The sequence below is a fragment of the Camelus ferus genome, chromosome 15, assembly GCF_009834535.1.
Source record: "Camelus ferus isolate YT-003-E chromosome 15, BCGSAC_Cfer_1.0, whole genome shotgun sequence".
Taxonomy (NCBI): Eukaryota; Metazoa; Chordata; class Mammalia; order Artiodactyla; family Camelidae; genus Camelus; species Camelus ferus.
The window spans coordinates 11,020,016-11,092,104 of record NC_045710.1 but is presented as its reverse complement, the minus strand read 5'-3'; the positions used below and the strand labels follow the sequence as shown (position 1 = coordinate 11,092,104).

The 72,089-nt window shown below is 39.2% G+C and overlaps 1 long non-coding RNA gene across 1 annotated transcript; it reads left to right on the top strand.

Moving 5' to 3' along the window:
• Nucleotides 1-37,007: 37,007 nt before the first annotated feature.
• Nucleotides 37,008-49,280, top strand: LOC116668842. Its single transcript, XR_004326036.1, has 3 exons — nt 37,008-37,084; nt 39,528-39,610; nt 49,267-49,280. It is a non-coding gene; the product is annotated as an uncharacterized LOC116668842 (long non-coding RNA).
• Nucleotides 49,281-72,089: the final 22,809 nt, after the last annotated feature.

The following is a 72,089-nucleotide window of genomic DNA, read 5'->3' as shown; positions in this document are numbered from 1 at the left end:
TACCGAGCATGGTGTAACCCTCCCGAGAAAATGTCTAGGTCTCGTTGCACAATCAAATGAGCCACGTTAGAATTTTGAGACGTATGATAATGTGTAGAATGATCCAGAAAAGCAAGAAGACTCTCTTATCTGCTCTTAGGTGGGCTTCTAGACAGCAGATCTTAAACACACACACGACAGAGGGATTTTGCTCCCCCTGTCGCACCACAGAGAAATAAGGCAGAGAGGGCAGAGCTGAAACAGCAGCCATGTGACTCCAGAATAATGTTGTGGGAACATGACAGAGCCCAGGGAAGGGAGTCCTCTGGGCAGGAGTGCGATCCTTCTGCATATGTTGTATTGGCTGCTGTGAGTCTTGTTTTCCATTCCTAACCAAGGAAGCCGTCGGCTCAGGCCTTTGAAAGAATCAACCCTGACTGCATGACTGACCAACTCATTAAAATTGAAAAATGCAATAAAATAAATAAAAGACATTCATAACAAGCCCCCCATCTAGAATTTAGCTTCTTCAGAGAAACAAAAAAACTTAATAAAACTGAATAAAAATGCCTAGCACTGTTTTTCCAATTTCCTGCCACATTCTTGTTAATCTATTTTAAGGAGATTTTCGTTATCTCTGAGCAAAGCAGGAATAGTTGTTCCCTCTTTAGGAAGCAGCTCAAATGTGTTCCGCCCCAGTGAAGTACTTTATGCTTTTCTAACAGAGCAGACAGGGAATTGTGACAGCGAGGTAGCCCAGTCGAGAGGCATCTTTTGCTAGTCAGTCTTTGTGCAGTGCCTGAATGAAGAATAGCTTCAAGCATAGTCTAACGACAGATCTAGAAAGGCAAGGTTTCCTTGTTGTCTGTTCCAGAACTGCCTTTTCAGGTAGCCGTTACACATTATGATTCCCTCTGGATCAATAGAAAGATGAGATACAGATAAGTCACGCACATAGAATGATGACTCTGAGTAATCTCTGGCCTGGCACTAAAGAACATCTTAAACAAAACTTATAAAAGCTAGGTAGGTGCAAGCTTTATCCAACTGCATCCTGTCACAATCCTCTCCCAATTTCAGCCACTTTCTACCATCTTGTCAACTGAAGACACTATCGGTAGAGAAATTGGCCTGTCCCCGTGACCTTATTCTCTTGGACTATTTCTTGTGAGTGCTGCTTTCCAGTCGGTTGGAGACCTACCTGTATCTGTGACATCCAGCACACTGTCTTGGCGTTTAGAGCTCACCCCACGTGCAGTGTCAATAAATCAAACTTCATAAAGAAGGTGCCAATTGTGTTAGTTCTTGAAAAGCATTGAAAAATTGGGCATGAAGAAATGGTGCAGTTCAAGGAGAAAAAAAACTATCATTATTATGCATTTGATGTAATTAATCCACCACCTCCTCAACGCTCATTTAGTGGCTGGAAACTTCAGATAAGCATTGTGATGTTTACAAGGAGACCATGACAAGGAAAGATAGGTGTTACTCTATTTTACACAACAAATTCACATTGCATAGCACAGGGAACTATGATAAGTAACTTGTAGTAATTTATGGTGAAAAAGAATATGAAAATGAATGTTATGTTCACGTATGACTGAAGCATTATGCTGTACACCAGAAATTGACACAACATTGTAAACTGACTATACGTCAATACAAATATATACATACACACACACATACACATACACAAAAAAAAAGATAGGTGTTAATTTGACTATTGTTAATTTGAGTTGGGCTTTTCCTGGGATTTATTAGATTTAACTCTTTGTGAAAAAAAAAATAAAATAGAAAAAGTAAAACAAAAAATTGTAGTGTTGGGTTTTATTGTATATATCTGCCATTGGTGATCAAGGCACTCTTCTCCCAATCAAGGGGAGGAGAAATTTTTGAGATTCACAGAGATCTCATCCTTGATATCTCAGTAAGAAGCAGGAATATGCTCTCTGCCTTTAGCTCTAGAATCATTTTGGTGAAAATCAAAATGAGGGCTTATCCATTGGAGAGCAGATCTTTCTGTCAAGAATCCCAAGCCCTCCCCATCACCCCCCAAAACAACTAAACAGTCTGTGTGCTTAAGTGAGAACTGTACATCTTCAAAGCCTGAAGATGAATTAGGAAAGAGATGAGTGTGAGGTGGTGGAAACCAGGACGGCTCTAAAGACACACACTTTGAAAATAGTTTTCAAAATTGTCGTTGTCTGTGTTTGTTTTATTTTGTTCGGCACACCTCAGCCTGAGGAGCTTTTTCCCTGGAACCATGAAACAGGTTTGCTTGTTTCCTTATATTGTGTCTGTGTGTGCATGTTCATTTGCCCTTGCATGTATGTGGTTCCTATGGGAAAGGAAGTCATTTTTCAAAATATCCAATATGCAGAACAATTGTTAGTAGAAAATGGAGAATCTGCTGCAAAACTCTGGACATCTAATCTCCTTTTCTCTGTACAATGACTTTGAGAGTTTGGTTTCCATGAACGTCTCAAACTTATACTTTGTGTAGGGATTTTGCTCATGAGCTTCAGTAAGGCTTTCTTTTACTCAAGGCTCCTTTGCTCAACTTCTAGTTTAATTTCCACTTTAGAATCCACTGCTCCCATTTTGGACATCTACTAATGCTCCTGCACCAACCAGTTCACTGATTGCCCAGATAAGGTCTCCCTATTTCCTCCACCCCACCCCTGTCCCCAGATCCACTGAGTGACAAGTCACATTGCATCGCTGAATATGGAAGCGGATGCAAATAAGAGACAGTCTGTGTTCTTTGACCTTCAATGCTAGGTTTCTGTCAAGGATAATTCAGAAAGAGTTCCATCCATAATGAAGCCTTGTAGAATTTCATTTGCCTTTAAAATAAATCTATTAATACTAAGCTCGTGGCCAAGAATTAAGCTTCATTTAAACTAACCTACCTCAGACCATGATAAAGACCTTGTCTCGTAGCTAACAATTCGATCTTCACCTTGTACGTTGGAGGGGAAGCATCCTACCCTTGGCTGAGCCACTTGTTTTAGCGAACAGCTCCTTCTGTGAAAGCCATGGGGGCACATCCAGGGTGAGGATGGCAGCGTGATTACAGGGGAACTTTCGCTTGTTTTTAGTTTCTGCAGTTTAGCAGGCCTGGAAAAACCAACCCAGATTACAGGGAATTTTGTCCAGGTGGCACCAGGATGGATCAGGTGTCTACACTGTGAGGTTTAAAGGACAGAGTGCTAAGTGAAACAAGCCAGGCACAGAAAGACGAATACTGCATGATCTTACTATAGGTGGAATCTAAAAAGTTGAATATGCAGAAGCAGATGGTTGAAGAGTGGTTACTAGGGGTGGGGGAGTGGGGGGCAGGGGGCAGTGAGACATGTTGGTCAAAGGGGACAAAGCTGCAGTTATGTAGGGTGAGTAAGTCTGCAGATCTGATGAACAGCATGACAACTACGGTTAACAATACTATGTTGACTCCTGGAAATATGCCAAGAGCAGGTTTCAGGGGGGTTCTCATCACATGCAACCAATGACAACTCAGTGGGAATACGATATGTCACCTACTTATTACTATAGTAACCTTCTCACTGTGTATATGTGTTTCAAATTATGTTGTACACAACGATACACAATTATTATTAAAATTAAATACAATGTTTTAAGAATGTGGGCCCAGAGGAATGTAAACAGTTTCCTACAGGCAAGTCTTCCTTTCTTTCTTCTTTCCCTCACTCCCTCCCTCCCTCCCTTCTTCTCTTCCTTCCTTGTGTGTTTTTTTTTTTTTTCTTTCTCTCTTTTTTTCATCCTGTCCTTCTTTCAACATGGCTACAGTATAATAAAGTGTCAGAGAGAAAATTTCAGGAGAAGGAAAATAGATCTTCTAAAGACCTAGGAGTGTCTAAAGAGAAGAAAAGAGATTTGGCAAAGAAAGCAGACTATAGGCTTCTATTTCACAAACATGGAAACAGTTCTGTAAATTATCTGTATATATAGGCAGAGAAACTGAAAAGACTGAATAAAGCTGATGGCTACTGTCGGTCGACGAGACCCTGAGGTGAGGCGTGGAGAAGCCAGGCTGTTCCCTGGGCTGAGGTGATAGCAGGGAGGAAATGTGTGTGAAATCAGCTTTTGTGAGATGAGTTAAGCTAGTGCTGTGAAGAAGGAAAGTAGACTTTGCCAACCTCTGTGAACCAGTCATTGGGTTAAAGTCCAACTTTGTCTTTCAACTAAAATTTTTGATTTAGTTCTCCTTGTATTTCTAGCATTCCTGGGAATTCTAGCAAAGAGGGCATTTGGGGATGCTATCCTGGCCCCAGGAAATTAAAATATAATCTTGGTAGACTTATTGGAAATTGCACCAAGATGCATTTTATAATTTGCTGGTACATGGCCACTTTTTGGCACTCAGATCTCACTGTAGGAGCCAGGCAAATTCACTTAGTGGCGGTAACATTCTCTCAAGGGTGACATCCTGAATTGCACTCAGGCCATAGAAATAAAAATATTTGATTCAGATACAGTGCAGTTCACTCTTGAATTTAAAATTTTAATTTGAATGTTCCTCTTGCAATGAATAAGTGTCCCCAGTCTCGTACATGAAAGCATATGGTGTCGTCTCTCACACAAGCTTCCAGTCTCTCACAGGCTGTGAGAATTAATAACAATAAAAATAACAACTTGTTTGTGTTTGAATGGTTTACACAATTCTTTCATGTGTATCATCCTGTTAGACTTTCATAACAACCTTCTGTGGTAGGCAGTGCAGGGAATATAATTATGCTTTTTTTTTTTATAGGTGTGGAAACTCGAGATCCAGGTTGGTTAATCAGCCAGCCCAGTATCACAACATTGGTCAGTGACAGATCCAGATGACAGGTCCATATTGTGGCTGTCAATTCTGGTGCTCCAATCATTCCACAGTGGTGCCGTGACAGGGCTCTGTTGTTCAGTCCCCCCTAGAGAGTACATTTGAAATTCTTAAAAGCCCAAAGACCATATGTGCTTATCTCTAGAAGTAATACTAAAACAAGAGACTGGAGAAAATGCATCCTACTCCACCGCTAGGCTTTAGGAACAGTAATGGATGCAGTGGAAGCAGCTCTAAAAACAAAAGGAAAGCCAGCCAAGGACCTCACCTGAGCTGGGGAGAAAGGGCAATGTTTGGGTCTGCCAGAGCTGAGAAAAATCACTGAATCATCTGCATGCATTGAACTTAAAGATAGAAGAATGAGTTTCAGTGTTTTAGATTCTCTGGAAGATTGGTGAGTAAATGGTCTCGTTAAAGAACCATCTAGATTGACCCTGCTCTCAGCCTCAGGCCATCTCCTCTCAGTCATGTTGCCAGTGTCCACTATCTTGTGCAGATCTGAGGTCGCTTCAGCACTAGAAGTGGCTGCTGCCATTCACAGAAGCACCAGCTTCTTTTCAAATGTCAACATGATATTTCTACTTGGTGCCATGACTTCGTCTGTTGTCATGACTTCTTGTCTTGGCAGTCAGAGGTACTAGGGGGTGTGGAGGTCAGTATCCTTGTGCAAGAACACTGAAAGAACGGTACTGAAGTCTCTTACTACTTTCAGCTACCACCCAATAGGACAGCCCATGGTCATAAGAGTGCTAAACTACCCAAATCATAATAAATAGCTATTTTTTCAGCAAATATTTACTGAGTACTTACTATGTTCCAAGCACTGTTCAGAGGACATCACACGTATCTGTTAACTTGATCTTCACCACAGCAGTATGAGACAGGTTCAGGTCAGGCCATCCCCATTTCACGGATGGAGAGACTGAAGCACAGAGAAGTTAACTTGCCCAAGGTTATAAACTAATGTTAGGGAATATGGATTCCAAAACCAGGTAATCTGATTCCTAATCGACTCTAAGATGCTAGAAAACAACAGGACATATAAAACCATTCTCAGGTGTTACGTTAGTAACAAGAGTGTCCAACCTTCTGGGACAGGACAATTTCCCCAACTAGGTGGTCCGATTTCCCAAATGAAAATATAAGATTCCCTGTTAAATTTTAATTTCAGGTAAACAATAAATAAATTTTTAAGGATAAGTTTGTCCTATGCATACCTGGGACATACTTAACCTCAAAAATTTTTCCTGTCGATCTGAAATTCAAATTTAACTGAGTACTCTGTATTTTATCTGGCAGCCCTACCCCCAACCTATCACTGCCACCTGCTTCATGAGTCAAGCTGTCTTTATTTAGATGCTCTTACAGTCGGGCATTTCTGACTATTCTTGCTGCACTTGGATCACTTCTGTAGGATCTTTATCAATCAAGATGAGTAAGGCCAATTAGATTTAACCCTCTGGAGTTTCTTTGCAGGCTTTCACCATGAAAGCTTGGGATCTCTTAACATCTCCCCTAAGTCAGCTCCCTGACTGAGAGAGGTATGCCCTACCTTCGCCCTCAGGCAAGGAAGCATCTCGAAGGGAGTGGCTTGGATAAAATTCTCTCAGATCCTCTTCCCATATACTGTTTTCCCTAGAATGGGATTGTCACAAACCAGAATATCAATGTATTGAGAATCTCTTCCTATTGAGCAGCTAACATTGTTTAGAACCCTTCTCTTTAGAACTTACTGTGAACTTGGCATCTGTCCAAGCATCTGAGAATTCTTGGTCTCGGCCTCTCTGGGAACAGCCAGCAAGAAATGACCTCTTCAATGCCAGCTTCCTGCCACGTGTGAAATTTTCCAAGACACCTCATATTTTTACCCTCCAAGAAATTGGGGGTGGGGTGCACTCTGCCCTCTGAAGAGTGAGTTACCTGTGGTCCTTGCCACCAAGGAGCCCGACATGCCGAGTGTGAACAAAGATTTATGCCACAGCCAGCATTTGAATAAGAAGTCGGTTGAGCAAAACTGGTTTTTTGCCCTGTATCTGTAGCCCAAAGTCACCCAAGTTTCCTACACCAGGCATATAGTGAGCACCCAGGACCTCTTAGGAAGAAGAAGAGAATTAAGAGAAAGAGGCTATGAAATTGCAGAAGTGAAATATGAGTTTTCTATCACATCTAAGACCTTTCCAAGCTGGCTAATTAAATTATACCTTCCAACAGAGAATGTAAACACAATTTCAGGTTCTAATCTCTCGGTAATCAAGCATTCCATTATTAATGTCCTCTTCCTTTTTCTGAGCGTAATTGCGCTTTGCGCTACATGTGGCATTGATTAGCAGTAGGAAGTGTGTGTTCTGTTTTGTTGGCTTGTGAGAAAAGTGGCTATAAAAAGGCATTGAATTGGGAAGTAAGCTCTATCCAGCTGTGCTATGTTGCGTAGGGGGTCTGTATCTGACGAAGAAAACCCAACCAGCTTGTTTAGTTTGAAATCACAGCATAAAGTTCCATAGTGCCTGTGAAACCACCATTCTTGACCCCAAATCAATTGGGAACTTTTAGCAACAATGATCTGTGCGGAGCTTTACATACTTTTTTTTTTCAGGTATCATTTTAGTTAATCTGGACCGTATATCTGTGAGTTAAACATTTTTATCCTGATTTGCCAGATGAAAAGTCTGACGCTTAGCAAGGTTAAGTAACTTTGGTCAGAACATACAGATAGCGTGTTGGGGATAATGTTTAAACACAAATGTTGCAATTTCAAACCCTTTGTTCTTTGTGTTATAGGACACTTGTCTCCCAGCAACAGTGAGTCAGTTCAGTGCAGTTCACCAAACATTCATTGAATATTACATTCCATAAACCAATCTATGCACCATGAAAGCATAAAAAAATAGTGGTAGAAGCACACAAAAATGCACCTGTTTGATATGTTGCATTACAGATAAAAGATACTGAAGAAACAAGGAGGAAGGAGGTACTTAGGAAGGAAAAATCTTTAAAGAGGAGATATTTCAGTTGGTCTTGGAAAGGTAAGACATTTTGACAATCAGAGAAGAGGGAAGGGAATGGAGAAGACATTCAGTGGAGGGATACGGTAAGAAAGGTCTTGTGGTGTGGAAAATGTGAGTTAACACAATTTGTAAGATTGTAAATTACTGACAGAATGATTGAAATGCAAATTGGACCGATGGGAAAGAATTTAACTTCCTTGTGTAAACAATACAAAACTTGGAATTCGTCTCCAGAAATACCAATAACACAAAGAGTTTTCAAATTGACTTTTTTTTCCATATATAAGAAAAGAACATTAAACACAACTGTCAGCCACCATGGCTTGTAACTAGGGGTGTGGCAGTGTGCTTAGACCCAGCCCCTGGAACAGGAATGTGCATTTTACACATCGAGTCTCAGCAGCAAATGCTCACTCACTTGGCCACTAGTACCTGGGGCTGTCGCTTCCTGTGCTGGGTAGCATTTCCTTTCCAAGATAACTTCCATGGTTCCCTCCCACTCCAAGGTTTTGTTCTGTGTTCCCATAACCTAGGTCAGTTTTAGGAGGGCAAAGTAAATTAACTCACTTGGTTTCTGACTGCAGAAGAACTACTTACAGCCCACTGAGTTGCACTGGAGGAAGAAAGGCAAGAGGCAGGTCTGCGTGTCTTTGAGGAAACCATCTCTTCTGTGATGTCCCACTAATGGCAGCTCCACTTGTATAAACACTTCCTGAATGATACCCTTTCCTGGGCCACCTGTGCTTCTCTGTCTTTCAGTGACTCACCTGGTAGGTTGAAAAGCACTTGGCATTTTCATGACTCATGGTAGACGGTCAAGCTAATGGAGAGAAGTATCTTTTTCCAGCTTTCCCTGCTAAACCTCTATTCTTATTTGCATTCCTTCCCCAGGTACGATGAGACCTGCAGCTTTGGTCTGAATATCCTTACTCCAAAGATCAGGTGTCACAAGGAAACTAGGAAGGCGGCTGAGAGCTAGGAACTTACAGCATGCATGCTTGTAACCTTTCCCTCTGGGCAAGATGTACAATTTGCTCATGGCCCAGTTATCCATTAAATGTTTCTTTCTTTTCCCTATTCATCCAGCACTCTCCCAAGTGTTGTGGCTTATAAACATTGAGAGATAGCACACAACAGTGGTCTAATACATGTAATCTGGATCCAGACTGTGTTTAACTGAGAAATGGTAATTCTCTGTGAGATTTTGGGAAGAATACTCAAACTTGCTGCCCCTCAGTTTCCTCATCTGTGAAATGAAGTGGGTCGTATAAGCACCTTTCTCATAGAGTTCTCACGACTATAAGTTAGGATATGCATAAATGACTCAGAACAGTATTTGGCACAGAATAAAAGCTTCATGCATTTTAGGCACTGTTCATCATTATTAGGTTATAATTAATCATTATTAGTTTATAACATCAATAACTGGAATAAAAGACAGAAATGGCCAATGTTCATGTAGACTCAGTAAGTGAAGTGATGTGAGAATTCTAACAGTTGGATGAAGTCAGAGAAGAATTTACAAAGAAAGGAGTATTTGGATAAATGTTGAATAGATCTGTGCTCTTACCCCTTTAATTTGAAGGTTCTGAGGATTCCTCTGTCGTCATGCTATCTCACAGCATCTATCCCATGGGTAGTCAAAGTCTTCTTGAATTATAGCTTATTTAATATTTGCTCCATTGCTTTGGTCTTCTTTTTCAGGGACTCCTACTATTTGCATGCTAGATTGTCTTTGCTTAATTTCAGTAACTGTCCCTTTTCTCACATCTTTTTTTTTTTTTTTTTCAAAATTTCCATGGTTTCAAAATTTGGTGTTTTACTTGTGTTAAGTTGCTGGTTTCTCCCCTTTGGACTCCCCACTTCGTTCACTATTCAGAGGCGTCTGTCTTCTTTTACTCCATGTTCCTGCAACAGCTGTTTCTCTGACCAATTATTTTTCTGGAGCTAAGTCTAAATGAACAATTGATTCTTTATTTTAACTGTCAATGGCTAAATTTCACACTCTCCGCCATGTCACCCTTTTTGAAACATTTTACCCTCCGGATCTGAATACTACTTATTTCTATTCCTAGATTCCTGACCATTTCTTCTCAGTCTCCTAACTAAGCACTGTTTCTTCCATCTAGCACTCAATTTGGGGAGTTCTATTCTTGGTTCACAGTTCTGATTACTCTTCCAGGCCTTATGTGAGTTCATATATCCCCATGTATTTATCAATTCTGTACAGACTACAAACTACATTTCCTGCAAGAGCACTCCTCCAGCCTCTGGTTACTGACCCCTCCCCTTGTAGCCTCCTCATCACTCATTTTCTTGTGCAGACTTGGTCGGGCTTTCTTAATGGTCTCCCCACTTTTTATTCAATAATTGAATATGTTACATGGCAAAAAAAAAAAAAAAAATCACCTTCCTCTCCAGCTTCTCCTGCCTCTTACCACTTTCAGCCTTGTGTTTTACACTGTGAAGTGCTGGGCCATTTCTCATTTCCTGTACACAAAATCCTTTTTCACACTTTGCATATTTCTCAAGCTGTTCCTTCTGCTGGTGTGCTCCAGTCTCTCCTCTCTTTCGAACATACTTTAAAATTCAGCACAGACATTATCTCTTCCAGGAAACATCCTCTGGACACCCAGCCCAGGTAAGCGATCGTCCTCAGTGCTGCCATCACAGCCTGGGGCTGCCTCTGTGTCTGCAGTGAGGATTCCCTCTGGTTGTTGCTTAGTAGTTTCCCCTGGATTGTGAAGGTTTGCAAGAGCTGGGTTGTAAATCTAAAGCCTGTTATAGTGTCTAATCCACAGCATTCTCAGTAATGTTTGTGAAGCAATGTACTCTTGAGTAACGTGAGAAATATATGTCTCTATGAATGTATAGGAAAACTAAAGAACATGTGAAAAAACTAAGGATCAGTAGGTACAACCATCTCATTTTACAAACGAGGAATCGAAGTACATGATATATCCTGGACTGAAACCAGAATACCTGTTTCTTATTCTGGTAATATTTTCAGGGAAGTCATTCTGGGTATGATTGGAAGTTATAAAATGTTTCTCCCTCACGTAATTTACTTTAAAAATTCCAACCAGGCTCTGTTACAGCCTCACAGTTAACATAACAGGGATCTTTTAATTTGATTTTTTTCATTCTTTAAATTATATTCACTTGTATTTGTGACGTTCTATTTTAGCCTCTTTTTTAAATTATCCAAATTATAATCTAATTTTATTCTGAAATTATTGCCTTGATCCTAAACCACGGCAATGAAGCATTGGCTTTTCTTAAAATAACTGCACTGTTTGGCAAAATGTGATGGTTTCCATATCCTGCACCTCTTACAACTATTAAAGAGATTATTTGACAAACAACATGTTTGTGCTGTTTTTCCAGGAAAGACACTAAGTCCCAACTGTAATGTTTTTGTTTTTCTTTTTTGAGAAATCAACTATAATCATGAGTTGATCTAGATTAGAATTTAGGAGTTAGAGCATCTAGTTAGGAAAAAAAAAAAGGATTTTAAGAAAACAAAAACAGACCTAGAGAAAGAGAACAAGAGTGGTTGCCTGAGGGAGGGACTTGAGTGGGTGAGCAAAATAGACAAAGAGGATTAAGAGGTGTGAATCTCCAGTTATAAAATAAATGAGCCACAAGGATGTAATATAGTCAGTGATATTGTAGTAAGTTTGTATGGGGACAGATGGTTATGAGACATATCATAGCGATCATTTTATAATGTATGCAAATGTCAAGTCATTATGTAGTACACCTGAAACTAACATGATATTGTATATCAACTATATTTCAACTTAAAAAAAAGAATTCTAAGAAAATAAGTGAACAAATATGAATAAATGTTTCTTTATACTGAGTGTGTTAACTATGGAATTTCAGCTTTGGATTAACTGTTATGAAACTATAGTTAAAAACACTGTTGAAAGGGTTTTGAAAATCCATCTGAGAAAATGATAATTCTAAACAATTTGATTTCTTGTAAGCTCTGTGCTGTAACAGACCAGCTATTACCAAAGCCATGTATCTGTCCTTTATTAACTTAATGTCTTAAAAAAATGCCTCCAATGAGTTATGACTCAATATTATAGTCTCAAGCCTCATTGAGTCTTTGATATTAAAAAATGGATATATAAAAAAATCTTCCACCACCTACTCCCAAACAGCTGTGGCATTGCTTATCCTTTGCACACAGAAGCTCTAGTAAGATTTTTGTAGAATTTGAGCTAGGGGGAGAAATGTATGCTTCCCTGATAAACTGATAGGTAATATTTATAAATTCAATCTAATTCAAACAATATTTCCTCTTATTTTGAAATCACTGGTTTCAACCAATAGAAACCACATTTGACTCAAATAAGCAAACAGCATATACTGGAAACTTATAGTGGGGCGCCAGACTCTCTCAATCCAACACCTCGCAAAACAATGACAACAGTATCATAGCAGTCGACAGTCTGATCAGGACACTGCCTATGGGATAAATACATTTAAATATTTGTTTTGGATTTGGGCCATGTGGATCACAAATCAGACTTACCGGGGAGAGTGTCTCACTGGCTGCCATTAAGCCCTGGACCTGCCCCAGTGTGGCAGGGGGCGGAGAAGAAGCATCTGACCCCTCAGGCTTGTAGGGAATGTTGGCACGTGGATTTACCTTCCACTGAGGCTTCACACAACAGGGGGTTGAGGGGTCTCCAAAATTAAACTGGGGGCTGTTTGGGAAGAGGAGTGGGTATTGAGCTGTCAAAGTACGACAAGTGTCCTCTGTGCCTGACCCTCTTCTAATTGCTGGCAATGGAGAAAGGGAAAAGTTGTTGGCTTCACAGAACTAAAAGAATTCCGAAGGGGAAAAAAATGAGGGAAAAAAGAAGCCTCGAATGAAGTGAGTGTTATAAAAAGAGCACAGGGTGCTAGAGAGGGGGTTCTAACCAGTCAATGGGAGCCAGGAGAGAGAGTTCACCCTGGCTGGAGGAAGGCTGAAAGGGAAACTATGCCAAGTGTGGGGCTTGTTACTGCTGCTGCCTGGTAGTCCCCTCATCTCCTTTTTCTAATTTCTAATTTTCTATTTATTACCATTTCTTTATGTGCACACAATGTATATTCACATGCTAGGGTAGAAGCAAAAATAAGAGCTGCCATTTATTGAATACCCATGACTCAGCGGACTTTAGAAACACAGTATCATTCAAGGCAAATGTTATTATTTTATAGTGATATATAACATGTGTATAATTTTCACACATACAATTTATATGTGAAAAAGACTCATAGCTAATGAATGTCAAAGCCTGGGTTCTATATATTTATATGAATCCAAAAACATGGGAGAACCACATGTTTATTAAAATAATAGATACATGAATACATAGTAAACATTTTCTGACACTTATTATAGAATTGGAAAAATCCTAAAAGAATGTCAGTAAAGGATCCAGGTAAAGAATAAATGTACTCAGGGTTGTGATAACACATTTGTGGCTTCTGTGACATTTCTCCATAGCTATGACTGGGATTTAAAAACAGGGACTAGAATTGAGAAAACTGAGACCCCTATGTCGGCATCACTGTTTTTCATCTTTGTGACCATAGAGAAGTCACTTAAAATTACTTGAATGTTAGTTTCTCATCTACAACATGAAATAATAATCTCTCTCACAAACACATTATAAAATTTAAATAATATGGCACACGTGATGTTATTTTATTAACTTTGGATGTAACAAAAATGCGCTTAAGTTTACTATCTTAATTATGCTACAGGGAGTAGTAACATGTGCGTTATAAATCTTCCCAGTGTTTCCTCCTGTTTTTCACAGTTTAGAGCTGTGATTGTTTATTTCAGTGACTTAGCAAAAAGATAAAATAATTCTCCTTGAAATATAGAAGTCATTTCACAGCTCCACTTCAGTGCAACTGGGGTTTTCTCTCCGGTCTGTGAAGTTTTGCACCATTTCTTCTGTAATTCACTGCTGACTTGGACGGCAGGCCTATTTTTCAGTGGGAGTTAACAAGCGCCTTTCCCAGAGAAGCATTTACTGGATGGGGAGTCACGTCTCTCACATCTACTTCCCCTAGTCATCTTTTCAGTTAGCCTTGTCCCAAAATTTGTGGAGGGTTTCTGGGTGCTCTGGGACTATATCCATTCTCACTTTTGGAAAGATGATTTAAATTCTCTACTTTCAAAACTACAGTCACTGTGGGATTTCTCTGTAGGGATGGAGCCTCAGTGAGAAAGAGTTCTGTGATTGATTGTGCTTGTGTAATGGATGTGTGGAGCTATGAAGCTATAAACCATCTTGAGAATGAACAGGAGAGTAAAAGGTCTGTTCACCAAGAAACCTGTCCTGCATAAGAATCAAGAATCAGTCTCTCCCTTTCTCTCTCATCTCTTTCAATATATCTCCTTCCCTCCCTCCTTGCACCCTGTCCTCCCTTCCTCTCTCTTAATAGTTAAATATAGATATGTTAATTTTGAGACCTATCCAAATTCATTCAAGATTTTAGGGGCTGGCTGCAGCATCACCATGTGTCCTTAGGGATTTGTCCTCGATGGAGAGGTATCAGACAGAAAGGCAAGTACCTCAGCCCTCCCTAGAGGCTAAAATTATGTATGCCACTGCTCAGAAATACCCCAACAGGGAGCTGGGAGTGATGGTGACTCTTAAAATAATGAAATAAAAAGTTGTGCTGTATACTGCCTGGGTTCAATACCAGCTCACCAGTTACTAGCTGTTTGACTTTGACTTAGATAGTTAATTTCAGTGAGCTTCAATTTCCTTATCTTTAAATGGGAGTAGGTAACAATAATTTTGTGGGGGATTTGTGAACATAAAACTAAGGGCTGTGAATTGATGGTTAATAGACAGGTAGAGTGGGGATAAGGAATTGCAGTTGCTACCTTAATAGTAAGCATTTCTGCCCCACCCCCCCATCTCTGCCCAGGAACGGAGTTACCTTTTAACAAGATGCTTTTGTGACTTTTCTCTTACTTCATACCTTTTTGTAAGTGTTGACAATGAATTCTCCAACCCTGGTATGAGCCAGTCATGGTTGATAGCTGGATATTTCCTTGGCTCCCAGCAGAAGCCTCTCATTCTGTGTGTATAGATAAGGGTTCTCTCTTGATTCTTTTGGGCAGATGTCAACAGAGTGAACCAGACTGTCTGTGTCTTTGTGTTGTATTTGAGCACCACATGGACAGATCAGTCAGCTCACATGGTAATGGGACAAATTGTACCAATAATCTAATGAATTCTTAATAAAAGGCATGCTCTTTCCACAGCTCCTTTGAATCTCTCCTACGTGACTGTTGTTCAGATAATTTCTTCCCTCTTGAAGGGAGTTCTACAAGTATTAGATAACGAATGAGTGAATTTTAGAAATAATATTGTGAGAGGGGAAACATTTTTCCTCCCTCCCTCCTCCCTTCTCTCCTTCCTTTCCTTCGTTCTTCTTTTCCTTCCCTCTTTCTTTTCCTCCCCCTCCCTCTCTCTCTTTCTTCTCTCTTTCCTCTCAGAATAACCCAGCTAAGGCTTTAAACAGTTACAGATTGCCAAAAGAGAGGAAAATAGAAATGCTGTCTCAGCCATAATGAGTAAATAGTGGTGAGCAGTTTGGGTCAATATAATCAGCAAGCAGTTGATGCTCACTTAAAGTATGGGTTTTATTCTTTTGAAAATTCAGGCGATACTAAAAACTACTGTCACTTCTGCAAAAAAAATGAGTAATAATTAGATGAAATTCCTTGTAGTGACAATTAAAAGCAGATTGTGCAAATTTGAAAAAAAGAACTCAGAAGGTTGATGGAAATTAAAATGTTACCTCAAGTTAAAAAATTATCATTACATATGTTTGTTCATGTATAACTGAAAAATTGTGCTGAACACTGGAATTTGACACAACACTGTAAAATGATTATAAATCAATAAAAAATGTTTAAAAAAATTATCATTACAACCAGACTGACCAAAAAATAAATAAATCTTGATGCTACCTCTAAGGTCAGTTTCAGAATTAACTTAGAAGTGAACTTGACATCAAATGGCACATGATGTCCTGTGCCATAGGTACACCTGAATCTATTTTAGATGAAAAAGAATTGGGTAGACTAAAAGCATCCATCAAGGACAACTTGAAAAATAAAATTTAGTTTGCTGAAAAGAAACACTGGAGTAACCAGTTGTGGATCTAAAGTTAAACTAGCAGGACAAATGTATGGACAGCGAAGATTTAGAATTTTATCAAAATTGTTTATTTCATTTTTTAGTGATACAATTTATAAAACATACTAATCTTTGAAGTCCTTGAGGATAAAATAATCCATGAAGAAATTTAATTTTTAATAAGATTTGTGAATTTTTTTCCACTTTGGGGAAAATCCAGGATAGGCAAATTGGGATGTTTTCTACATGGCCAGAAACACAGCATCATTCACTAAGGAGCCTTCACCTCTGTGGTTAGAGATTGGTTCTGTGAGTTTTAGGGTTTAATAGGCTGTTATGAACAATACAGTTTATTTAAAAAATACCATCTCTGTTGACTAATTTATAATGAAATAGGCACTGATTTTGAAGCCAGCAATTTGTGAGATTTTTCTGAACTCAGTATTAATTTTTTCTTAATCATAATTTTTAAAAAAAAATGTTAAAGTGGATTGATTCATTTTTGATTTTAGTAATAAGGGGGGGTTTATAAAAGTGACATTTATTTTTTCAATGTGGAGCACTTCCAATTAATAATTCCAAAGCAAAATTATCAATGATTTTGCTGTACATGAAAAGACAGCTCCTATAAAAATGATACCTGCAGCCTGATTGAGAGACTTGATTGTAGAGGCTCTGGGTGTTTTGAAAAATTCAGATCATTTACATGTGATTTGAAATAAGTATTAATGATAAACATGGAAGTGATTCTGTGAAACCTCCTCACTTAAAAAGTCTTTCGGTAGACTTCGTTTTGTCATAGTAAAGGAAAGTGGCTCGTGAATTAAAAAGAAAATAAATGCAGCTATATCAACAGATTTGGCTTTCAATAAAAAGACACACTAACTGAAATCTCCATCCAAGGAGTGTGAAAGCATTGCATCATTGGCAACACTCAGAACTTCACTTCTCACCGATACTGGGGCAATTCAAATAAAATGCTGGCATTATAGCACACATATATGTGACCTTGAGTTTATGAATTGTTGAGAGGAAAGAGAAAAAATACAGTGAAGTTGCCTAATTGTAAATCTGGTACATGTTTCCTTTTTGTAATCCAATGGCGTTCTACCTGTTAATTAAAAAAAAATGCATTAAGCTTTCTTTCATTCCAAATAATCAGCTTGAAACATATTTTCACATTGAAAAAATACTCAGTATTTATCATCAAAAGCTTAAGTCATACAGCAAGTGGTTAGTTTTGGAGGAAAGGATTATAAAAACTTACATTTTCTACTTAATGAACTTCTATATTTGAAATTTTTTGACCAGAATATATAGCATATATGTGAAAATTTTAGTTTAAAATATATATTGGAAAAGCTTTTGAAATCCAGGTGGTTTTGAAAGTAAAACATGAATAGGAAAGCATATTAGAAGAGATGCTGCAAGTTTAAAAAAGATTATTTTAAGATGTTCCTTTAGGGTCTGGTGTCATTTCTGGAGTCTTTTCCATCTTTAAGGGAACTTTATTGCGTATTTTGAGAATACTTTAATATGCTATGTTGACTTTAATTGAAATTCATTGAAAGAGTAAATGACATATTACAGGGTGAGGGTGGTCAATCTGTATCAGCACAAAAATTCAGTTAATTTTCCTAAATCCCTCTTTATCCCCTTGCCCTTTTACATTTTCTGATGCCCATGGGGTCTGTACTCAACCAACATAACCCCCTTACTATAGTCCAGACTTACTCACTCTCATCTGAGCCATGACTGTGGTTATTCTCCAGAAGTCAAGCCTTTAATTCTCACCTTTTTCAATCTCTCTCATTTCTTCTAGTGATATCTATCTCTAGTTAAAAAGCCTTCCATTGTTCAGACACTATCAAGAAGGACTCACTGTCCCTTAGACATAATTCAGAGTGAAGTTCTATAAAACCTTCACACACAAGCAGTCAATCACCAATTATATAGGTTATCCTACATTTAATTTATCTAGTAAATATTGGTCTGCCACAGTATTATGTCCTACGGCTAATAAAATAAATGAAATATTCATTAATTCATTTTCATCAAAGACAGCTATTTGTCCCCCAGTATTCATTTCCCCCCTCTTTCATAGTAATAGAACCTGTATGTTTTATCAAGGCATTTGGCTGTCTAGAATGAAGACAACATTTTCAGTTTCCTTTGGATTTATAGGTGTCTATATGACTAATTTATGGCCAATATCATATAAGAGGGAGTGATACTCCCAGCTCTTCCCTTTTTGCTGGCTCTAATACAGATGCAGTATCCATCTTGGACAAAGAGGTGAACTTGACAATGGCAGTCACATTGCAGAGCCAAAAAGACGTAAGGATTGGTGTCCTTAACACAAAGGAGTACCAATTTATAACTGGATTACCTACTCAGAGGAATAAAATTCTTTCTAATTTAAACTGCAGTTATTTTTTGGTTTACTATTACCCATAGCCAAGCTTAATCTTTATTTAAATAACCACCAAATTAATTTATATGAGATTCATTAGAAAACAAATCTTACTGAAAATATTTTGGACATAAGATCTTTTGGTGCTTCCTCTCCTTCACCACCTTGTTAAATGAAGACATTTGCTAAAGCAGTATTTTAAACTCTTTGTTACTTTGCCTATACTTTTCTTCAGAGAACAACTGTAGCTACAGCTCCAATTTCAGTGCCATTTAATCCTCAATCTATTTTCTATCTCATGATCTGGCATGTAGTTTCTTGAAACATTTCTCTCTGCTTCAGTGAGTCTCACCCTTCAGCACCACACAATTTAATAGAGAACACAGAGCTAGAAGTAGGTCAAGCAGAATCAGGTCCCTAACTTACTATATGATGACGGTAGGCAATTTACTATCTCTTGGATTAGAAACAACTGCTCTGACTTCATGATGGAATTTTTATCAACATTAAATGAGACAATGTAACAGCTTTCTCTATTTTACCATAGCATGCTTCCCAGTACTATGCAGTCACCAGGGCTGTATATATCCTAATATTTTTATTCTTCTGCTCCAATAGCTACTGAACATATTTTAAAGCCTTTGCTACATACAAATAAACGTATGTAGTATATATGTCACCTATGAAGCAAAGCAAACTTTAAAAAGACTTGCAAACATATCACTATTTAAAGATATCACCGCTTCTATGTTTTTTCTCTATCTCAACCCTTGCTCCTCTCCAGAAGAAACAGCTACTGTGAATTTTGTGTTTATCACCCTCAGGTTGCCCTTAGTTTTCAAATAGTTTTCCTATTTACATATACGTATATAAGAATATATTGTTTAGTTTTAGTTATTCTGAACTCCTTATGAATGGAATCATTGTATGCGTTTTTCTGTTTGTATTCATTCAGCATTATGTTTCTAAAATTCACCCATGTTGTTGTTGTGTGACTGCAGTGCGTTCATTCTTATTGCTGTGTAATGTCACGTGTGATTAGACCACAAGACATTCATTATTCTATTGATGAACATTTTATTTTGCTTCGCTATTACAAACCAAGCTCCTGTGAACATTTTTGCACATGTTTTGTAGTGTGCATGTGTAGGAGCTTCTCTAGAGCATATAATTCTAGAAATAGAATTGCTGTGCTGTGAGTAATTGCTTTTCAAAGTGATTTTCACCTTTTTGGTCCTCTGAACTGTGTACAGTCAGAAACATCTCTCACTTGACTTAACAGACTTCTCAATTTCAACCAATATAATGAGAGGAAAATAATATCTTATTGTGATTTTAACTTGCATTTCTGTGCTTAATAATGATGTACATCTACATTTTGTTAATTTGTGTTTTCTATGAAAAAACTGTTTATATCTTTTGCTTGTGTTTTCTATTGTATTATTTACATTGTCTGTTGATAAGCAGGTTACTTTTAATAATGTATGTTTGTATTAATGTTTCTGATAATATGTTTGCAAAATATCTTCAAATTTTAACTTGACTCATTCTTTTGAGGGGAAGTTTAGTGGAACAAAAACTGTTAATTTAAAAATAACTGAACTTAACAGTATTTCTTTTATATTACCACTTTTTTACTATTATTTTAGCAACCCTCCATTTTTCAAACAATCCTCAGATGATAAAGATATTCTTTCATATTCCTTCTAAATGTTTAAGTCTTCTTTTTCACAGTTGAATCTTTATTCACCTGGAATTGATTTGTATATGTGGTGAGATAAGAATATAATCTCCATTTTCTTTTGTTTATTTAGATAATTAATTGAGCATCATTCATTGAAAAGTTCATCCTTTTTAAAGTGATCAGCCACATTAACTCTATGATACATCGTGCTTCCATAAAGCTTTGCGTCTGATTCTGAGCTCATTATCTTGTTTCTTTGGCAATTTTTTTACCATAAAATATTTCTGCATTAATTTCTAGAGAAGTACATTAACTATCTGATAGGGCAATGTTTATCATGTTTTAGACCTCCTGGGGTTTGTTCTACATATAAATTTTAAAATCAACTCTATCATATTAATTTTAAAATCAACTTAGCAAAAACAGCAACCAACAACAGCAACAACAGAGTTGTGCTTTTTGTTGGAATTTTATATAAATGTAAAATTGGGGAAGGATTGATAAATTGCTAAACTCTCATGAATTACAATTAAACTTGAGCCAGTTTATTATAACAGATCTCTTTCTACATATACACTCATCCTATAGATTCTGGTTCTTTGGAAAACCCTGAACATGCTTCTCCAGTCATTTCTTTTCCTTCCACTACCACACTCTCCAGGATCTCCTGGACCTTTAATTATACTGCAGCACAATAGCGGGTTTCTTTGTCTTGTTCCTGATTGTGAAAAGAATGCTTCCCAGGTCTTCCCAGTTAGAATGAGATTGCCTCTGGCTGTTGAGTACTCATTTAGATCAGACCATCACTGAGAAAAACTAAGAAATTGGGGCAAAAATACCACAAAAAAAATATTTGAGGCTTTGAAGCACTACCAAAGTAAAAAGGAATTACAGGTTAAGATCCTTAAGAAAATCTGGAGAACCAGAGAAAACCAGAGTAGTGAGCCCAGCATTTGGTGCAGTTCTTGCCCTCGAGGCATGTGCTGATGTACGCCGGTGGCTGAATATCCGAGCAGAGCTCTTGACCATCTCCTGGGACTAAAACTGAAGCTTGGCCTGCCAAGAGGAAGATGTTGCTTAAACGCTTTAGACTTTCAGGTGAGGTTTTGATAGAGTTGGCATGTTAGGAGTTAGGAACTTAGGATGAACTGTAAATAAACCAGTCTCCACAAAAAAATTAGATCTCAACTTTAAACTCATTCTGATGAGACTAAGGTGATCTATTCCTACCCCAACAGCCCGTGAGACACAAATGTAAATCCTTCCTAGAGAACGATAATATCAATGAGTGCATCAAATTATTTCCATATTTTTATACACAATCTCCAACATATGATAAAAAAAAAACAGGCCATGCAAAAGGATAAGAATTAATCAAAAATCAAGAGAAAAATCAGACAATGGAGAGCAGACAATAGATATGACCTTTCAGGAAATATATTTAAAATAACTGTTATTAAAATAAAATAAAATAAAATAAAATAACTTTTATTAATATATTCAGAAAATAGATGATAAATGAAGAATTTCAGCAGATAACTGAAAAATATTTTTAAAAATACAATAATTGAAAAGTTCAATAGAAAACCATTAACAACATAGTAGATAAACTGAAGAGGCACAGAATATAGTTTACTAAAAGCAATAAAGTACTGAGAGATAAAATTCAGAAAAAACATAAATGACATATGAGACCCAGTGAAATACTCCAAAATTTGTCACTGGAGCCCAAGAATGAAAAGAGAGAATAAGGCAGAGCAGCATTTGAAGTGATCCAGCTGAGAATTTTCCAAAACTGATCAAAGATATACTACGAAGTGCAGGAAAATAAAACAAAAATCAAGTTAAATACAGTAAACACTCTTGAAAAATAAAGACAGAAAAATCTAAAAGTGACCAAATGTGAGAGGAAAATATATTAACTTCAAAGGAACATCATTGAGGCTCACAACTAACTTCTCAGTAGAAATGATGAACACTAGAAGACAAGGTAAGGCTACACTCAGTGTGCTGAAAGAAAGTAACTGACAAGTCAGTATTGTAAGGCCTGCAGAAAGGAAGTTAAATACAGCCTTTTGACAGAGGCACACAGAGAAATCATCACCAGTAGGTACATGCTAGAGACAATATTAATAGGTGTTCTTCTGACACAAGAAAAATGATGCTAAGTGGAATTCTGAAGGATGGAAAATGAATGAAGAACAATGAAAAAGGGGCCTATGTGGCAAACCTAAATGAATCTTGGCTATGATGTCTTACGGAATTTAAAATAAAGAGTATGAAAATAACTAGGTAAAAAGAAGTTGATAGAATCTCAAAGTACTAAGCTTTGTATTTTCTAGGAAATAGTAAAAGTGCTCATTTAAATTAGATCTTAATCATCAAAAATGTAAATTACAATTTCTAGAATTATCAATAAGTAAGAAAGAGTAAGGAATATTTAACTGTAAGAATGCACAGAGGCAGAGATGGAATAATAATAATAATCATTGCAAAAGAAGATGTAAAAGAAAGCAAAGTTCTAACATTCTTTTATTGTTCAGGATGGGGAAGGGAGACATAGATATTCATTAACTTCAGACTTTTAAAAATATGCATGGCAAAATCACAAGGGAATGACTATAAATTCTAAATTGGAGGGGGTAAGATGAAAGAAATAACAAACAAAAACTATCAAAATGTATAAAAGGAGACAAGTGATATGTAGAATCAGTAGGAAACCAGATATAATAGAACAAGATTTTGAAATGTCCAAATATATCAATCATGATAATTCAAATGGGTTAAACTGGCAAATTAGAAGAAATTGCTGGATTAGATTTAAAATAGATTTTAAACAATCTAGCTGTATACTGTTTCAGGAGACAGACAGTGGATTCTTCAGTGTCTAACCTGGGCTCCCTTTAGTTCACCTGGAGAAACAGACTCAACACAGGGGAGCGTATTGGTGGCTTAGACTTGGACTGTGAAAGTTCTGGTGGACATCTGCCCTCCTGGCAGCATCTCTTTTGAATTTATTAGCATGTAACTCACACTCTGCTTCCTGCTCTGGTTTCAGTTTAGTAAGTGTCTTTTTCTCTGTTTGGTTATTTGCTAGTTTCTTTTTTAGCCTTTAGAGAGCCCTCTTTCTTTCTAGTGAGTCCAGGGGTGCACTAAAAAGTGTGTCTTTTGAAATACATCCCGAATCTAGTTTTATTTGACTAGGAGAGCTCATAAAATTATCAAACTCCATATATTGAACATTTTCATTCAGTATCATTGCAAAAACTTTAATGTGTACCAAGCATTTTTGTTGGACAATAAAGTTTTAAAGAGAGATGTGTAACAGTCCTTCCCTCAGAGAGTCCCCAGTAAGTGGAATATAAGCTTCTTGAAGGCAGGATCTTTATTTTGTTCAATGACTGGAGCATGACAGGTGCTCAATGAGGACTATGGATACTGGCTTGAATCCTTTGGGGGAACCCTAGTTAAGGAATAATTTCAACTACTTAGTTTCTGAATGGTAATATTGAGGGCGAAAAAATTCCTTATTGCCGATTTTAATAACTTTTATGTTACCAAACCAAACTTGGGTCTGCTCACGTGACACACAGCAAAACCAGTCTAATTCCACCAGGTTGTGAGGAAGGAAAGTACAGCATTTATTGCAAAATGTCAAATAAGGAGGAAGGGCAGCTCATGCTGGAAAGACTCAAACTCTCGGATGGCTTTCAGGGAAGGATTTTTAAAGACAGTGTGAGGGAGAGGGTCCTGGATGTGTAATCAGCTTATGCACAGTTCTCTGATTGACAGATGGTGTGGTAACAGGATGGTGTTTCAGGAATCTCAATGATCAGTTTTCTGGCTCCAGCCAGTCTGGGGTGTCCGTGCCGGTGGTCAGCATGCAGTTAAGTTCTTCCACCTTGTGGGGGTCTTAGTATCTGCAGAACAACTCAAGGCTATGGCTCAGGATATTTATCTATAGCCCTTGAGGAGGAACTAAAGGTCCTTTACTTTGCTTCATGACTAAATTCTTATTATTTTGTCTTGCTTGACTTTTCTCTTTTGTTTCTGCATTTTCTTACTTCTATGATTAAATTTGTTCTTTGGAACTCAGGTAAGACCTAGGAGGCTAAAACTTTTCTATAAACAAGAGGCAGGCAGGAGACACATGTGGGAATGGTGCCTGTCCCTGGGAAGGGTCCACAGGGTCCCGCTCAGTTGCATTTACACTTGGATAAAACACTAAAACAAACAAGGAGGAAAATCCCCAAGGATCCTCCTTTTGCAGGGATGTGCACCCAGGCAACCTTATGACCTCATTTAAACAATTTTCACCACAGTGGTCTCACACAGCTCATTCGTTTCACCCCATCTCTAATGTCCAGGCTTGATAAAATGCCCCAAGGAGACTTTAATATTTTCAAATATCCAAACTCAGAGCCTGCTGGTGTGCAGTGCAGAAAGGAGTCAGTTACAGGAAGATGAGGTTTTTGTGGCTTTAAAAATGCACTTCTAGTTTATCAATTGTTTAATGTCCGTAGGTGAATTCAGAAGTGTGTCCTTTGCCCGTGATTAGCTGGTATGTGGGTCATCTATGGGGCAGGAAAATAAGGAGGTGTCTCTTAGGCGAGGAAATAAAATAATCTAATTTTTTTTAAGTGATGAATCCAGGAGGCAAGTTGGCCTCTCTCCTAGGTGATAAAAGAGAAAACTACTCATCCATGAAATAGAAATAGCTGAAGACTGCTGCTTCTGACATTTCATTTCTGTTTCTGCAGATAAATGTTTGTTACCACAAAATCACTAAGGAGGAGGTGGGCCTGGCATTTTAAGATTTGGAGAGTAATTTAAACCAGTTGTTGATCCTCAAGTGAGATACACCTTTCTTTGCACACTTCTTTCTGGGCCAGAATCTACCTCCACCCTTCGGTGGGTGGAATAAACAAAACTGAAGCAACCAGTAATCCAATATCCTGTATGCATTTTCTTCCTCACAACAGAGTCTGCCTGCCAGCTTCCAAACATAGAGGTCAAAAAGAAAATAATCTTGGAATTTCTTAGACATTGGGGGAAAAGTCAGGTAGATGAATTTTGTACTAGGTTGTGCACGAAGTCAAATTCTCATAATCTTCTCTAACCTAGACTATTGCAACAGGCTCCCAAGTAGGGCAGGTTCTCCCTGGCTCCTGGCCATGAGGCTCTCTCTGCCCCCAAGCTTTCTCTAGCCACCCAAATAATCCACCAACTCCAGCTTCACAAGCTAAGACCTAACACCAAGCTCCTATATACTCTGTCCTTGATCTTGATCACAAGCTTGGTAACTAGGCTGCTACCCTATTCAAGACCCACCTTGTATCAGGTATGGTGAGTGGCTCCAGTCTTGTTTTCTGGGCCCAAGTATTTTTCTTGATTAACCTGACTCTTAGCATAGCTTAAACTACAGTCTACATTATCCTTGGCAACTCGTCCCCAAACCAGGGATTTGATTCCTGGAATTGAGATGTCAACTCAGAGTCTGGAATCCTGCTGCCTACAGACAGACCGCTCTGAGTCTTGCCAAGTGTCCAAATGTCACTGCCAGTTGGTTTCTCTCATTTCCCCATGTGACCTCTAATTTTGTTTCCCTGAATCTTCACCAGCAGCGTCTGGAGACCTGTTGTGTCCAGATGAGGTTAAGCAGTTACTGCCTAACACTGGACTGGACTGGTGTCCCCTCTGCCATCAAAATCTGGGGGCAATTCTAGATATAAATCCCTAGTTTTTCTCTCCCACCACAATTAATGATCCCTAGATATAAAACTCAGGGTAGATATCCTTATCCCAGTTGCATAGGATTTAAATGAGCTTTCCTTCAGTTATGTCTATTTCAGCATTATTTCGATTGCTGTCAAGCCAATAATAGATTACATTTTCAACTGAAGTTGAATCAACTTTGGTCACAACAGCTTTTGAAATAAGATTTAGATTTTGAAGAATACATATAAAATCTACTTATTTTTAGGGAACTATTTAATGGATTTTACACTTATGAGAGAGGCTATGTTCTTGGCCTGAATTTTGCTCTTAGTTTTGTTGGACACTATTTAGATACTTTAAATATAAAGAATTTTGCTTCACAGAAAATTCCCCCAAAATGTATGTCACAAGGGCAGAAATGGTTTTATGCAATTTGGCTTCTCTAAACAAAATGAGATATCAATGAAATTTCTGCTCTAATGATTTTAAGACACTGAATGGAGAACATGAGTTTTGATGTAAACAGAAAGGAAACTGATTTTTGCCAGGAGAACTCTGCCTACAGTTATTAGGAATAAATTAAACACCTAAGGAAATGTGTGCCCAGTGCCCGGCCTCCATCTGCTCATCCTCGTTAGGAGCAGTGTCAGAGTTACACTGAGGATTGTCACAGGGGAAGCTTCTCCGCTGTCTTCACATAACTCACATCTCCTTCACATCTGCTCCCCGCCAGGCACTGCAGTGCTGATGGGGATCGGATCGCAGGGATGGCAAGACAAGTCCCTGGAGGTGATGCTCTGCCCTCAGTGCAGAGAGGGCCTGAACTTCCACTGCTTCTCTTTCTGGCTGCAGCCACCGAGCCCACTCTCCTCCCCAGCATGGGATGTGTCATTATCCCCTAAGGCAACCACACAGTAGACACTTACTCTAGGGACCTTCCTAGTAATAGCTGAGAAAAGAATAAACAAAATACCAAAAAAACAAAAAGAAGGAAAATGATAATAAAAGAAAAAGAAGGGAGGAAGGGGAGAAATTAAATTTGCAGATATCTTTAAAATATTGAGTATCATTTTATATTGATTGTTGCTGATGCAAAAAAAGCAAATACATTTTTATTATTAATCTCTTATCCAGAAAACTAGCTAAAGATTCTTATTAAGTGTAATATTTTGTCTGTAGAATCTTGAATTTTCTGTGGAGAACATAATAATTGGCAAATAACAGCAAGTTTGTCTTTTTCTTTCAAATTCTTATTCGTATTTCTGTCTCCCACACAATTGATGGTTATGATTTCTCAAACCTTGTTGAACAATTACATTGAATGTGGGCATATATTTTTCACAATTTCAATGGAAATGTTTCTAAAGTTTTTGCACTGAGTATTATTTTTCTGTGCATTTCTGTTGCAGATTCTTTATCTGGTAGTAGAAATAGCCTTCTATTTTTGTACAAGTGAGACCGTTTTTAAAATATAAATTATGAAATTTTTTTTCCATATATATTGAGGTAAGCATGTGTTCTTTTTTCTTTAAGAAAAAGATATTCTGCCACTGGATTATCTTTGTATTTCTGTGATACATTTGATTTTTCTGTCAACATATATACATTTTATATTTACGTACTTACTAATGATTGGTTAATAATTTCCTTTTTCCTATTGCCTTGTCAGATGTTGATAGTAAATTTATATAAAACACTTCTCTAATCTAAAGAGGGGAAAAAGTGTATAAATTAGAGATTATTCTTTGCGGACTCAATAGCATTGCCTTGTAATTAACATGGGCCTTAATGTTTTTGAGTGAGAGACATTTTACTGTTGTTTCAATTTGTTAAGTGTTTACCGGTCAGTCTGTACTGTCTACTTCTTCTGAAGTCACCAACAATAACTTAAAATGTTCAAGAAAATTCTTCATTTTCTCACTTACTATTTTATCGTTATTAGTCTCAAACTTATAACTTCATACACTTCTTTTAAAGTTTTAATATTGTTTATTATTACCTTCTTTTTTTCCTAAGTCAATTTTGACTCACCTTTGTCTCATTTATCATCTTTTTTAAAGCTCAGCAGTTTTTGCTTTGTAAATCACTTTTATATTTTCTCATTGACTTTATGATTTTATCTTTATGAATTCCTGTGTTCTGTTTTCTATTTATCTTGCTTCTCCTTTCTGTATTCTTTTGGAATGATCTTTTTCATATAATATTCCACAACTATTGACTTGGAAATTATGCATTCATTGGTATATTTCTATTACTACTATTAAAATTTCAACATATATAAAATGATCATTCTATTATTAAAATTTCAACATATATAAAACGTCCAAATAGGCAAACCATAGAGATAAAAAGTAGATTAATTGTTCCCTGGGGTGTCGGTGCGTGGGTATCAGGATTGAGAAGTGATTACTAATGAGAGTGAGTTTCTTTTGGGGGTGATTGAAATATTCTAAAATGAAATAGTGGTGATGGATGTGTAACTGCGAATAGACTAAAAAAATTGAACTGTATACTTTAAATGAGTGACTTTGTGGTATGTGAATTATATCTCAATAATTAGCTATTTTAAAAGGGGAAAGAGAGTTTCTGTAGGATGTTGGTGACCTTTATGCATCACAGGCTGCGGCTGTCTTGAAGCTCATCAGGAAGGCACAGTGCCTCTCCCTGAGAAGCTACCTAAAGCCCTTCTTGTTTTGTGAGTGGCCTCTAGGATCGAATGCCTTTGCTTTTCTGGAAGGTCTATTTGAGAGCAGGAGCTTCGGATTGCTGACAGATACTGCTATACATGTCAGCTATCAGATGTGACAATCTGACTTCCTTGTGGGACAGATAAATTACAGTTTCACTAAGGGAACTCTTGTGAGTTGTCAGTATGAATTAATGTGTAGACAGACCCCAGTCTGCTCAGCCAAGATTGGTAATGGGCACTCATCATACAGCGGTGGGTTCTGGACCAAAATGCTTGAATATTTTATATGAGAATTGTCTTTATGCACACAGACAGCATGAGTGAGGTAGAACACATGGATATATTTCTACAGGAATGGGATGACTCTTTGGGGGAGCTGGTTTTACTGCAAATGTGCAAGTATTGAGACTAGGAATAAAGTCTAAAATCCATTTGCAGAAAAATAAAATCATTTACAAATCAGTGAATAACATTTTGTTTTTTGTTCAGACATAACTTTCTCAGGTGCAGGGATAGGCTTTATTATTGGATTTTAAATATTTAATTTACGGATAGACTTTAGTCCAAAAGAGGCATTGCCCTTTACACATTTTAGAATCAGTGGAGCTGCTTTTAGAAAGCATCATATTATTGAGTTCATGAAAGAAATGGATAGTTTTTACATTTGTGATTCAAGTTTATGTTGAACATGGAAGGAAGGACTGGAGACAGTAATCCCATACCTTCTCCATCCACCTGTCTGGGCCATTGCCGGGGACAGCCCGCTCCTTTGTGCCTCTAGAGACAGGAGCGGCCTGATAGCGCATCCGGAATGTGAGGCATCCCCCTGTTGGTACTGTAGAGCACCAGCTTGCCCCACCAGGGAGCTCAGCTTCCTCTTGGAGGTTACTTGTCTCTGTCTACCCATCAGCACATGAAAACACCATCAATTAATCACTTCTGGTTGTGAATGGGTCTACACTCCATCTTCAGATGGCAGAGAAGCCATTTTTTACTTCAGTGCTTTTGAACTCAGTTATTACCAGCCAACCCACTGTACTGGGAAATGTCCGCATGTAGAAAGTAGGAAATATTGGTTCATGGACTCAGGGTAACATAAGACCCAAGAGTAAAGGGATGAAGGAGGGTAGGCAGTACAAGGAAGGAAGGAAGGAGAAAAGGGAAAGAGCATCCAAGTGCCAGACTGCTCTCATCCTTTACCTGCAATACGCAGTGCCAGGCATTGGTGGAAATGCTGCATGAACTCAAGGTTAATTCATTTCTAGACCAGCGTCCCAAAATAACTCAACAGGATAATTAACTTGAAAGATGTCAAGAGACTGGGGAAGTATCAAGGGCTTTGGTAAGAAAGAATCCTGGGTTTGAATCTAGACTGTGCATCTTACAAGGCCATTGTCTTTAGGCACATCCTTTATTAACTTCCCAGTCTTGAATTCTTTATTTGTAACATGGAAGTAATAGTTACCTCATGGGATTAGGATCAAAATGATAACCTGAACAGAGCAGCTAGAAAAGTATCAGGCACATAGGTGCTCAGTAAAGGAACTGTTATAAATGTGGAGAAAGCTAGATGTTCACCTACGTGGAGTAAGGACATTTTTCTTGTCCTGCTTGCAATTAAAGTATGAATAAAGGCAAAGAAAAGAAACTAAAAATAACAACAGAGACTATCAGGATGGACTGACAATCTAATGTCAAAAATGAGAAATTTCTACTAACTCATGAGTTTAGAACACCATAGGGGAAAAAAACCTACCTGGGCTTTGTTTTATGAAACAGAGATTACCTAAAGAAAAACACGTTTACTTTGTCCACTATCAATCCCCATATTCAAAGACTATTGAGTATTTGAACCAATCCATAAGCTGAGCAGCTGCCCATCTGCCCCTCGGCGCTGACTGGTGAGGAATCACCCTCTGCTGTCCTTCCTGCATCTGCAAACAGTCACACTCTGAACACAGATGCAGGGGAGCTCCCTGCAGCACGTGCCATTCTAGCTCCGCGAGGAAAGTGCTTTCTGTAGCTGTGCATACTGAGAATTATATTCCCCATCCCACCCCACATTATGCGGTACCTCAGAGTGCAGGGCAGCAAGTATGGGAATAGGGAAGGTGATCAGCTTCACAGAATATCCCAGTACAATAAGCAAATGCTGATGGGAAGCTGAGCATTGGAGGGTGAGGGGTCACGCCCACCCCTGGTACACATGAGGGAAAGACTCCAACAGCACGCAGGTGGGCGGTGGGCAGGTGGGCAGAGGAGAGCTGAAGGCAGTCCATTCCCTCCCTGTTGACAAACACTGAGGATGACGGTTCGCTGAATGACGGGCTAAGAGCAAATAAAGCAGGGAAAGAAGGAAGTAGAGGAGAAAAATGCTGCAATACAGGGGAAAGAAAGACATCTGGAAAATTCTGAAAAAAAGCATGTGTCTGAATGGGACTAAGTTCACAATGCAAGAGAAAATTCAGAAAACTGTCATTTTCAATAGAGAATACAAAATAGGCTGTATGAGATAGTAGCATGAAGGAAACAACAGGCTATAAGACGATACAGAGGCAGCAAAGCTCTGGTTTGGTTTGGTTTGGTTTTTATTGCCAGTGCTCAGCACAACCGTGGGCACATAGTAGTCATATAATAAATGTGAATGACATTCAGTAAATGTTAGCTGCGTTTATCTCTGGGTGGTAAAATTACCAGGGATATTCATTTCCTTCCTATTGTTTTATTGCATTGTCTAAAATCTCTGCAATAAACATGACACGCTTTTGAAATAAGGAGAAATTGCATGTGAATTATGTGACTTTCTCACTCCTGTTATCCACTGTTAACATGGAGGCTGGATAACGTCCCAGGAAAATAACTCAAACAGTGCCAAGATTAGGGTGCCAACGTATCTTCAAGCACATCTGGTAAACTGGGCCGGAATAACCTGGTGGAATGAAATTTCAATAAAGAATGTGGATCCTTAGGGAGAGAACGTAGCCTGAGGGAGGAAGAAATCTGCTGGAATGAGCCAGGCTTAGCAACAGGGCCTGGAGTTTAGAGAGGAAAAATAGTACAGCCTAGTGGCTGTTACCTGAAACATTCAAACATCTTGAACCAACACATCCTGCTGTGGACCCTCCCGAGGAGATTATAAGAACCTGAAGTAGGACCATTGCCCTAAGACTGACAGACTGATGGGGTAGTTGCATCATTGGATGTTGATTTGTGAGTGAGCAAATGGATAAAGACTCTACTTAGAAATTTGGGGTTTTTTTGTATGTATATTTATATGTAAGACTGAAACATTATCTGTACGCCAGAAATTGACACATTGTAACTGACTAGACATCAACTGAGAAAAAAGAAAAAAGAGGGAAGATGCTACTTAGAGTGGCCGGCCAGAGATTAGACTAGTCCAGGAAAGTGGCAGGCAAGTGTTCTGGAGCGGGAAGGCGCTGGCAAATGAAATGGTCAGAGGGAAATCAGAAAAGCCTAGAGGCAAGTAGCTGTGGGATGTGAGTATTGTGAAGAGCAAGAAGCAGCAGCTCTGAGGCAAGCATTGAGAAGTCCACATCCCAGCCAGGAGCAACTCGGCATCAGAGGCAGTGGCCTCAGTGGAGCAGAAAGCGTTGGCTCAGGGACAAGCAATGGCAGCAGCGTGGGCACCGGTCCAGCTGCCGGGGAAGCCAGTTGACCTAATTTGTGAGAGACACCCTGAGGATGCCCTGGAGGGGGTGGCGTCCTGCTGTCAAATAGGAACTGCCCACTGAGCTCACGTGGCCTGGGCATTCATGTTAAAATGACTCCAGGTCTACCCAGAGACAGGGAAGACCTAATAAAAGATATTTGAAGGAAAAATTAAAGGAAAGAAAAGCGTTAGTGGCTCCCCACTCTCTATGCCTCATTGCCCAGTGACTTACTGTCACTTAGGACACCCAAGATTTGAACCCAGTTGAACCCAACCTCTTCCCACTGGTGTGCTGTGATCACACTGTACTGTCCCAGTTCCTTTATTACTTCAGCTTCCAAATCTGAGTCCTTGCCCTCTGCGAGTGTGCAAATAAAATGCAGAGGTGTCCTAGGTCTTCAGGACCTGAGGCTACCCATGACGGTTCTGGTAACTGAAGAGGATGGTGTAGAGGAAAATCTCAGTACTCAGTACCAGGCAGATCCAACTGCAGTCCTGACTCTGCCACTTACTGATGGTGAGATCTAATGCTAACTAGTTGACTAGTTACTAGTTTATTCAGAGCCTCCTCTGAGCCCACCATATCTGAAATGGTGAAAGTGGAATTTACCGTACAGTTTTCCACGAGGAATGAATGCTATAACACAGTGAGACCCAGATGTGTTCATGGCAGGCACACAGAAAATACAGGCACTTTGGGGCCCGATGTGTCCGCCCCAGGGGCTCTGGCTGCCTCAGTCCCTGATCAAACACCTCAAAGGTGAAGCAGTATCAATATCTCAGCACATCTGCAACTCTTCCATGTTGTCCCAGATTCCATCACACCCATGTAGGGAAGATGTGATACGATGTACATGAGGTGTGCACGTACCATAGTGCCTGGCTCTGAGCGTTTTCTCCATAAATGTTAGCTCCCTGCCCTACACCTGAGCAAAGGATACCGTGTCTATTTCTCTAGTCATGTGCAAGAAATACCAGGTTAGCACAGATGTCATGTGGGCTCTGGGAGAGGAAAGAGATTACAGAAGGGCAGTTAATACTTATGCCTAATAACTCGTTCTAGATGTAAAGTTGAACCTTAGTTCTACTTTAGCACTTAAAACTAAATCCTGTGGTCTATCTAAAATGTTTATTCATTGGTACTATGTGTGTTTTCAACGATTTTATTTTGGCAGCAACCTGGACCCTCCTAAATTCAAGAATAAGAGTGAACCCAAGACGTGAGGACAGATTAATATTGATGGGCGTCACTAGACTGAAGAGGGTCTGAAGCTTCAAGAGGGTCAGGTTAGCACCCAGGCACCATGTCAAGAGTCAACGTGGGAACGTGTCTGCCCAGGCCCCTTCCTGGTGAGTAGGTAACCTTGTGCTTCCTTCCAGACCCTTCCCAAAGCCCCCTTCTGTTGCAGCCCCACGAAGGCAGTGACTTTTCTCCTGTGTTCACACAGCATGTTCTCTCTGCCATATTTTGGGCCTTTTCTTGTCCTTCTTGTAGTTTTCCAACCTACTATGATGACATTTTGTAAACATACAGAACATTTGATAGAGTACAATGAACATCTCTACTCCTTCCTAGAGACTTACATTCCAGAGTTGTTAACTCCCCTGTAGCTCTGACCTCTGGTGCTCACATCTGTCCTCACTCAGGTGGCCCTTCTCTTTCTGGCTGTGAAGTCTTGTTGTGCTATCTGTGTTCTGTCACAGCCAGGACCCTGCCACACATACCTTTCTTCCACATGCTCCCCTGTGAGTCTCAGCTCTGACAGGAGCTCCCGAGGCAACCACTGGTTTATAAAGTTTATTTCCCTACTTACATACACATTGAAGTTTTAGTATTTTCTCTCGCATAATCATTGCTGCAGGCCTGGTCTAATCTGGAGCTTTTCTGATTTTCCTTTTTGTTTCTATGATTTGGGGGAGGATGTGGGGAGAGAGTCTAATTTAATGACTTTCATTATTCTAATTGCTTTCTCTTTTAGCAGCTTATTCGCATGCCTTATCTCTCTGACATTGGGGTGAGCAATAAATTTGATCTGTGCAACTCCAAAGAACACAGCAGGACCCTCCGTGTGGAAATTAGAGAGAGAGATTCTGGCTGTGTACAATTTTCATTGTGAGAGCTGCCCGGAGATGCAAGGATGCACATTAGAAACTTATTGTATTTCCAAACTTGTGCTTTTTGTTGAAGAGCATCAAACTATTCTCCTGTGGTCAAGGGCCTCACAACTTAGGAAAGAGACAGATACACCAAGAAATAAACACAGTCAAGGCTTATAGCCATTAGGACAGGTGGAGCCACAAAGGATGGGACAGTCAAATCTACTAACAGGACACAAAAATCAGATGGGAACATTGTTTGAATGTCCCCAATATGATTTCTTCCTACCCAGTGAACTACCTTCTATAACTAATTTCTGATGAAAATAATGCTTACACTTAAGACTTCTTCCCCAATGGGCCATTGTGTTCTGTTGGTTTAAAATTTTTCTCCAGACACAGCTAATTAATGCATGGGAGGAAGATGTGATATGAGTACATTTGAAGGCAGCCAGAGCACACTACTAGCTGCTTAAAAGAAGCAACTGACATTTCAAAAGCTAAAGGTAAGGCAAGAAATCCTTGTTTCAGGCTTTACCCTCACACATGTCCTTCCCAGGAGAGCATGGCAGGAGAAACAGTCACTTCAACTAGGCATCCAGGAAGAAAGAGACGACCAGTCATTCACCCATCAGATTTCTGGATTAGACAACAGAAACTCAGGTTGTAAACTAAGCACTCGGGAACCCTTCTCCTGTCATGGAAATGTGAAGTTAAGGAGGAAGGTGACTAGATTCTTGGACCCACATTCAAATAAAGTTCAAGTCATTGAGGGATATTGAAGTAAACTTTGTTTAAATGGTAAAATCATGACCCTCATGTAAATATGAACTTAACATGTATCAAAAAGGAATTAACTAACTCATTAATTAATGAGGGGAACAATAAAATATTACAACCAGTCAAAGGCAAATTCAAAGATAGATAGATAGATAGATAGATATGACAATTTGATATATATATGACAATTGTCCCCAAGGAGGTGCTGGTGGGATCAATAATCCTCTCCATTGGACAAAATATGTTTGCATAAGTATGACCAAGAATCATTTGCATTGTTATCAGTTAGTTATGTACAATTTGCTATTAGCTTAAAGACAAAGAAAGGCACAAAGACTTAATAAAATAAAATGAATCAGAAGGTGTGCTAGAAATTCCCTAGTTTTCCACTGAGTTTGCTCTGTAATCTTTTTGGTACATTCCAGAGTCTTTTACAGATCATCTGCTTCCCACCCTACCCCACCCCACCCCCAGGGATTCCTCCCAGGCTCCTTGAGCCAGCTGCAGGTTACTGTCCTAAGGGATTGAGTAATCTCTGTCTCAGCACCAGAGTCAGAAACCCAGCAATGTTACTTTTGCTCTTCTCTTTGCCTCACTGTCAAACAGAAGCTCTTCTCTCAATCTGACCTCAGAAGTAAATCATTTGTATCTAGGTCCCCTCTCCCCACACCTGCTCTTCAGCAGACTCTCATCTCCAGTTTATGCTGTTAACTACATACAAGTTCCAGCTAACTGCAAGCATAGGTGGAAGCAGACAGAAGTACATGTAGAGATTAACATGACCATCATGTCTGGCCTATGAAACTATTGCCTCTTGTATGCGTGGTTATCCTTTGTGTGTAGTCCTCTTCAGCTAGAAAGCTCATGGAGAGTATTTAGTGTTTCCTTCTCTGTGCTCTCAGAGCACTTAACTTCCCCTTTTTAGAGCTCCAGCTCAGATCTGTTCTAAATTAACTTTGTAGACACACGTCTTCCTTAACTGTAAAATAAGGGTCATGTTTTTATCATCTTCATGTCTCTCCCTTCTCACTCAACCATTAGTGAAAGGTTAGATCATTCAATTGAATTATCAAAGAATTTATTGTGTACCATCAAATAAGACCTGCAGAGTTCAGCTGAAGTGTACTGTTTTACAGTGATAGGCAGAGCAGAAGCAGAGCTGTGCTCACGATGGGAACCAAAAAAACCAGGGTTTGCGGATCACTGAGACAGCAGAGAACCTCAGGGAGCAAATAATTTTTAAACCCCTTCAGTGAGTCCCCCATTTCTAACAGAACAAGACCATCTCATGGAAACAAGGCCTCCCATGACCAGACCCACCTGTGTACTTCTATGATTTCAGGTTTTTTTCACTCACTGCCCGGATTTCCCCATCTCCCTACCTACAAATCAAATTCAGTGAGACCCATAAAGGCTCTGGATTTACTCTTCCAAATATTAAAATGGCTTCCTCCAGCCACACAGAGAACACAGAAGTTTCAGAAATTTGCTATGTGGGCTCACACCTTTCCAGCCTTACTTTCTTCCCTTTGGTGGGAGCGCCACTGGTCTGACTCTTCCAATCTGTCTACTTCCCTTTCATTGCTCATCCCTCAGGGAAGAGGAATGCCTTTGCTCAACTATCAATTTGTAAAGGGAAACTGGGAATGAGAAGTTAAGTCCCTTCTCTTCCCTTTTCTCCTTGAAAACTCACTACCCTCAGTAAGTACACATTCACTCTTCTCTGAGCTATAAATTTTGCAGGACAGGACCCAGCGTGAGGAGTTCTAGAGTTTCCCTTCGGTGTTGGATGGTTCATTATTACAGTATGCCTATGCCATGTAATTCAGCATCGGCTTAATTTCAGTTGTGAAAATAATATCTTGATCTCTGCCTTGCAGTGAGAGAAGTGTGCTATTTCTTGAGGTCCCTCCAGCCCTCCACAGCCTGGGTCTCCATTGCAGAAACCCATATCCTCAACTCCCAAATAATTCTTTGACTTGGTTTTGCACCGAACTCCCTGATGCAGGAGCAGCAACCGTGAGAGGTGAGGGCAGAGAGGACCTGGGAGGGTAGAGGTGTGGGCAGAGGCAGGTCATTCTCTCCCCTTGGTTCCAGGAAGGTTTCCCTTCTTCAGGACATTCCTTCCTCTGCGGAAGCTCACCTGGAGCACATAAACACCCTCTTCTACAGTCTATTTCTAACTGTTAAGTGGAGGAAAACATTTTACTTTGCTGAGGTTTTTTTCTTACCTAGACCGTCCTCCATCACAGCTCTCAAAAGGCTGCCATACAATTTTTCCAGTCTGACAGGCACTTCACAATTTCCCCGAGCACTTAAGCGAGTTTACTTCCTTTACCTCTTTCATTTTCGAAAGAGTAATTGGAATGAGTCAGGCTCTCCTGCTGCCTCCAATTTGCCAAGCATCCTCTTTGAGGAGGACTTAGACAGGTACTGTTTAGAACTTATTACATATTTGTAATCAGGGGCAGAAAGACAAGCTTAGAGCTGACATTTCCAGTTTTAATTTTGAGTCATTTTGCCTTGTTAACTCAGATTGAATTCAGAGTTTCATCAGGGCTAAGTCCTTCATTGTCCTTCCGATTTCATGCAGGATTGATTCCCAACTATTGTCCTAATTGAGCCCAATTTTCTCTTACAAACTTATCCCCCACAATCATGTGCTTTCATTGTTGCTGAGATCACTTTCAAATTCTTCCCTCTATACTTTTCCTTATGTGCTTCCCCTTTGAGAATCTTATTGTCTTTTTTCTGCTGATCCACCCTTCAAAGGCCATTTCAATTCCTATTTCCTCCAACAGGATGTACATCTTGCCTGATAAACACCTATAATATTTAGATGAATCACTCATTTTTTGATCTGCAAATACTTCCTCATGGCTTATTTGGTTTTATTGGTTACTAATACTAGCCCATATATAAAACCTTGAGATTCCTGTTCTTCAGGGAGCTCATAGAATTATCAGGGAAATGGAAAAGCAACAGATAAATTACTTAACATTGTGGTAAATATGTGTTGATCATAGAGGCAAATATAGGGGTCTTGGTGGGTACAGGTGAGAGGTATTTACCCCAGGTTAGGGGTAAGGAAAGGCTTCCTGCACTGAGTATCAAGAAGCTAGGTGCTGTTGACTAGGTAGCTCATAGTGCAGTCCACCCAGACAGAACAGCATGTACAAAGACCTAGAAGGATGAGCAGGTCTGCCACATTTGGAGATCTGCAAGCAGGAACAAATGGTCTGGCGGAGGCATTTGGCAGAGCTGGGGAGAGCAGTCTTGGTTACTTAGGAGCCAGAGTGTGAATGGCCTTGCAGGCTAAGGTGCAGAGCTCAGTATATGCTTCAAGCACTGGGGTATGATGGAAGACTCTTCATTAGGTTACAGTTCTCATGATCAGAGACTCTAGAAAAAGCATTTTCAAAGCACTGTGTTTGATGACTCACAGGTAGACAGAACTGATTTTTCCTTACTAATCAGGGGATTGTAACAAGGACCCAGACGCACAATGAAGAAAGCACAGATTGCTTGAAGCCTTTGATTATTTCTTAACGTGAATATTCTCTCCCGAATGGCTTCACTAAGTTCCACAAGGGCAAGAATCAGGCCTGACTGACTTCTGCTTCCTCTCACTTGCTGGAATGTGCTCAGCAGAGCAGAGGCACATAGCAGGTACACAGTCAAGCACCCACCCTTTATCTTCTTCCCTCCTACTTTTCCATCAGAGGTGGGACCTACATGTCAGATCCACCATGAGTCCACTGGATGTTCCAGAGTGAATTTCCCTGTCTCATTGCCCCCTGCTCCCACCACACAGAAAACCATACCCCTAAATTCTGTGTTTCTCATTGTCCCGCTTTTCTTTATACTTTGTGCACATCAGGATGCATTCTTGAGCAATGTATTCTTGAATTCTGTGTGTTTCCGAACTTCATAAAACCCGATTCGTATCGTATGCATTCTTCTAAGACTGCTTTATTATTTTGTTTCTGAGATGCACCCATACTGATACACCCATTTTCACTGTCCTATACCATTAATTGAGAACATCTCAGTGTGTTTATCCATTGCTCTAATGGTAGACAGCTGGGTTCTTTTTCTCCATCGCAATGTGGCTGTTATGAACTTTCTTTTGTATATTTCCCAATGGATTTACTGCTAGTTGATTTTGTGAATGGAATAAAAAATTATAAACTTCCAATTTTGACTGATCTTAATATTGCAAATGAACGTAGCAATTGTAGAGATGAGAAGTTTTTTACATACGTGGAAAATGGAAAGGCAATTGAGATTTCCTTTCTCCATAAAAAAAAAAAATAGGTAGAACGAATACAATGTTTGCATTTCTGTGATCAAAAAAATACAACAAACCTATACTACTGTTAGAAATTAGCCTGATGGAGCAAAGGTCTTTGAAGATTAAATATTGCCTCTGATTGTTTTGCTTACATATCTTTATCTTGTATTTGTAGATAATTAACGAGAAGAAATGAGACCCTCAGAGAGTTATAGCTGCCTGACTATAAAGCTGTAAATGCAACTATTCTCTCAAAAGGTAAGAAGCAATTATTCCAAGCAACTGAATTTTCTTACATAAGCTCTAATTCATCATCCTTGTGTTAACTTTAAATGCTGTTTTTTGTTAATCAAAGAGCATTTTGACTGGCTCTCATCTACAGCTGTGGTCATTAACGCTGACCCTGCTGGCTCTGATCCAAACAAGGTGAGGCTCTTGTCAAGTGATCTGGGGCAAGGTAATCCATCTGAGCCTCAGATTCCTTTCAACTGGGTATTATAACCTCAACAGTACATTTGTTAAATAACTGAGAGGTCAAGTGATGTCAAGCATGCGGAAGTGCTTTGTGATTAGTAAAATTCTGGACAAATGTAATAGATGATGATGAGGAGGAGGACAAGGAGGAGGAGGGGAGAACAAAGATTATGCCACTCCTGTGCCTACCTAGATAGACCGCTGAAAGACATGAAGGTTCTCGTTGGGAATCAGGGTGAATATTAGGGTTCAGTCTGAGTCTTTGAATTTGATGCTCTGCTAGATGTGTCAGTCTGTGAGTCATACTGCTATGGATGGAAATGTGTCCCTCCAGAGTTCTTATATTGACATCCTAGCCCTCAATACCTCAGAATGTGACCTTATTTGGAAATAAGGTCATTGCAGATGTAATTAGTTAAGTTAAAATATGGTCATGCTGGAGTAGGGTGGACCCCTAATCTGATATGACAGGTGCCCTTATGAAAAGCAAAACTTTAGATGCACAGACAATACACATGCACACACACACACACACACACACACACACACACACACACACACACACACACACACACAGAGGAAAGATCCCATGTGAAGGTGAAGTCAGAGATTGAGGTGATGGCCCTATAAACCAAGGAATGTGAAAGATTGCCAGGAAACCACCAGAAACTAGGAGAGAGGCAAGAATCAGTCTCCCTCACAGCCCTCAGATGAAAGCAAGCTGCCCACACCCTGTCCCCTGTCCTCTGTCCTCCAGAAATGTGAGGCAGCACGTTTCTGTGGCTGAAGCCACTCAGTTTGAGGACCTTCATTGCAGCAGCCTTAGCAAACTGATAGGCACACACCCCTGCTTACAGCATTTTATTATTAAGGAAAATTGTTGCAGTATTTGATCAGATTTATAAACACCTTTCACAGTGACAGAATTGATGAGCAGCACAAATGTCAGGAAGCCCACTGTTACCATATTTACATGTAGAGAATATTCACTGGTGACTAATATGCATAAAAATTAGTTAACCTTATCAATGTGCAAATAATTTGAGGAGAAAATGTTTTCCAAGCAGCAAAGACTATTTGATATAATATACTCAGTGCTGCTGAGTACTCAACGAGATGTGTGCTTATATCCTATTTGATGAATAGAAGGTGGTAAATTTTTTTCTTGAAATCAAGTTGGTAAGACATATGAAGTACGATAAAATGCAATTTTCAGATTCTGGTAGTCTGCATTAAAAATAAACTATGACATTCAGATGTGGAATTCTGGATAAAGGATTTTTATTCCAGTGTTATTTCTGTCCATATAACACAGGATGAAAGTAATGGCCCAAATAACATGACAATGGTTAAACCAATTATAACAGAGTTTAATTTTAATTATTTTTAATAATATTTAAAATATCCATTTGAGTGACAAATACAGAATGTATATGTAGTGGGGATTCTCAAAGTCTATTGCAGATAATACTGGGGATCCCCTAGACTCTTTTAGGGCATCTGTGAAGTTAAGACTATTTTCGTAATAATGATAAGATAGCATTTGGCATTCCACTCTCCTCTCATGAATGTACAGTGGAGTTTTCCAGAGGATATAGGACACATTACAATTATCCAAAAAAGGCTAGTAAAATATCCATCCCTTTTCCAATTTCATATCTGAATGAGCCTGCAGGGTTTTTTTTTTTTCCATATGCTCCACCTAAAACAATATATCACGACAGGTTGAATGCAGAAGCAGGTGTGAGAATCCAGCTGTTTTCAATTAAGTCAGACATTAAAAAAATTCGTAAAATGATGCCATTCTTTCCACAAAATTTTTGACTTGAAAAATATAATTATTTTTACTAAATATGGCATTTGTGCTAACTAACATGGCACGAATTTATTATTGGAATTTTAAACAAATAAATAAGCACATGAATTTAATCTTCTACAAGTTTAATATCCAATGGTAAATACCAGTAACAAGATGCATAAACAAAATACTTCGGAATCTTCGGTAATTTTTTAAGATGTAAAGGGTTTCTGAGGTCAAAGAGCTTGGGAACCTCTCATCTGGAAAACATTATTTCAACTATACAAAAAAGAGCTGGAGGGGATTTGCCAACTTGTTTGGACTATGCTGAATTGCTAAGAGTGATTATCTGTGGATGAAGGGTTTGAGGGTCATTGTTATTTTAACATCTTTATTATCTTTACTTCTCTGAGTTTCCAAAATTTTTCACTTTATGTGCATTTCTTTTCTGTCAGATGGAGAGTATTTTTTTTTTTAATGTGCACTTTCTGTTCTTCACCTTTAAAAAAAAAATCTTTCTGCCCTTAGGCCATCATTTAGAACCTAAAACTGTAAAGTGTCTCTTAATTACACTTGCATAGAGTCTCAGCTCGTAAAATTCTGCCAAATTTAAGACAAATTAACCACAAGCTATATGGAGGTAGAATTTACAAATGCAATTTGCAAAGCACAAAAAGTTCCAGAGAAATAGCCTTTGAAACACTAGTCCGCAGAGGAGGTATCTTCCAGGAGATAATTGTGCCAAGGCTGAGATTAAGACAGTCACTCTTTATTTATTTATAGATTCTATTGCCATAGAACCTTGAAGTCATCAATGATCTGAAAATTCTTATCCATTTCAAAAGCTCACCAATACAGGAAGGCTTCCAAGTTCACCATCTATGCTCCCAATGACCAAAGGTTTTGGCTAATACATTGCACTCTTAAATAGTTCTGTTTGTTTGAAAACACAATCTACCTGAGTTATGGTCCTCTTAATGTCTACAAATCAGAACTAGATATGTGATCTTGGGCTGGTTTCATAAACAAAACATCATGTTATTAATATGTCATAAGATTAATAGCATGTGTTCTCACTGAGTTGTTGTGAGGATTACATAACATATGAAAATAAACATAGCAGTACCTGACATAAATTGATGCATAATTTATGCACAATGCCTGTTGTTATTTTTATATTTCCAAATACTCCCAAACTGTATTGGGGACAGCCAAAAATGGCCCCTCACTCTCTTAGGAAAATTCTAGGATCTGCTCGCCTCTGTAAAACCAATCCATTGCTCTATGTCCAGTTTTTAAATCCTCCAGAAAACCTTCCCAGCCTACCTAGGATTTCTTCCCTGGTTCCCAGAACTTCTAGAGCATATATTGCCTGAGGTACCTTCTGCTGCTCATGTGCATCTGTATCGAAATCTTCTTAACAGTCTGGACAGGATCTTCTGTTTCCTTTGTTTTCTCCCACTTAATGCAAAGCACAGCCTTTCTGTGGATTGATTGGTTCCTGATACATCATCTCTCTCATGCTTTTGCTCAACATTTCTTCTCTAGAGTGTTTTGGGATTATTTTAGGCTCCGTGTTTGTCTCTTGTGGAATAATTATTACACTAAATTAGACTCCTTTTCTTTCACTAAATCATCATGACTCCCAGAGTCCTGGGAGTTAACATGAATTAAAATAGAGATGTTTATCTGCTTGAATCCTAACAAATTTGATAAGCAATTTGGCAAATTTCTTTATTCTTTGGAATTAAGCAATGTCTGTGATCAATTCTCACCCAGACAGGTTTTCATAAATATTTTATAAGCTCCCAAATGCCAATAACTTCCGAAATCCCTTGCCATTAATTTCACCCTTCTCCCAGCAGAAGACTGTAACTACCAAGAACCTTATGGAGAGTAGAAAGGAGTGAGCACTTTATCAGGATAGGACATGTTACTATGATGGTTTTCGCTCTAATTCTGAAAACCTGGAGATTCCCAATAGGCCAAGACTCAGTTCCACAGTACCCTAAGCCAAAACTCAAAATTCCTAAAGATATCTAAGACAGATAGATACACTTTCCCTATTTTCCTTCCCTCTAGCTTACTCTAAAGGGTGCTCTACTGAAGGAATGTTAAAAAAAAAAAAAAAAGGAGAAGAGAAGAAAAAGAAACCATTAAGCAGAGGCTATAAAAAATGCATCTCACACATTTTGTTTTGAAGAGTTTGGGAGGAGAGTAGCAAATATAAAATTTTCAGCTGAGTTTATACTGAATCTATTTTGAACGAGGACTCTGTATGAGTATGGAAATTAGATCTCAACATCATGAGATGGCATACGAATGTTTCTTGAACAGTTCCGGATACACAATAGTCAAGATGAATGCTGCCATCCATCCTTTTCCCCTCTCTCCTGCATGCTGTATAAAACCTGAACTATTTTTATAACTGCATTTTATAGTACAGAACATGACAGCGTCTATTCAAATGGAAAAATGTTGCTTATACTCTCCTGCACACATCAGTCTCCCACATTTACTCAGCAGAATGGGAGTTGTAATATGACAATCAAAAGCATTGTTGTTTGCATAGTCTTGTCTTACTGCTAGCAACTCTATTACTTTGTAAAGTATTGGGCAAACTCTTTCTGAAAGTTTTATTTTCCTAAGTTCTGGTCTTACAAAGTCAGATCTCATAGATTGTGGCCACCAGTCTACATCTTCCTCCCTGCCATTATTCCCTCCATTCCCTCAACTTCTGTTGTCACAAGAGGTTATCCCACTGACTACTCCCAGGGATTCTGACTTAACTGGTCTGGAGTGTGGCCTGAGTATTGGGTTTTTTAAAAGCTTCTCCAGATAATTCTAACGTGAGGAAAGTCAGCATTCCTCTATGGGATTTGCATACTTCTTTAAATACTTTTCAATGAAGTCATGTTTTGAGTTTGAATAGATCGGCCTTCATTGAGGTTTGGTGTCTATATTGAATAGTATGTTTATGTTAACAACTCAACTAAAGAACATTTAGAATCTACCAATGTATTCTTTAACTGCATATGTCTATCTTATACTAAAATAAGCATGTATGTTGAAAATCACAAGATACTGATTTTGAGTTCAAATGAATTTAGAATTTGTTGAAACTTTTTTATGTTTTTCTGAAAACCCTGCTAAAGTTTCAGTGTAAATTTTGTTTTGAAAAAGGTTAAAATCTATGAAGAAGGATTTTTTTAAAAAAAACTGGGTAATGGTTTATATCTTGAACCAAAATTTGTGAATTAGAGTGGTTGCTAAGTGTCTCAGTTAGTTTATGCCACATAATAAATTGTCCCAAAATGTAATGGCTAAAAAAAAAATGCTACCCCACTAAAATGGGTCAAGATTATGCAACTTATTCTCAAGAAGATGACTTCTTCAGTGACTTCTTCAGTCAACATCAGATGAAGAAATTGCCTTGAATTCTTCATCTGAGCTTCACAAGTCTTATATCATCTGTTACATCAAAGATTGTACTAATCTTTTTATTAATGCTTTTACATTAATCATAAAGTGATGGCACAAGTCCTTTTTAAATGTTATATCTTCTCACCTAGCCTTCTTTTCAAACTTCAAAGGGATCTATTATGTATTTATGCTGTATTTGTGGCCTGTGCTTTCCTTCATGTCTGTTTGCACACGTGTGTTACACGTGTATGCTTATATTTGTCTTATATATATGCATATGTATACATATATGTGATTTTCGTTTTCAGTGTGTTTCATACATGTGTGCACATTGTGCATCTACATGTGTATATATGTGTATATACACATATATGAATATATGTGTGTAATATATAAATACATGTGCATATATTCTTATGTGTCCATGTATTCCTGTGGGCTTGCCATGCGAAAGTGAGATGCTTGAGTTTCCTTCTCCTTGGTAACCAGAGAGTTCGCTCTGTTTCTTTTGTTACATAAGCTGGATAAGTTGAAACTTAAGGGTTTTAATCAGGAAGAAATGGATTTTACAGTCTCACACTGTATCTGTTATTTCTTCCTCACTGGTCAACAAATCGACTGACGTGAGTTTCACTGATGAATCATTGCACTGAGAACAGCAATGACGTGAGGCTATTTAATTGAAGTAACTTCGGGAAAAGGCATTATATTTTAAAAATTTGCTTAGGATTATTGATAAAAAAGATTTGTTCGTTCTTTGTTCTCTCAGAGTCTCAGGTGTATTTGGTCATAATGACCAGATTTATCTACAGAAACTATTGAATTTCATGCCGAGTTCACACACAACAAAAAAAAATAGGGATGGCTGTGTTGAGATGGAGGGTAGGAAGGATCCTGGCAGGCTGTACCGTCTCCCAGGGCTCAGCAGCTGTCTGTCCTGTTTTTTGGTAGCAAAATCCAATTTCGACTCTCCCCACGTGGGCTCAGAGACAGCAGAGGTCCACACTAGCTCCCCAAATTTTGGCTTCCTCATTTGTGAAACGTGACCAAACACATTAATCTCAGTGGCAGGCAGGAGACTGGAAGGATATTGGATGAGGATGAACAAACTGTAATCATCAAACAAACTGCCACATCAGGTGCCAGATCAGGATCGGAGATAGACCCTGGGTTAAGGAACAAGAATGTGAATAAACTGCATCTTGGAAGAAGCTCTCAGGTTTTGAAATGATATATATCTGGAAGGCTTCTGAAGGAGTTTTTTGTTGGAACACAACTCATAACAATCAACCATCCTACGATAACTACAGGGGCTCTCTTCTCTGTGGTCCAAGGATGAAATTTAAGCCTTTAGTTTGTTATTTGAAGCCCTTGATTATTAAACTTCAGATTCTCTTTGTAATGTGGTTACTTGTACTTGCTTTCTCAGTGACCCCCCAGATCGTCTACTGCCCCCTAAATCTGCCTTTAGAAATCACTTTATCAAATGTCTTCTCCGATTCCCTGGGCTGGATGTGTGATCTCTCTCTCTCTTTCTCTCCTCTAGAGAGTTTTATTTGTATTCTTCTCATGGTGCTTCCTCCTTATTTCTGTTTTGGATTACAATCACATGGCTGCATGCTTGATCTTCTTCACCAGACTCTAATAAAAAGACAGGGTCTGCTTCATTTGTGTATTCTCACAATACCTAACAGAGACCTTTGCATGCATATAATAGGTAAACAATTATTATCTGATAAATAAATGAGTAAATGAATGCAAGACATCCAATGATTTTATTTCAAAATGCTACTCTAACGTGAACTTAGTATCACAACACCTCAGTTCACTTACCTCTACAGTAAAAAGTTAGCACCATCTTCAGAGGAGTGATGTAACTAAATACAGATGCTTTTACAAGCAAATTCTACCAAATATTAAAGGCCTGACCATTTCAATCTTACTCAAAATGCTTCAGAGCAGGCTTTCTCAACCTTGGCACTATTCTTCATGGTGGGGGCTGCCCTGTGCGGTGTAAGATGTCTAACAGGATTGCTGGCCTCCACCCGCTAGATGCCAGTAGCATCTGCACCTCGGGTCATGACAATAAAAATATTCCCCAGATGCTACTGAATGTCCCCTGGGAAGCAAATGCCCTACAGTTGACAAACTAGGGAAAAAGTAATAATTCCAAATCTAACAGTGGAAACAAATAAAAGGTTTCCCCTTACCAGTGGGTGCCTAACGAGTGACTTCTACCATTGAAATCTTCTGAAATTTTTGCAGTTCTAGGAGAGAGTCATCATTATGATTGCAGAAATGTGGTTGTCTTCCAGAAGTTTTACTTTTCCTTCCATATAAAATAAGCCTAACATCACTCATTCATCACTGAATCTCCCTCAGCGGCTGACATGCTGTCACCAGCTCCTTTCTGCTCCTGTAACAGCCTGAGCTGCCTGGACCTGTTGCAGTACTTACTATATTATGGTACAATCTTATTCTCCGACTGTCTCTCAGCTAGACTGCGTGCTCCTGGAGAGAAGGAATGGTGCATTACTCATCTCTGCATCGCCAGTGTCTGGAAGAATAGTGTTTGACACCAAGCAGACATGAGCGCACTTGTTATATGGGTAAAGGATGAATCGGCAGTCCAGTAAAAATAAAAATCTGTCCAATGGAACTGAATCAAGGGGAACCGCTGAAATTTCTAACTGGAAAACTGGTCTCCTAACTGATGGCCCAGGGATCATTTCCAAAGCTGAAGCCCCTAAATGAACCTAATATTTATTCAGGTAGAATTTTAAGTGCAAGGAGAATGTGGATTATTTTTCTGTGGCATTCAGGCCAACATTTTAATTAGTATTCAAAATGCTGGCCCAACATTATGTTATGTGTGGCACATAAAATGGCACAGCACACATTTTATGTATTTACTATATATATAAGATAATTTTTAAAAATTCTTATCATACAGGAATAATCACTTTGATATATTGGGATATTTCCTTCCAATTTTTCATTCCCATTCTCATGAACATATGTCTAAATAGCTAATTAGATAACTAGATAAAAATAGCTCCCCAAATATGTCCATGTTTATAACCCCCAGAAACTTGACTGTATGACCTTACATGGCAAAAGGGACTTTGCAGATGTGATTAAGAACCTGACTGTGGAAAGATGATCGTGAATTGCATTGTGGGCTCAGAGTAATCACAGTGGTCCTCATAAGAGGATGTGAGTCAGAGAAGGAGACGTGGTGACAGAAGGAGAGGTTGGAATGATGCAAAGGGGGCCATGAGTTAAGGAATGAGGGCAGCATCTAGATGCTGGAAAAGCAAGGGACAGAGTCTCCCTAGAGCCTCCAGAAAAAAAAAAACAAAAAAAAACCAAAATAAACAAAAATAAAAACACAGTCGTGTTGATCTTTTAGACCTCAGACCTCAGGAGCTGTCATATAATAAATTTGTGTTGTTTTAAGCCAGGAGTTTGTGGTAATTTATTACAGCAGCAATAGAAAACTAATAAAGAGAGAAAGTTTATTAGTTTCCTGGGGCTACTGCAACAAATTATCAGAAACCAGGCGGCTTAAGACAATGAAATTTGTTCTCTCACAGTTCTAGAGGCTAGAAATCCAAAATGAGATGTTGACGGGACCATGCTCTTCCCACAGTCTCCAGCGGAGAGTCCTTCTGGTGGTGGCCAGCAATCCTTGGCATTTTTGGGTCTGTAGATTCATCACTCCAATCTCTGCCTTTGTCATTACATGGCAATCTCTGTGTGTGTGTGTGTGTGTGTGTGTGTGTTCAGGTGGCCTTCTTAGAAGGACACCAGTCATTGGATTTAGGGCCCACTCTAATCCAGTATGACCTGAACTTAACTAATTATGTCTGCAAAGGCCCTCTTTCCAAAGAAGCTGCCATTCTAAGTTTGCAGGTAAACATGAACTTTGGGAGGGAACTACTCAATTTAGTATAAATTTATGGATAGGTAGATAGGTAGATTGAAAAACAGAAAGACAGATGATAAATAGATATGTGTATAGATAGATAAATGGACAGAAAGGTAGATAACTGGCCGCTAGCTAGCTAGCTAGATAACACATTCTTTGACAATACCATTTTCATTGTTGCATAATATTTTGTTAAATGCTTATAGAAAAATGTATTTGTTCATTTTGCCATTAGCACATTGTTATATTTACCAAAACACTGATTATTTCACTGTCCTCCTTTCTAAGTGCCACATTCTGTATGGGATACTGACAAATTGGAACTTACTCTGAGAAGGGCAAACCAGAATAGAGAATGAACTCAAAAATTATTTCTCATGAAGGACTGTGGAAGGAACTGGAATGACTAAGCAAGAGAAGAGAAGCCTCAGGACATACATGAGGACATCTTCAAAGACTGGAGGTACTTCTATGTTGAAGAAAAATTAATCTTATTTTCCCCCCCAAGGTGTTGAACTAAGGCAAATTAATTAAAGACCATTGCAAAGAAAAAAGTGCTTCAATACCAGCCTTACCTCTCTGGATTTTCTTCCTCTCTCATCTTTGACCTAAAATATTTCAGTCTTAGTAGTGTTCCAAAGACTTCAAGCAAATGTTTTCTTAACATTCTTGGCAAGAACTATTAATGGTATGAGATTTTTTAAACTGTCAGGAACTGCTAAATGTCTGAGATGTTGCCCTACTTGCAAAATAACAAGTTATCCTTTTACAGCTTCATGGATGCCTTTGGATGATATCAGATTCCTGGGTCAGATACAAAGGCTAGTTTGTTATTCACAGCCATAACAGTAGCCAGAGTGTCATAATTTTCTTGTCGCGGTTCCAAATTGTCATTCTACAAAGTGATGTGAAAAGGGCCAAGTAGTGCCTGCACAGGCAGTGGCACAGCCACCGAGCTTAGGAAGCCCCAATCTTTTATAATGTTCTCAACACAAACCTGCCTGACCTTTGCCCTGGAAAGGTGTGCTGTTGCTCTAGAAACAAAGGTAGACTGCAACAAAAGTTGTCAGTATGGTTGCTCACAAGACATGCAGAAATGCAAGGAACCTGTGGATTATTTGTCTCTCGACAAGATCCATCCCTCTTTCATTTTTGTACAGTCTTACTTTCCAGTTAATTTTCCAGTGAATTCATCACCCCTTCAACTTTGATTAATCTGATCGACAGGGGCTGGGACCAACTCCATTTAATTTGTTTCATAGAGCATTTAGTAAGACTGCTATTAATAGGACTCAGAACAGCAAGATGAGATCAACTTGAAGTGTCAGCCTCGTAAGGTGAAAAGCAGACTGCAGATGAAGATGGAGCTGGAGAGGTAGGCAGGAGGCAGTTAATAAAGGGTTCTGTGCGCTCTGTTATGTGCAGACGTTGTTCTGCTGGCGATGAAGAAGTATTAAAGTGGTTAATGAGAGTGTTATACAGATAACTTGCATATAAAGTAATTCTCCAGGATGGCCAAATGGATAACAACTTGGAGAGGATACTAACCGTCAGAGAGAGACCCTGTTCAAATGACATCTTAATGACGCATTTCACAGACATTTAGGCTTGAAGGGGGTAGATTTTAAACATATTTAGTGGGTAGAATTGAGAAAACTTTTAAGGGAAGGGATTGAGAGAGGAGGAAGTCTTGAGCAGTTTCCATGTTTCTGGCTTTGCTGACAGTGTAGATGGCAGTGACATCCCTGAGAAAGGGAAAACATAGGACAGTGGCTTTGAAGAGGATTGACAAGTTCAAAGCAAGTAGATAAGCATGTGAAGTGTAGTCATCCACTGGTATGTCTAGAAATTACTTAGGTTAAGAATCTGAGGGGTGGGTCAGGTTGAACTCCAGTGCTGGAAAGGTTAATTGGGAATTTACCAGCACATATGTTATAACAAAAATCTGGGGACTGGCTGAGGATGCAATGAGAAAGATAGAAGGGAAGAACCCTGGGGAACATCAGCATATGTGGGATGTGGGTTAGTGGGAGAGGGTTGGGGGGGTGGTTGGAGGAGTCCCTGCAGGACACAGGAGAAAACGTGGGAGGAAGTTCTGCCGTCAAGCCCTGTAGGGGAGAGTCACAGAGAAGGAAGTAACCAGCAGAGGGATGACCTAAGAAGAGGACTGAAAATGTGTATTAGCTTTAGCAAGAAAAAGATCATCGAAGACTCGAAGGAGAGCAGTTCTGTGGCAAAGTGAGAGCCGAAGCTAATCGCAGTGAGCAGTGTCATTACTCAGCACGTGTTGTGTGTGTCCTCCAGCCATTAGGAAAACATCATTGGGGAATCTTGATTCTTTCTAAAAATTAAAGGAAATCATTTGGGCTGAGGCTTCCCGGGGCCTCTGACCTTGTTGAAGGAAGAAGAGCAGGAGCTGTTTGACTCATTCATGTCACATAGTTATTTGGCAAGAATGCAGCGCATTCAATGGGAGGCAGAAGCAGCAGGAAGGTGTCTTCTGGTAATGCAGGTGACAGGGTGGTCAGCTCTTGATGCCCAGTTTGTCAAATCTTATTAAAGAAGGAAAAGAAGATGGCTTAGAAGTCTACAACTGAGTCAGACAACGACACACCTTATGTCAACACAGACGAGCTGGAATAATGAATGCCTTCGCCGATCCCACATCATCCATTTTCTTTTATGTGTAAGCCCTAGAAAAGGATTTCATAGAAGTGTGTCTGGAGGAAGAGAGGAAATGTCACTGCTGCTGAGTTCCATTTGAAATGAGCAGGAGGGAAATACAGACTCAGGTAATTAGGTTTTTAGATCCAGCTCAGACTGTAGCATCTGTTACCCCGCTGTCTTCGGTGTGGTGTGGGGGAAGCAGAGGGTCCAGAGCGCTCCTTCCTGAAGGGGCCAAAGCAGGGCAGAAACAGGCCTTAAGCTGCCCCAGAATTCATTAGTTCTGTACCATCTGCAAGTTAGTTAGCCTCTCTGATCTTCATGGTTTTTGTTTGTATTTTGCTTTTGTTTGTTCAAAGTACTTAGCAATACTTTATCCAAAAATTATTGAAAGGATGAAAATACCCTATAAATATTCAAACACATCTATGAAATGCTTGGAATATTAGACAATGGGCAATTTCTTGATTCCTTCTTTCTTTTCTTCCTCTATCCCTCCCTCCCTCCCTTTCTTCCATCCTTCCTTCCTTCCCTCTTTCCTTTCTTCCTTCCTTCCTTCTTTCTCTCCTTCCTTCTCTTCCTCCCTCTTTTTCTCCCCAGTGAGTGTCTGTCTGACACCTCAGGAATCTAGGTGCCACCCCCAAAATTTACATTATTGGCATACAAATCAGATCCTCCAGATAATGGGTGCTAATTTGGAATTGTTCCTAGAGGCAGGAAGGTCTTCAAAGGCCCTCAGAGGTCCCCTAAGAGGTTAACCCTTACCAGTGACTTGATTACAACAAAACTCCTCCAAGCTAGAAAATGACTCAGTGCCTCTGAGGGCCATATGCACAGTTTCCATCTCATTAACAAAAAGCTTAAACCTTTGAAGGAAAAATAGCTTTTTCCCCAGAAAACATTCTCTTCTCACTCCTGTCCCTGAAATTGGATTGAACATCACCATACAAACTATACACAACATTTTCCAGAGCGAATGACCCTCATCCCCAACCTGGCAGGTTCAGAATTGTCTCCTTTTGCTATTCCAGTGATCTGATATTTTTTGGATCAAGGAGTAAACTGTAACTTGCAGAGTCACAGCTGTTCAATTTTCAGAGAAGACTCCCCAAAAATTTCAGGAAAGGGAAACTAAACATCTCTAGCAAATGAAAATGCATGTCAAAGTCTCTTGATTAGACTCTGAAGGACCATTCAGTGCCTTGCTGAGGGGTCTATTGCTTGAATCTACACTCAGGTCTGAAATAATGTTTACTGATGTCCAAATTCATAGCAGAAAATAAATTGAAAAGTTGCAGTCAAAAGAGAAATTATGGGCACGAGTGTATCAGAAGGAAATGTCAGTGGAAGGAGTGTGAAAGCAAAATATGACCAACATAGGAGACCAAAAGCCACAGCAGATAATGAACACTTTGTGCTGAGTGATCAGCCACACACGTCAGTCACCCCCACGGTCACCACCCAGATGTTGTTCAGCACGAAGGCTGTTCAAGGCAAACGTTGAGAAAAGACCAATGTATAAATGATGCAGCCACCACCATATCAAGATCGAGAACACTCCCATCACCCTGGAGGGTGTTCCTCCCCTGTCTCAAATCCCGACTGCCCTGATGTCCCACTCTGTAGATCGCGTAAATGGAATCACACAATATTGTATGCATTTGTGTTTGGCGTCTTTCATGCAACATCATGTTTTTGAGGTGCGTTCACGTTGTTGTAGGTGTCATGCAGCCTTACTTTTTTTGTTGCTGAATAATTATTTCACTGTATGAATATACTACAGTTTGTTTCTCCATTTTACCTATTGATGACCATTTCTATACAAGACATTTCATGGTCTTACGTTTTATTTCTCTTCGTAAATATCTAGGGGTGAAACTACTGGGTTATATGATCGGTGTCTATTTAACTTTTAAGAAACTACCAGTTTCCAAAGCGATTATACCACTTTACATTCCCACTAGCAAGAGGCGAAAGTTCTCATTCCTTTACATCTTGTCCACACTTAGTATTGTTAATCTCTTTAAATTTTAGCCATTCTAGTGTGCGTGAAGTGATCTCCCATTGCGGTGTTAATTTGCTTTTGCTTTTTGACTGGTGAAAGAGTAGGAGGTTTTCATTTTGATGAAGGTCCAGTTTATCAATTTTTGTTCTTTTATGATTACTGCTTTTTTGCTACCTCAAAGTTGCAAATAATTTTTTCCTCTCTTTCTCTGGAAATTATATACTTTCATTTTTTACATTTAAGTCTATGACCCATTTTCAACTATCACTATTTTTTGGCATGCTGGTCAAGGTTGTTTGTTTATTTATGTCTTCAAGGTAAATATCCAGTTGGTTCTGGACAGGTTTTTGAAAAAAAAAAAAAATGTTCCTTTCCTTATTGAATCAGAGCTCTATTGAAAATCAATTGATGATAGCCTTTTGGCTCTTTTAAATTATAAAATATAGGTATCAGCGTAAACTCATACTATTTTTTCTTCTTACAAAATAATATGTATTTCCTTTGTCAACTGGTAGGGCCTAAAAACAATAACTAACTCTGTAACAGTGAACACCACAATTCAAATATTGGTGTCTAAAAAGCATTTCACACCAAAAGAAACCAGAACGAACCTAGAAGAAAAAAAAAAATACAAGAAGATCCTGGACTACTTGTCTTGCCAGAGAGTACGTGAGCTAAAAAGACAATTCGAGTTGTGTCATGATTACAAAATAGCCAATTTTGAGAGGTTCTATCTGGCCCAAAATGGACTGACTAAGTCAGGTATTATTTATATTCTTGCTTCTCTGTAGGTAATGCGTCTTGTTTCTCTAAATACTTTCAAGATTTTCCTTTTATCAGTTTAACTATGGCATGCTTACATTTGATTTCATTTGTATTTTTCCTGCTTTGAATTCAGTGTAATTCATGGATCTATATGTCAAAAATTTTCATCAAATGGCAGAAAATTTCAGCTATTTTTTTTCCAATGTTTTTTCTGCCCTATTCTCACTGTTCTCCTTTTGGGGCTCCTACACCTGTAATAGACAGTTTATATTGTCCCAGAAATTCCCAAGGGTCTTTTCATTTTTAAAAAAATCAATTTTCTTTTCTTTTAGATTAAGTAATTTCTATTGATCTGTCTTCAAATTCACTGACTCTTCAATCTGCTAAGCCCATCCAGGGTTGTTTTTTCTCCCCCTTATGCTCCTAAATTCAAGAATATTCATTTGGTTCCTTTTAAAATTTTAATTTCTCTGCTGAGATATTTTATCTTTTAATCTTTTATTTATTTTATTAATTATTTTAATTAGTTAAAGCCATATTTTCCTTTTATTGTGTTAATAGCTTTTCCCTATTTGTTCTTTGAACTTTTTATAATAGTTGTTTTAAATACAATATACTAAATCCAACAGCTAGAGCATTTCAGGGTGGATTTTTAGTGACTATTTTTCTTCCCTTGATTATGTGTTAAAATTTTCCATTTCCTTGCATGCCTAGTAATCCTTGGTTGTGTACCAGATTTTTTTGAAAATATGCAGTACAGATTCTGGATTCTGTTATTTTGTTTGTTGAATGTTGAATTTTGTTCTTACTACAACAGTTCAAGTTCTGACTGATGACACTGAACTTGGGTAGACTTGGTTTTATGCTCTGTTAGACAAAATCTGGGGAAGACTCAAGATCTTTCCCAACTTCCTCTAGCTTGGCGGGACTTAATGCTCAAACTCTGCCTTGCCTGTAAATCTCATCAAGGCTTGATTTTAGTTCTTCTAGGTGGTTCTAAAATAAAAGTCTGAAAAATTCTTTTCTCTTGAACATGATTTTTGTTCCTAAGACATGGCCTTTATAATGTCCCAGGTAGATGCATATAGTGCTCATGAGATATAAATAATTTTGTCCATTCTGGTTAAACCAAGACCTCAGTGTTTCCCCAGCCCTGCCAGACCACTAGGCTATTTATTTTACTCTCAAATCCACAGCTGCCACTCTGGCAAATATCACAAAATCTCTCCACGTGCATGGTCAGCCCAACCCTTAGCTAAGGGCTTCTGAGGACCCCTCCCACACACACAGCCTTCTGGCTTAGCCTTCACTCTCTACACCTTCCTCCTCCCCGATCCCCTGCTCTAGAATTATAGCCATTTTAGTTGTCCTGAACTCAGCTCAGTACCTCCTTGGATCAGTGGGAACGCCACGCTCTGCTTGAAGATTGCTCACTATGCAGACAGCCAGGGCAATTACGGGCCTCACTTCATGAGCTTCCCTTTTTTCATGGATTGGAGTGTTACAGTGCCTGCTGGGCAATGCTGAAAAGAGTTGCTTTGTCTGTTTTGTTCAGTTTTATTGTTGTTTACTTGGAAGGACTAGACCAGTAGTGGTTATACCACCATCGTCAGAAGCCAAAGTCGTATGCAATTGCTTTTATTACTGTATCATAAGGATATGTAATCTAAATTTAATTTCTGCTTTCCAGAAATATACACAGGCAAAACATACAGGTACTATTAAGTCCCAAAGGAGTTCTGCACCATTAATAATAATTTTCTCAATAGATTAGGATCATAATAATAAACCATTCACAATAATGATATTTAAACATCATTATTTGTTGGAGGTATTTTTTCAGCAAGATCATAAGTTAATGATGGAAAGAAAAATAATAATTACGTAGCCCTGAGGCCATTACCAAGGGTCTCTGGAGCGTAGCTTTTAGTCAGCTCCTTAAATCCACCTCCATTTTCCCTCCAACAACTAGGACTGGCCCAATCCTGATGGAAGCAGGAGCTGTCTAATTTCAGTGCCCTATTTTCTTGCAAATCAGGTAATATGTATCATTCTTGAAGCTTGGGGATCAGAGAGTTAAGGTTAAGAGAACGTCTCAATCAGCCATTACACTCTCATCTAGTTGGGGAAAATGTCTATGGAGCACCTTTTTAATGTGCAAATATGAGAAAGGAGAAAATCTTCAGAAGAAAGGGAAGAAAGAAGGAAGAAGAAGAAGGAAGGGAGGGAAGGAAGGAGGAGGAAAAAAGGGAAGCAAATAAAAGGGAAATAGAAAAGAAAAAGGAAAAAGAAAGAGAAAGAAAAATGGATCCCTGTTCTGAAAGATTTTGCTGATAAATAATTTCAGAACACCTAAATTGTAATGTCTTGTGGTAAGACTGATTACAAGGATAGAAGTGAAGTACCAAGGAAGTTGGGGAGAAAAGCTGCCAACTGCCTTACAAAGGAGAAGGCACACAGATAAAAGCAATACTTAAAAAGATATGCGTGCAATGGGTGCAAATTTCACAGTTAAAATTTCTCACTGCTAAATATATTCCTTGCTTTATTTCTCTATAACTAAACTTAATTTATCTCAGGAACCACCATTCCACTTTGGTAGAAGACAACTTAATCTTACTAATTCAAGAAACACTCAATCACTTCTGGCTGAGTATTGAATCTCTTGAGAAACCACTTAGTCAATTCAATATTTTCCTCTTCTTTTCTCCTTTCCAAAGGATGTGCCTCTGGCTGATTTAATTCCTAGGAATTTATTTTTATTTTTGAGCTTAGGTTTAAGTACGGGGTTACTTACTATCCAAGAACGGAGGGGGAGGCATCTGGCTGATAGCTATCAGATAGCTCTGTGTTGTCATCTTCTAAGATGAGCCATCGCCCTTCATCTATCCTTGCATTGTTGACAGAAAAATCTACATTTCCGTTTGTTAACTGGTTACTCTGATCATGCAGGTCATTTTCCATCCCCCTTAACCCTACTCCAGTGTCTGTCCAGGTCTGATAGCTTACCCTTAAAAATTGCTGTATCCTTCCCAGAGCATAGGCACACAAGATTTCGGACATTTGCCTGCCCTGGACCGACTGTACAGTCTGTCGCTGTCTTCAGGCTCATTCTGAAGCAGTGGAGTAGAGTGATTGAGAGTACAGACCCTGGAGTCATCCTTCCTGAGTTTGATTCCCAGCCCCATGAAGATCAGCTGTGTAACCTTGGTCACCCAACCCCTCAGTGTTGCATTTTGATCATCAATGAAACAATGGTAACAGTATTCTTTATTTTATAGAGTTGTTTTGATAATGAAAGAAGGTGATAGATCCAGTGTGCTCAGAACAGAGTCTGCACAGAATGACTATTGCATAAATGTCAATTTTATTATTGTTATTATTCCTGTCATCAGATCACCATCATCACCATCATTATCACCTGAGACATTTCACTCTGTGATTTCTACTCAAGCACCCAGTTGAACCAGGATCTTAAATTATAAGACTTGCAGTATCCCAAAAATATGTCATAGGAAATTAAAAATAACCAAAATTAGTTGGGTAACCAAAAATAGAAACCAGGCCATGTTCCTTTATACTTGGATTTATATCAGAGACTTTTTCAGGCTCATAGCAGCCTTTAAATTATACTTGTGTTCTTCAGATTTGCCCTTTCCCACTATCAGTATTCCTTTAGAGTTAGAAAATTTCTCTTGCAGTATGTGGTATTTTTTTCTTCTAGCTTAACTTATGAGATAAACATGTTCTGGGTCCTAGAGCACTTACCATTTGCCATTAAAAACAAAAACAACAAAATCCACTTTTTCCTTCGAGAAAGCCTGGCTTTTGTATGCTTTGACTTTAAAGACTTGAATTTGCCATGGAACTTAAAGCCTATTTTTGTCAATCAAAGGTTGAGTATCAACTATTTACTTCTCTTTGCATACCTGCTGTATAAATCTGCTCAGATAAGGATGACAGTGACCAGACAGCCAGAGTATCATGTAAAGAAATGAAGGAAAGATTTGTAAAAGGTCATCTGAATATATTGTACTTGCCCCTCCAGACTCACCTTCCAAACTTCTCTGCCTTGCTCTGTGTCTCAGGATGCTGTTTTGTGGGCTGCATCAGTGGGCCCTCTTGCCCTCTGGATTCTAGTTGGGTTTGGCCAGTGGCAAGCATGGCAGTCATAGTACCTGATTTCCTCTCTGTCTGTTCACTACCAGTGAGATGAGACACTTTACTGAAGTCAAATCCTCTCCCACAGGGTGAATGCTCTCTCCCAGTTCTGGTGTCTGTTCCCTCCTCTTTCTCTTTCTGGCTTGGGGTCACAGTAACTGTCCACTCTTGCTAACAGCTAAATACGTCACCACTCCTATTGGTTACCTTTAACCTCTCCACAGTGTTGTAAGTAGCCTCCTTATTAAATACTTCCTAATTACCCCATTCAAATAGGCCCTCTGCTTCCTGCTAGGGTATTGAGTGATCCAAAAGAAAATTGGAAATGTCAGGAAACAAGCAAACAAACCAACTGACCAAAAAGGGGAAACATAATCACAGCTCTCCACTTATTATTCCAAAAAAACAATATTAAGATATTTATCACTTTAGATTTTAGATCAATCTTTAGGTAAGTCACTAAAGACCTTATAATGGCAGCAGAATAAAAGATAATATAACCAGCTATGAAATTTTTAAAGTAAGGGTAATTCACTAGAGATTGAGAGGAAGGAGGAGAGGTAAGGGGAAGCCTAGAACTGCTAATATCCAATCTTAATAGGTAACGAGGGTGAAGTAGTCTCTGTGATTGATGGTGAATGGACTAGAAGTGTGCGCGTACATTATTTAAAGTTATAAAGGTGACTAAAATAGAATTAAAAATAGTGGAATAATGCTTTTCCAAGATGGGAAGAGGGAGGTGGAGAGAGGTATAAGTGAGCAAAATCCTCATTTCTCACAGCAGGAAATCGATAGCTCACATCTAAATATGACAATCAAGAGAGGTTTGACTCTATTGTTTAGAGGTATGGAAATAATGACCAGGACAATGGTGGAAGGAAACAGTACGGAGCAGCTGTGTCTGGAGAACCATGCTGTGGAGGAGGAAGAAATGGGGGAAAAGATTATGGCTTTTCATCTAAGCGCCCCTCTGCTGTTAGGATATGGTTTTTCAAACTGTGTCTGTGCCTTAATTTGACATAAGACATTAACAACCCTGAGGGGATTGTGAAGACCAGGCGTGGAGAGCGCCCACCCTCTTTGGCCAGGGTCTCACCCCAAGTTTGTGAGTCAGGTTGAGGAGAGAGCAAAGCAGAGACTTCTAGCGGCTCCTCTTTCTAGTTCCCAGGGAGGGAGGGTGATTGACTTCAAATCCTGAGACAGCTGGGCCCTGTGAGCTTGTCCTTGTGGCTCCTGGAGCTGGAGAAGGTGAGACTCTGTTCCACTCATGTCTGATGCCTGATGCTGGGGAACATGCATCTCTTTGGCTCCAATGGAATGACAGCATTGGTTTTGTCATTTTTATACACGACTGAAAAACTGCTTCTCTGCCAGCAGCTCTCCTCCAGTCTCTTTAGGACAGCTATTGTTTCAAAATCCAGTTGGCATTATTGAAACTATGTGAGTGTCTGGTAGGCAAACTCTCTAGGCCCCCTGTCTTCCTCCCGGGGCCTTCAAGGCCAGCTTCTAGAGAACAAAGAAACAGGGACCCTTGGATCTCCAGTCCAGGCTTGGGATGAGAATATGGGTCTCAAATGAGGGTCAGTAAAGACTCAGACTGCTCTGATTTCAGACTCATCAGAGTCTGGAAGTTGCTGGTTTTGGGTTGAGCCTTCCTTCTACAAAAGGGTGAGGGCTCTCATGTGACACACAGGTATGTCAGTAACAACCTAAAGCCAGCTTTTGCTTGAATCTCCTCATTTCCCAGTGGAAAACAGCCCATCCTCAGCCCATCATTCAGGGTCATTAGTAACATGGCCCCAGCCCTAATTCCACCCTCTTGTATATTTAACTTCTTACTCACAGAATACACTCCTTTTCCCCAACAAACGTCTCATGCTTTCCCAAGTTCGTGGCTTTGTGCCATTTGTTTTATCTGCAATGTCTTCAGCTGAGACACAGCCTCCTCTTCCTTCAAGGATTAGCTAATAAGCCAGTCCCCCAGTGAGGCTTTTTTGATGCTCACAGAAAGTTGTCCCCCCACCTCTGGCTCCCACAGATCTTCAGCTGTCTCTTTCTCTCTTGTGGGTTGCTGGTTTTTCTTTATATTCTAGCGGCTCTTTGTGTGGCATATCTTTGTGTGGACTACTCTCAATGCACCTTGAAGACATTCCCTTTAACAAAGTCTGCTCTACATCAATAAAAATATTTGTATCTATGAATTTTTGGCATTATTCATTATAACTTTCTCACATACCTGGTCCCAGTTCAAACCTAGAATCTTTAATCCAGTGATCCTTTGGAGTGAGCAGGTGAACAACTCAAGTTGGGGCAGAAATTGTACCCAATTTTATTGATGTTTATTATAAGCTGTGTTGGGCCACATCGTGTACGATTACTGGGTTCAAGGAGCTCTTGAATTGTGCTCAAATTGTGCTTTAATCTAATCAGTTGGTGCCATTAAATACTTTACCCTCCTTTACAGCAGCTTCTTTTTACATTTGTTTTCCAGTTTTGACTGCATGTTTTAGACTTGTTAATCATCTCTTTTTCACTTAGGTCTTAATATTTTGTAATTTCTGTTTTATTTCTTAACCAAATCATTATTTAGGAATGGGTCTTTTTGAGAAACTTTTAAGTTTTGTAGCAATGTTCAAAAATAAAAGAAGAAAGAGAGAGAAAAGGAGAGAAAAGAAAGAAAGAAATCAGAGATGATTGGATGCACATTCTAAGAGTTGCTGTATACATAGCATGTCTTTTAATTATAAAATTAATGCTCCCCTCAAATGCCTCTCACCCTCACCTTTTTTAAATTGAAATTTAGTTGATTTACAATGTTGTGTTAGTTTCTGATGTACAGCATAGTGATTCAGTTTTTTATATATATATTTATATATATTTTTCACTGTAGACAATTACAAGGTATGGAATACAGTTCCCTGTGCTATATAGTAGGACCTTGTTGTTTATCTGATATATAGTAGTTTGTATCTGGTCATCTCAAACTTCCAGTTATCCTTCCTCCCCCTTCCCCTTTGGTAACTAAGTTTTTTTTTTCCCCTGTGTCTGGGACTCTGTTTCTGTTTTGTAAATAAGTTCATTAGTGTCATTTTTTAGATTCCACATATAAATGATATCATATGACATTTGTCTCTCTCTGACCTACTTCACTTAGTATGATAATCTCTGGTTCCATCCATATTGCTGCAAATGGCATTATTTCATTTTTTTATGGCTCAGTAGTAATCTACTGCCTGTGTGTGTGTGTGTGTGTGTGTGTGTGTGTGTGTGTATATATTATATATATATATGAAATATATATATCACATCACAACTTCTATATCCAGTCACCTGTCGATAGACATCCATTTTCATTTTTTCTCACCGCCTCAGCCCAGACCATTAGCTTCAGTGCTCAGCATTCTTTTTGCCAGTTCCCTTCACACCTGTTCCACCCCACTCTTCACAGCTTGGTTCTGCTTCTCTCCACAGAGGCACGAGCACCTGAAGACTCCCACTCAAATAATTTGGAAAGATTGGAGTATTAAAAGAACGTGTTCCATTTGAGCTCAGGGTGTTCTCTAGTTTTGTTGTTTTTTCCCCTTTACAGGAGGCAGGTCCTGGTCGTCCTGACCATTTCTGTGATTCTTTGAAACAGTCACCTCTTGCTCCTGTTGCGGAGGACTCTAAAGGGCTGCCAAATGTGTCTTTTTATGGTGTTTGTCTTACCACCCCTCAGGCTGTGGCAACCAGTCACCTTTCTCACTTGTTGATATCCTGCTCCTTTCTTATCACAGGCTCTGCCTGAGTCCCGACTCTGCTCCAGCTCTCACTCACAATTTCATGTTTGCCTCTTTAGATCTGGAGCTTGCATCTTGTCTTTCTCATATTTACTCCTAGTCCTCGCTCAGAGGCTATGACTTGGCTTCACCTCATGGGTTCTCCCAGGTTGGGTACATCTAGTGATTGCTAGCGGCAGCTTTATTGGCTAGTTGACTCATATCCATTCCCAAAGCCCTTATCCTTTTTCACCTTTGCCTTACGAGCTAGACATTCTAACTATGCACTTTCCAGTTGCATGCGGAGAGATGTATGGACACATGGTAGCAACTTTTGATGATAAGGAGACAAACTAACATGCAAAGGATGTCAGAGCAAAAGAGGGTCCAGGTCCTTGATGAAATCACTCAGAGTCTCCACCAGCCCGCACTGTCCACCTGTAGAATTCTAATTCTGTGAGCAAAGAGAGGGATTGTTCGTTAAAGCGACTGTCAGTGATGTGTGACTGTGGCTGACATCAGGCCTGATAATGACCCCACCTTAGCCCTAGAGAGCTCTAAGACACACTGAGAAAGGCGATCTAGAGATTTTTCCCAGAAGGTGGCAGTGACAGTGGTCCTTCTCTCTCAGCCCCATCCTCATCCTGCTTGGTTCATGATGAAAGTCAGCTCATTCAATATATTCTTCCATCTAAGATCCTTGGAGTTAGACTGAGGACAGTTTTGTCTGGCCTACAAGTGAACCAAAGGAACCTTAAAGGAACAAGAGAGCTTGCTCAGACAGCATGAGATGAACATAGGTGGTCGTTGCAGTCCAGTGTTCCTCCCGCTTCTGCCTCCGGTATCTGGGGCTGTTCTCCGTGTGCCAAGTCTCCCCAATCCTGGGGCCCCTCCCCCATGGTCTCAAGGCAGCTCTGCGCCGTCCTCCAGACATTTTCTACTCCTTCACTTTCATGAGGGCTCCTATCTGGCTTCTTTTCCCCAGATTCCTGGACTTCTTGCCTGTGGCTCAGGACAGAACTCATTTTTGTTCATTCTCTCAATAGCAGAGAATTCATGAATCCTTTCAGAGAAACTAGGAGCCCAGAAAATGAAGTGAGGCACTCATTCAGAAAGAAGTGGCAGCGCTTAAACAGAGTTAATCCCCGCTCCACTCTCCTGTCCCATGAAGACATGAGAATGCTCCCGAAGGACAGAAATAGGGACAGCAGTTGAGGTCCTAACAGTGGCATTTCAGGGCTCAGCAAGCCAGTGGGGAGAGGATTTCTGCAGGCTGGTAACCTCAGGACTATGAATCCAAGAAACTATCAGAAGATGACAAGACCCTCATGGGTCAGTGGACACCGTCACCTTATTGTTCAGATGGGACTACTAGACCCAGAAGAAGGCAATTAAATGCAAGGGCCATCAATGAGTTATCCGGGAAGCCAGAAATAGACCATAGATCACTGAACATAGAGATCTGGAGCTCTCTTTGTAATTTCATTCTTACCCACCTTATGGGAAGGAGGAGGAAAAATAGAATGGAGGAGACAGGAACAGAAGCCAGACTTCTTTGAATAGATCTATTTTTGTTGATTTGATTTTGAAGCAACGAAACTATTTTATATAATAATAAAATGTCAAAGTCATAAAATACTATACCTACATTTTAACAAATAAATAAATGAACCAAATATGACTCCGATTAGTAGAAAAATATCAAATAAAAAAGTATTCATGCAACTTTAAAACATAAGAATTTGTCAATATGTACCTAGTGGGATATGTCCTAAATGGATTAAAAAAAAATCTGCAAAAAATTTAAAAATTTTTTAGTAACCGTATTGTTAATGGTAGTATTATTCTTATTTCTCTTTGTAAAACTATTTGGCTAATAATGAAAAAAGAATAATGGAATTAAGAGTTAAAGTATTACTATTTTACAACCCATAATTAATTAATCTAGGCATTATTCATTAAAGTAACTAACATAACAAAATGGTCATGATATTATGTGCCTCCTGATAGAAACACAACACCTCCTATGAGTCTTCAAAAAATTAAAGTTTAAGTCTCAATATCAAGCCTCTAGGCTCAACTACAGATTTATGGAAAAGTCAGGAAATTGAGACCTATGTTTAACAGACCACAGGGTACAATCAACAAAACCCAATCAATGGAAACTCTCTAGGACAAATGGCCTTATTTCATCAACAAATAAGTTGCAAGGGGAAAAAAGCAGTGATAGATAGTGAATCTATAGGTATAAAAAGGATCAAAAATTATATAAACTAATTGTAATGTGTGGACCTTCTTTGGATCCTGAGTGAAGCAATTAATAAACAAAATAAAACATTTATGACAATTATGAGACAATTAGAAATTGGTGGTACGGTGTAATGAATGAAGGTGGTCAAAAGGTATAAAATTCCAGTTATAAAAAACAAATCATGAGGATATAATGCACAGCATGGTGACCAAAGAAAATTGAATGTTGATGGAATTTTTGATATTATGGAACTACTGTTAATATAATTTTTTTAAAAGTGAAAATAGCACTTTCTAGAAGTACCAACTGAAATACGGAACATCCAGTTACCCTTGAATTTCTGATAAACAATATATCTTGAACTTGGGCTGCAATGAATAATCAAGGGCATTCTAGAGGGATCTGCCCTGAAAAAAACACTCCTTCCTACCTCTGAGGTCATTGTAAGCCCTGCTCAGAGCTGTATGTAGTCTCCTAAATGTTAACTAAAAGGCAGGCATTACTCATAGAAGTAGATACTGATATTCATCTTCCTGCTAAAGATTAACCGATGTTCGGATTTCCTGTCCATAGTCCCCGCTGATGATTCAGGTGTGTACTCATGAATGAAGAAGTACAAATTCATATCTGGAGCTTTAATTTAACGATAGAGTGTAATTCCATTTGAGTGAATCAGAACCGCTGTCCTCCCCACTGCTGGTAGAATTTGATGGTTATTTTGCATCTTTGCCAGTTAGCACAGGCAACGAAGGGAAATGAGTCATTCAGCTCCTTCCCAGACTCCTTAAAAATCACAGACATGATATCAATTTTGTATTGACAGATTTAGAAAACAATTTTCAATTTATATACAAGGAGTAAAGTGTGCGCATATCACCTGAGAACTCTTTTGTACTAGAGGAGAGCCTTGGATACCCCACTGGAGCAGCAGGTACAGCCCAGAGAACACCAGACACAACTGCGCCTTCAGGCGGAGCTGAGTGTCCTGCAAGGAACCAACTGACACACAGCATGTCCTCCAGCCTTCAGTTCTCAGTAGATGAATGAATACACCAACGAAAGGCTGACTTTTTAAATAAAATAGTGCAGAAATGAAATCAAAAGCTACCTACCAAAGCAAATCAACCAACCAAAAAAACAACAACAAAAATCTATTAGAAACAAGTGGGCTAGAAAGAGATGAATAAATCAAAATGACCCCAAAGTTAATGTTCATCAAAATTAGACTTCATGACTTCAAAATTGCCTCCCCGATGGAAAATATCATTGTCTGATTCCCCCCAAATTGTGGTTGTAAATACATGGAGTTTAATCTTAGCCTTTATTTCATTTTATTTTATTTGAATTTGCTCTTTAGTTGCATTTCTGTTGGATAAATGTCAAGCAGTTCCAGATTTGACGACTGCGGAATGCTAGCGTTACTGTGTCTGATGACTCTCTCTAAAACACATACCACTAACACACACACGTTACCAATTATCTACACAGAACAGAATGGTAGATAAAAGATCAATTAAAGAAGTCGAATTGATCTGTGTTTGCTTCCTAGCCCTTTACTTACGAGTCTCACTAAAATTAAATTTCTCATTTGCAAAATTGGGAGAATGATATTCATGTTACAAGAAAGTTATAAGGAAATGCTCATTCATTTATCCTACAGATACACCCAGGTGCATCTTTTGTACCAGGCATTGTACCAAGAATCTATAACACACACAAGATTCCTGCCTTCTTGGAGTCTACATTCCAGAGGAAAAGACACAGAATAGAAAGGCAACAAATAAATGATATAAATAATTACAGATTGTGATAAATATTCTGAACAAAATAAACAAGGTGTTTTGATAGAAAATTTGAGAGGACTTATTTAAGTTAGTGCAGTCATGAAAAGCCTCTCTGAAGAGATGACATCACATCTGAAAGCTTAGACGTGAGGAGCCACTGAGGCGAGTCATGAAAGGAGGAGGGTGAACACTAAGGCCCTGGGGCTGGCTGGTTCTTGGGAGGGGTAGGATGCTGCAGAGTGTGGACAAGGAGAGTTAAGAGGTAGGTTAAGAAGAGGGTCAGAGTCAGATCACGCAAGTCCCTGTAGACCTGGAAGAGTTTAGGTTTTATATCGAGGGCAAAGTAATGTTGTTGAAAGTACCAGGTACGAAAATGGCTTTGTCTGATGTACATTTTTTCATAATCTTGCTTTCGTCTAGATTATGGACGGCAGAGGAGCGAGAGCAGAAGTGGAAAGACATTTTAGGAGGCAAAGTATATCAGATTAGCAAGAAAAGATGGGGACTTGAGCCAGGAAGGTGGCCCTGGAGAAAGAGATGCATGCATTTTTCATGTATTTTGGGTAGAGGATGGACAAGGACTTGATGAAAGATTGGATAACAGGGGTATAGGAAAGAAGCAGTTCTGAGTTGACCTCCAAGTTCTGCTTTAGTGGATATCCTGGCCATTTACTCAGAAGAGCACCTGAGGAGGAATCTGTATTGAATCACAAATAAGATAATGCATACTTTGCATGAAAAGCACTTAAAATTGTTCCTGACATGCAATACGCTTCCAACAGGTGGTACTAAGAGAAAATGCTTCTATTGCCTGGTAATTCAGTTCCATCAGTTCCCCCTGACAACCCATTACAATTTAAGTAAGATCTTCCAAAAGCGTTTTCAGTTTCACGTTTCTGTGCTTTGTTGTTCACTTTTCAATAACTTAATGTTTAAGGTCGATATATTCCTTATTTTAAAGTCCCATGGAGTAATGAAAGCAAAAAATCCCCATCACTGTTTCTCTTTTCATTTCAAATAAACACTGCACAACAAAGTGATGATTGTGATTCATTCCTCCCAAGCTATTCTTTCTTTCCAAGAAAGCATCTCTGGCCATCTGCAGCAGAAGTGCTGCCCCAGCCATGATCACAGAGAGACAGTTCTTCTAGCTCAGTGGCCCATGACTGGAGAGGTCCAGAATGCCAGCAATAAAAGTTGGTAACACGTACAGGGAGGTTGCCGTGGACTGGACACGATGCCTCAAGGACTTTCAGCAAGGGCATCCGCTTGGAGCAGGCACGTTGCTCCTACAGGTCTTTCTAGATCGTTATTGTGGCAATTTCCCAGCAGAGAGCACTAAAGGGTCCTAAAAGGGGGGAACCTTGTACGAAAGTGCACTAAATTGCTGTTGCACTAGGACTGGGTACGCAGCCTCTCCTTAAAGACTCAGAACCATCCCATGAGATAGATTCTGTCATTATCACCTCTGGCATGTTCATGAGGAAACGGAAGCTTATAGAAGAGGGGCAAGCGGCCCACGGTCAACTGTAGAAAATGGGAGAGCTGGGATTTGAACCCAGGTCAAAAGCCACAATCTCAATTCTACGCTGTATGAACTCCCAAAAGACATTTCTGTTCCCTCAAAACAACTGTGGAACTTGCAAGGATAGAAATTTCAGGCTTAATGAAAGGGAGCCTATTCCTGAGAACAGAGCTGCCCCGCCCCCCCCCAAGTGAGGTGGACTGTTTTTTGAGGTGACTTGCTCACCAAGGCAGGGACATGCCTGGGAGGCTCGGATGTCTGTGTCCAAGAGATTTCTGCAGTGACGAGGAGTTGAACTAAATGGCCCGTGACACTGGGTGATACAGATGTAGGCGAAGCCAGCCTCTAGGGGAGGGATGTAGGCGATGTACTCATTTCAACAGCACTTTTGTGACTCAGTATTTGGATTAAATTTAGAGAAAGGCTTCAGAACCTATTTAAAAGCCACACAAGAAAAGCACCTTCATTACTTAAGTTACTTATTTCTTTTTGCTGGCTTTCCCTCAACTGATTGCCAGATTTGACTCTAAATAACATTTAGCTGTTTGTTAAATTTTAACATTAATCAGCGTTCAGCCTATAACCTACTTACCGATAATTAATACTCAAAAAGACATTTATTATAGACAAGTAGGTTCATTGCATGGGTACATGATCTTCCAAGGTAATAAATTTGAGTCAGACACCCCCACATTTTAGTGCCTTTGTTATAATGTAGCCACCTTACTGTGTAATTACACAGCGGACCCTTGAACTGCACTGGTTTGAACTGTGTGGGTCCACTGACATGTGGATTTTTTCATAAATATTGTACCTGTATTTTCATTTTGCAGGTCTGAAAGTGTGGAGCAAAGTCTGTGTTCGATTAGCCATCTTATTATGTGGAATCAAAAGAATGAGAGTTTGAGTCCTGGTTCCATCCAAACTTTTCAGCTTCCTGCCCACGGGTGAGTCATTTCTCGGTTCTTTTGTTTTTGAAGCAGAGACACCAGTGCAGGGATTTTCGCCTGTGCAGGGGGGTTGGTGCCCACAACCCCCACTGTGTTTTAGGATACTTGGTGCCTTTGTAATGATAGCAATCGCCTAACATTTATCTAGTGCAGTACAAGTTTTAAAGTCCAGTCACACACATCATGTCATTTTGGTTTGATCCTCAGAAAACCTTTGCGCTATGTAACCGACAGATCAGTATCTCCTTTTTTCAAGTAAGAAAACTGAGAGACAAGAAATGACTCCCCACCCCCCCAAAAAAAAGTGACTTACCCACAAGAAATGTCTGGACCGAGACCTGAGCTCCGGAACCCTGCAGAGACACCCGCTTGGCTTGGTGTTTAAGACCTTAGACTCTATCAGCCAATAACCAGGTTCACTTCCCAACTCTTTCTCTTCTTACCACGTGACATTGACCTCGTCATTCAACTTTTCTCACCCTCTGTCCCTTCATTCTCAGAACAGTGGTAATAAGAATATCCATCAGATAAGGTTGTTGTGAAGATTTTATGATGAAATCTAGGTACTAACCAGGACAGAATAGTACCCAACCAACTTTAGCTGCTATAATTATATTCCAGTAGCTCTGACATTTGTGTGATTACGCTGCGTATGTGAGGGCCATGCACTGGCATTCGGTTCTGACATACCAGAAGCCATAACAACACTTCCCTATGGCCCAGCACCTGTCCTGCTCTGGCACACTCATACTATGGGAAGTAGGTGCAGCACCCAGGGGACTTTTCCAAAATACAGACCCAATTTGCAAGGTATTGTTGATAAAGGGAAGGATTGTTGAATGGCACCGAAAGAACAAAATCCATGGTGGCAAAAATGGATAATATGACCACATTAAAATGCGGAATTTCTCTTTTCTTTTTTAAAAAAATTCTTATTGAAATGTAGTTGATTTACATGTTAGTTGTAAATCAGGTGTATGTATAGTCAGGTGTCTAGCAAAGCGATTCAGTTATATGCATACATACATACATATATTTTCTTCAGATCCTTTTCCATTACGTATTATTACAAGAAATTGATTCGGGTTCCCCGTGCTATACAGTAGGTCCTTGTCGTTTATCTATTTTATATGTAGTAATGTGTATTTCACAGTATATCATGATCAATGTGGAAATTAAAAAAAAAACCCAGTCTACGAAAATATATTCTATACTCTATAATAACTAGCATGGAAGTTTTAGCCAGACTATATATGAAGAACTCTCAAATATTCATATTAGTATTGTTTCCTTTGACAAGTGATGATTGGGCATCAACTATGTGCCAGGAAGTTTTCTGGATACTGAAGGTAGAATTTACATTCTAGAGAAGGAAACAATAGACACAGGCAAAAAATTCAAGTATGCAAATGCATATGTAAGAAGTAAAATCTTGATAAGAGCTATGGAGAGAACTGTAACATAGTAAGTATATTAAGATTGTTGGTGGCAGGCTCTTTTCAGTTGGGTAAATTGAGGAAGACTTCTGTAAGCAGAGGACACGTGAATAGAAATCTGAATGAAATGAGACCCAGGCATACAAACCTCTGGAGGAGGAACATCCCAGGAAGAGAGAACAGCAAATGCAAAGGTCCCAGGAACATACATGACACAGTCAAGTTATCGCAAGGAGACCAGAGAAGTGCTGGGAAGTGTCAAGAGATGAACCTGGTGAATTTAGACAAGTCTCAGGTCACGCTGGACCTCATAGGCCTTGGAAAGGCATCTGGATTTCGTTCTGAGTGTCATGTGAATCCACTGGAGGATGCTGAGCAGGGAATCCGTGATCTGATTTCAATTTTAGGAAAATAATTTTGCCGAGGATGTGGAGAATTGATTCTGAGAGATCAAGAAGGGAGCCACTGTGATAAAATTGTTAGAATGTCATTGCAGAAACATAGGCAAGAGATGATGATGGGTATGATTTAAGGGGCAGTGCTGGAGATGAAGAAAAGTCAGTGTTTATGGGATCTATTTGGAAATAAACTGAACAGTGCTCCCTTATGGATGTGGGAGGTGAGGAGCAAGGAATCAAGGGTGGAGAAATATCAGAGAGGACCAGTGGTTTATTTGGGGTGTGGGAGACTAGAGAGTTCTATTTAAGCAAGTTAAGTTTGAATCTAAGCAGAAATACGAAGTAGGAAAATGAAGGTATAAGGTCTTGGGAAAGTGTGAGACTGGAGAGACCACATAGGGAGCTTGCGGTGATGAGAAGGGAAGGGTTAGGAAAGGGAGAGATAGAAGCAAGTAAATAGAAGAAAGAAATAGAAGCAAGAAGGGAAGAAAACTGCAAGAGGAGATGGAAAATACTTAAGTTAGAATTTTTCAAGAGTGGCAATGAAAAGTGAAGAACATATGTTCCCTACCACTAGACTCTTCAATTGATGGAGATAAGAGAAAAAAACCAACACCCACTTGAGAGGACTCCTGGGTAGGCATGCATTCCCTTGGATCTATCCAGATCCCAGGTACAATAAGAAAGTGAGTATCCTAAAAGATACTGAGAATATTGGTGAATTTACTGATGACAGTGAGCTCTAAGAGGGCAGAGAAAAGTTTTGGGAAGTTTGGGAAGGGATTAGAAATCCTTATCCTGCCGTAATCCATAGATGCATACCATTGTCATTTTCCATCCTGTGAATCTTCTTTGGCTGTTATTCTATCAGAATGTCACCACCAGTGGATAATGGTAAGTTTACCAGAAGTATGAGCTCCCTTGAGTCCTGATGGACTTGGGCGGTTGGCTGAAAAATAGTCCCCTAGAATATTCAGATTCTGAATCCTGAAACCTGTACTTGTTACCTTATATGAAAAAACGGACTTAGTAGATGTCATTAAGTTAAGGATTTCGAGATGGAGAGGTTATCCTGGATTATCCAGGAGGGCCCAATGTATCACAAGTGCCATTTTAAGAGAGAGACAAGGGGAGAGTTTATGACAGAAGAGGAAGAAGGCAATGGGACGGTGGAAGCAAAGGGAAGAAAGACAGATGATGTGCAAGGAAGGGGTCCCAGGCTGAGGAATGCAGGCAACTTCCTGGTGCTGGGAAAAGCAAGGACCCATAATGAATTTGAATTGAATATTTTTAGAATTACTTTAAGTGACTGAATTTGTGACAATGTATTACAGCAGCCGTAGGAAACTCATACACAACAGACCTGTTTTGGGGCTTCAGAAGGGTGGGACTGCAGTTGGGGGAGGGGCAGTCT